Source organism: Erpetoichthys calabaricus, chromosome 11, assembly GCF_900747795.2.
Source record: "Erpetoichthys calabaricus chromosome 11, fErpCal1.3, whole genome shotgun sequence".
NCBI lineage: Eukaryota > Metazoa > Chordata > Cladistia > Polypteriformes > Polypteridae > Erpetoichthys > Erpetoichthys calabaricus.
In genome coordinates, this window is record NC_041404.2 from 10508307 (window position 1) to 10580395 (window position 72089).

The following is a 72089-nucleotide window of genomic DNA, read 5'->3' on the forward strand; positions in this document are numbered from 1 at the left end:
ATTTGTGTGGTATTTTTCTTTTTTGGAGTTTTTTTGTATCACATTGTGTGGATGATTATTTAAATATGTTTTGCAATTTTTGTCACTATATTATTGGATGGTAAGGAGGGGATTATTTAAAATGTGTTTTTTTAGTTCTATCACTAGTTTATGGGGTTTGTGTTTCTTGTATTCTTTTTTTGGAGTGACTTTCACCACTATCACTTTGGGATTTAATTTAGCCCGTGTCATGTGTTCCGCATTGGGACTAATTGGGAAATAGGACTTCTACTTTAAAGGATCAGCCAGCAGTATTTGGAGAAGTTGGGACCCTGGTTTGAACTTGGGGATTTTTTGTGCGATACCCTGAAAGCGTGTGCTGCTTACGGCTGCACCAAAGGAGCGCAGACAGCTGGAGGAGATTGTTTTACGCCATATACGTGCAGTGTGTGCATTTCCTTAAATTGATAGGACCCAGGATGGAAGGTATGACCAGCGTGAAGGAGAAAGGCGCAGCAAGTGAGAAGAATCATCTGACTGGTGTGTCCAATTGACTTCATGCTGTTCAAGATGTGAGTACCTTCAATGCTGTCTTTAACTGGGTTGATTTAGACTCTGATCTTAACTACTTGTGCTTATTCAAGTTGATTAGAGAGGAGAACCCTGTCTGGCACCGTGTGTGTGTCGTTTTAGGAGCTCATGGAGCAGCGTGGGAAGCCGCCCCTTGAGACGGGCTCATATGGAGTACCCTTGGTGGATTCAGTATCGAGCTGAATGAGTAAAGCATGTGAAGCTTTTAACTTCCAAGGTTTTACACGGATGCAAAGATAAACGACAGAGGCAGGAACATGTGTAAGCGCTGCATTGTTTAGATGTTGGGGATTGTGTTTTTATTTTTATTAAAAATTTAATTTCTGTTTAAAAAGATTGTCTATCTGATGTGGTGGTTGCTCATCCCTGTGTATAAAGGAACCTGTGCTTAGCAGCACTTTGGAGTTTAGCTAATTTGGGTCCCAGTTCCCATCCCTTACTGGGTGGTGTAGTCGATCAGTCATTTCTTGGGTATTAAGTGGGGGGTGGAGTTCAGGGGAGTTGGGCATTTAGGTGCCCCCTGCAGGTGAAAGAAAAAACGACAATATATAGTGCCCCCCACCTCACTCCCACATCCTTATATATTTGCTGTAATGTTTAATATCAGCCTTCATTCTGAGTCATCTAGCCAATACAGGGAGAAAGCCATTTAAAGACTATAATACATACTTTTTTTTTAATCCTACAGAATAGCAAAACTACAGCTGCTGATGAGAACTGATATGATAAATACCGTATGAGTCTATTCGGACCCAATTGACTTCAGTATTTAATGTCCGCTGACACAGTGGGCAGAGCTGCCTCCTCATGAATCCAACATCCTGGATTAGAATCCTGTACCCTTTTGTTATACGCGTGATGTTTGCACATTCTTTTAAGGTCCTTTAACCAAGTACTCTTGTTTTCTCCAGTGTCTCTAACTATGTAACTATGTTACTTTACCTGGCATTTCCAAAATCATCCCAATGTGTCCCGCAACCCTAAATTAAATTAAACAGGTTTGAAAATGCTGTGCCATTTTCTTGACAAATATTGAATTGTTGTGTGGAAGATAAGGATGTTGTTTTTAGAACCATATTCCTATTTGATGCTTTGGACAGGGCAGGACTATCAAAGAACACAGACGCACTAAGATCCTCGCCATAAAACACATTTTTCTGTCCACGGTGTTGGGTTGTTTTTTTCTCTCTACAAACTGGAGAGCCGGATAAAGAATTCATTGTTGTTGGATTTAACTGCCTCTGAACTGGATTTTAGTTCTGGTCTGTATGTGGTTCTACCCACTGGCTTACACTTCCAGATCAGATTCCTTGAGGTCACATTTACCACTAAAGAGGTGTGATTGTTTTTTTTATGTGGTTTACAATGATGTTATACAAGACTCTGTTTGACACTGTGGCCTTTGCTTAATTCATTTTTATTACTTTCATTATTTATGCCTCTACTGCTGAAAAGGAAAAGTGAGACTTCGCACACAGAGTCAATGGTCATTGGAAATTTATCATGCCAGATAACATGTGGTGGGTTTGTTTCCATTAGACACAGTTGCTATTCATCGATCTGAAAATTTGGTGTCACGGAAGCTCAGAAGAGTTTCCATCTATCAAAGTCAGTAGCTTCTTAATGACTGTAAAAGGAATCCGTTGCTTAGTTTTACTCTGTGTTTATCTTTTTCTTCATCTGATATAACATCGGTGGTGTTCATTTCCTTTAAAATATTATTGCATATTTCACATAAGAGTAATTTATTTTCAAAAGATGAATTAATATGAACTGTTTGATTATATGTAGTTACATTAATTTAGCAACAACAGTGCTAAAACAAATACCGGGTTCATGAAAAGCAAGGAGAGTCAACTATCATTCTTCAGCACATTTAAAATATACATGTGAAGGACAAACAGAAATAATTTTATCGTAAAATTAATAGGTAAGAAGAACCTCTTAGATAAGCAATGGCGTTGGTCCTAGTGTTGGCTTAAATCTATCAAATTCCAAAATAAGGGCTTAAGAAGGCTAGTGTATTTTTTGATCTGGTTAATAGTAAGACTTGCTAAGCTGTTGCAGCTTCACTCCAGACTCAACTGTATTAAGAAAATGTGCCCTGGGTGTGAAAACATGACTTGTTTTATGTAATTAAAAAAATGATTAAAAGAAAAGTGTGGGTTTTTTTTTAATTAATGTGTAATAAATCTGATGTAGTGGTAAAATGCAACATAAGTAAAATACCTTCAACCAAAAAAAATTCATATGCTGTTTACATCACAGAGAAAATGTCTTCCTGTTGCAACATGAATTGAAATGGCTGTCGCAGTGAATACCTTACACTGCATTTATATTAGTAGCATTTGATCCCAATTAAAAATTGTCAGTCTTTGCATTTACAGGTGATTAAAGCAATCTTACCTTGTGATAAGACCTTTAGTATGTAGGGTAGCTTATTTGCACATCATACTTCTATAAGCAAACAAAAGGAACAAACACAGGTTTAAATCTGCTACTGTTTTCAATTTTTATTACTGTAATGAGGACCCTTTCCTACAGACATAATCTCTTCTAACAGTTCACAGAGTTCATTTGTAATAAGCTGTAGGCTCATGGGGTACAGCGTAAAACAAACAAAACTCCATCCGCAAAATATACATATAGTACATCATGGAGGATGTCAAATTGAATCTCTTATTCTGCTTTAATCTACTTTCATGCTGTCTACCATCACTTCTTCTCGTGCTCAGCCTTTTGTGTTTTTTCCCAGGGCTTTCTTCAGCCAGCTACGTCACTCACCGAATTATATTTAATTGTAATTAGGGTAGGTTCCAGCCTATATTAAGTTTGTCATATGTTGCCCATTTCTTCGCTTATCAATAAGTTTATTTTTGCTTGTTGTTATAAAACATCTGTCCACTTCCTACTGATTTGTGTTGCATCCTCCTATATATTCACATGTTTTTGCTTTTAAGTTTTTTCAGAAGAAACAAACAGTTCAGAAAAAGGGAACAAATCATAGCAATAATCAAAAGCGAATATTATTTACAGTTTTCAGTAAGTATATCTGAACCCTGATTTGCTCATGTCCTCTCCTCAATGATGTCTAATGAAGTACAGGTAATCATGCAGGTTTGGTTGATGGTATATTAGCTGCTGGACTTGACTTTAGAAATTCCAAGACCTGAAAGCCATCTTAGAAAAATGGATGCTTGCAGTGATTTTATAGTTTAGCCTTCTTCCAGGATTATCCACAAATCAAAATGGTGTGCCATAACCCTCCCATCCTTCAATATGCACACACCACTTGCAGGTGAAATCTCACAGGTGACACAAGCTTTGCATCAATCCGGTTTGGAAGGCAGCTAAACGTCTCGATCTGATCCTGTCATGCATTAACATTCCAGCCACATTTTATACCACATTTGGAATGAAGAGCATGCAGGCTGCATGCATAACTGCTTTTATGGCAATGTGCAGGTAGGCTGCCACACTGCTCTCTGCTGTCATGATAAAGCTCCCGTTACTGTGTCTATTACAAGCTTTTCACAATTGAAATCTTTCAAATGCACATCTCTTCTTATGCATTTACTTAGAAATGAGTGTATTTACAAAAAAAAAGGCCAAATGGGATGTGTTAAAAAAAATAAGTACGGCAGCCTTGCTTATTATAAGATGGGTATTAATGTATGTGATGTGTATAAAAATGGGCAAAAATGATTTTTATCTGCAGGATACAAATTATTATACTTTTTAAAAACATTTTATGTGCTATAATACAGAAGACATCATGCACTTTGGGCATGAAAAGCCCAAAGGCTTATTATTCTGCTACAGAAAAAAGGAAATGATTAACAGAAAGGCTGCACTGCACCCTAATGGCCAGTCTAGAGAATGGCTTCTCACTTCTGAGGTCATTATGTTTTTATAAAAGTACTTAATGGTCTAATATTTTAAGCATCAACTCCTCCTTTTTGTTTGCTCTTATCTCTGTCACTAACTAATTCAAACAGATCTTTTCAACCACTGACTGCAAATTGACTTCAAAGATGTGTCTAACCCCCCACCACCACTACCACCACAGCCCCTCATCTAAATTCCAAAGGAGCTGTTTTGTAATATGCAGTTAGAACTAAGGGAAGGAAAACAAAACAGCCATTCTTCTCCACAGATCTGCATTTTTAATTATGCTGCTGCCTTAAAACTCTGTGCTGCTGCAGCAGTAAATTTCAGTTCAAAGAAACAGCTTTAAACTATAAATGAGTTAAATGCTTTTAGAAATTCATCTGAATATTGTCACCAGTGAAAGGCTGTTGGCTGTGTGGTTTTAAATGATTTAGGGAAGAAAGTGAAATTTGATGGATGGATGGATGGCAGACAAAACTGCAGCTAAAGGCATCTGCCAAGATGCAATGCATTTAAGACATTAAGGTTTCAGCTGTGTCACTGTGGTTCTGTCTGGACACGCTTTTTACTTTTAAAAGGAGAGGTCATATTTATTGCACAAGTCATTTCAGGTTTACACTCAGAGATAATGTAGCTGTCGCTCTTTAGCTTCTCTGAACTGAAACTGAATATGCACTGTACAGAGTATCCATCGTTTATCACTGTTAATATTAGCCTTATACTGTTATTATGTACAGTAATATATTGTCTAAGAAAGCAAACAAGGGTCTCTGATGACACCCTGCTGCTATAATAAATGTGTTGCTGTCCCTAATTACTCTGTAAATTAACACAAGCTGAAGGCATGCTGGTATTCAGGGCTCATTAGGGTCAGAGAGAGCTCACTGGGGAAGGTGCCTTTTAAACGGCTCACCACGTAAGCTGCAAGAATATATGAGGAAAAAGGGCAGCCAGAGATGGTGAGGCAACATCTGAGGGGGGGCTATTAGGTAAACTGTAAGGTGGGGAACATATCACATAGCGTAAGACCCATATTGAGAAGACAAGAAAAGGTATATACAGTACTGTGTGTATGTTTCTGTATATATACTGCTGTATATATATATATATATATATATATATATATATATATATATATATATATATATATATATGTATATCTAATATTGGAAGATGGAGATCCACAAAGGGAGAAAAATGAATCATGTATCAAAAAGTAGTTTTTATTCCTGAGCTTTCAACCCCTGCCAGGGGTCTTCATCAGAGGATAATGCTTAGACTTACAAGAATCAAAGGCAATATATTGCAAAACATTAAGTGGAGGGGGTGGGATGGGGGGGTATTGGGTGTGCAGTTTATTTATTATGAACATGTTCTTCTTAAGTTTGCATATGCTGGATTTATGTCCAAGTGTCTGTCTGTCTGTTCTCATTTCATAGCCAAGATTCGGCCAGCTCTCTGGCACTTTTAGTACTGGCCTTAAATTTTACTTGTACTTTGTCCCAGTTAAATGTATGTCCTGTTGATTTAGTATGCGTATAGATCAATGAAAGTGAGTCCTTTCTTCTGACGGCGTTGCGATGTTCCTGTATATGTGTTGCGATTCTTTTTCAAGTTTGTCCTATGTATACCGCTGAGCAAGAACTGCATGGAATGCTATAAACTGCGTTTCGTGTTTCTGCTGTCGATTTCTTGTTTTTAGCATTAAACAGGACCGTGAGCAAACTGTTTGTGGGTTTGTGTGCTATTCTGACACCAGACTTGGCCAGGATGCGCGCTGTACCTTCAGACACCTTGTGGTGAAAAGGGAGTGAGTGCCAGGTGGGGTGGGGGTTCTGATTCAAGTCGATTGTTTGCTGAGTTTTTTGGCGTCTTCTGTGTAAGTTCCGATTAATGAATGTTTTTGAGTATCCGTTTGAAGTGAAAAGATGGAAGAGATAGAGTCTCTCATTCATTTTTGTTTCCTTCGTATTACAATGGGTGTGAACTCTTCTGAATAGTTTTAACACAGCTCCGTTTATGAGATACCGGGTGGTTGCTGGTGAAGTGTAATATCTTGTCTGCGTAGGAAGCGCAACTGTCGTCTTAGACAAAGAACAATACACCACAGCTATGGAAGAAATGCTTTCTGACACTAACACTTATCAACAGCTGAGTAATGACCCAACGAAAACAGCACTTAATAGAATAAACAATACTCTGACCAAACTCCGAAATAACAACCGCCTGGATGCACAAAATTATTACATAATGAAATCCAACGATGCTAACTGCCCTGAATTTTACGGACTCCCAAAAATACACAAAACACCATTGAAATTCAGACCAGTGGTCAGCCTAACAGGCGGACCATCTTACAACTTGTCAAAAAGACTTTTCCAGTTACTCAAACATTTAACTTATGACTCTGAATATTTGGTGATCAGCGCTGAGTTGGCATTACAGCGCTTGAAAGATGTATCCATCGCCGAGGACAAGATCATGGTCTCGTTTGACGTTGTGTCGCTATACACCATGATTCCGATTCATCTGGCCACAGAAACACTATTAAATACACTGGAAAGCGACCCCACCATAGAGACAAGAACTAAACTGTCCATTAAAGACATAATGCACCTAATATCACTTTGCCAAAAAACTCACTTTCATTTCAACAGCAAATACTACACTCAGAAAGAAGGCATGCAAATGGGATCGCCATTATCAGGACTTCTAGCGGAACTGGTAATGCAGCGATTTGAAAATATGGCTCTAACCCAGTTCACATCCAAAATTTGGATACGCTATGTAGACGACACATTCGCCATACTAAAAATGACCAGCTGAATGAATTCTACAATCACATCAACACAATATTCCCTGCAATCCAATTCACAATGGAAAAAGAAATTAACCGACACATCAGCTTCCTGGACATCTACATCAAAAGAAATAATGACGCCACCCTGACCACAAGTGTTTACCGTAAAAATGCTACGCAGACAAGATATTACACTTCGCCAGCAAACACCCGGTATCTCATAAACGGAGCTGTGTTAAAACTATTCAGAAGAGTCCACACCCATTGTAATACGACGGAAACAAAAATGAATGAGAGATGCTATCTCTTCCATTTTTTCACTTCAAACAGATACTCAAAAACATTCATTAATCGGAGCTTACACAGAAGACACCAAAAAACTCAGCAAACAATCGACTTGAATCAGAACCCCCACCCCACCTGGCACTCACTCCCTTATCACCACAAGGTGTCTGAAGGTACAGCACGCATCCTGGCCAAGTCAGGTGTCAGAATAGCACACAAACCCACAAACAGTTTGCGCACGGTCCTCTTTAATGCTAAAAACAAGAAATCGACAGCAGAAACACGAAACGCAGTTTATAGTATTCCATGCAATTCTTGCTCAGCGGTATACAAAGGACAAACTTGAAAAAGAATTGCAACATGTATACAGGAACATCGCAACGGTGTCAGAAGAAAGGACTCACTATCATTGATCTATACGCATACTAAATCAACAGGACATACATTTAAGTAAAATTTAAGGCCAGCACTAAAAGTGCCAGAGAGCTGGTCGAATCTTGGTTATCAAATGAGAACGCCATCAACAGACACTTGGACATAAATCCAGCATATGCAAACTTAAGAAGAACATGTTCATAATAAATAAACTTCACACCCAATACCCCCCCCCCCCCTCTTGATCACACTGACTTAACCCCCCACCCCCCACGTAATGTGTTGCTATATATTGCCTTTGATTCTTGTAAGTCTAAGCATTATCCTCTGATGAAGACCCCTGGCAGGGTTTGAAAGCTCAGGAATAAAAACTACTTTATGATACGTGATTCATTTTTCTCCCTTTGTGGATCTCCAGCTGCAAATATGCAAACCGTATCACAGACCTTCTCTTCCATATATATATATATATATATATATATATATATATATATATATATATATTGTGATAGTTGCCCGGACACCACCAGTAGGAGACCACATCTTTATAAAACACGCACGTTTATTTTCCATTAAATAAACAATTCTCACACTCCACACAAAGCACTAAGCAATAATCACCCTTAAATATTTCAGTCCTTTGCCGCCTCCATCCTCCTCCAGGGAGCTTCATCCTACTCCCACTCCCGAATCTGGCTCAATGACTGTAAGGAGTCGCCTCTTTTATCCATGCCCGGATGTGCTCCAGGTGGCTGATGACGTCCATCTTGCAGCACTTCCTGGTGTGCCGGAAGTGCTGCCCTTTGACTCGGAAACACTCCGGGCGTCCCTGGCCGATCCCTCCACCATCTTGCAGAGTGTGGCGGAAGTAACATCCGGGTCCCACGAGGTGTAAAGCGCCCCCAGGCGGTGGCCACGGGTCCCAACAAGTCCGACAGTTCTGTTTCCTTTCCCGTGGACCTCTCCAGCTCCATGGCGGTTGTGTCCTCGTGGCCCGGAAGCTATTCTTGCCACCTTCCGGTCCTTTCTGGCGTCCCGGCCAGGTAATAATCCTGGCCACCTGCGACAATATATATATATATTCTGTTTATTTAAGAGGCCTGTCTATCAAGCATAATTCCCAATTGTCTGCCTCATTTAGTCATGTCTTAGGTCTGAAATTTCTGCACTCCTTCACAAACAGCAGCATGGATTCTGTAGTTACACAATATATTATGACCAACACTCAACTGCTGATAAGGATGTGCAGGGTTTCTTTTGGAGATTTGTAGCAATTCATCAGCATGAAGTGTATTCAGTGCTAGCTACTCCAGTCTCTCTTGTGTACAGTATAATCCTTACAAGACCCCTGAATAATATCTGGCACATCCCTAGGGCTAAAATGTTGAACAGCTTCCACAAGCAATATGCTCACAGATAAATAGATAAATACACAAGCAGATTTCATATATTAGACAAAAGGATTAGGGTCACCATGTTTTCTTTATTACATCATATAGGCTTATGTGCTGAGTAAAGTGTGAATGTCTCTGGGCTTTGCCTCCATAATGTTATTGCATGATGAATATCAGGTCACAGTGAGAAATGGCAGCAGAACTCATGCAGCTAATTCACACTGAGCCTAAGAATTTTAACCAGTGACATTAGAAAACTCCATCAGCACCCAGTGTCCTACTACCAGCATGACATCTGCTGTCAGAAGCAAAATGAGGTACCCCCTTGGTGGGAGAAAAGGTGACTCGCAACAGAGACAATTTATTTATAAAGTCCACTACAATATCATATATTTTATTGGGTACATAAAACAGCAATATAGACTGCTAATTAAAAGCACATCCATTTTAAGCCAGCCATTTGATTTTAATACTGTATTTGGCTTAAGACAGATTCTTTCTTTCTTTCTTTCTTTCTTTCTTTCTTTCTTTCTTTCTTTCTTTCTTTCTTTCTTTCTTTCTTATATCTGACATATCCTTACGTGTGTGGGATGCTGCAATTATCTATCTATCTATCTATCTATCTATCTATCTATCTATCTATCTATCTATCTATCTATCTATCTATCTATCTATGTTGCCTTTCTGTAGATGGTGAGTGACCCTTCTCCTCTTAAATAAACCGGTTCACTGTTTTAGTTTGTTAAATTACTTTTTCTGTAAAACTCCTCATGCATTGTCTTTGAAAGCTGAATACTTGCTTTGTCCTGTTTCTGTATCTTGTTTTAGCATTGGGTATCCATTCTGGGGCACCATTCCAACTTGCATACATTGGCTGACATGTTTGTAGACTCTAAAACCCATTGAATGGTTCTTGAACATTAACACATGTGCAAAAGACGTTTATTGAAGGGTAGTACATATTTGCAGAAGATACTTAATACTGTACAATATGTTTTGCTTTTTATTGAGTACCCGTGACCCTGTAGTTAGGATATAGTGGGTTAGATAACAGATGGATGGATGTCAAGGTTGTTGTGCAGGTTATGTAACAAGCATAAGGTAGCAAAATTAAATTTCTACTTTAAAATTTCTGAAGGTCTGCAGATGTCTAATTTACAACTCTGAATGAAACATATTAAGAAAGTACTTTTCTGTTGAGCCTGATAGATGAGGGCATGAGTTGAGGTTCTGAAACCAATAATTAGTGTCTTGTTTAGAACCAGCAAGAGGATTGAAAATAATAATATTAGCCTGTGGCCCTTTATTTAGTATTGATCAATGGGCTGCGGCAAGACATATGCAATACCCATGGATCCTTTAACTATTTTATATAAAATCATTAGTGATACACTCACAGGTATTTTGAACAATAAACCTAACAAGCAATTTGGGAAAAGTTTAGTTCAAGGGCCGCATGCTATATGTTATCCATAAATATTAACCAATCAATAAATGTCTATTAAGAGTTATAAAGTTATTAATAAAGTACTCATTGGTGAGAACAGTTTATGCCTTTAGGACACTGCTAGTCGCTCATTTATAGCTTGTAACACTATTTAAAAAGCCTTCCAGGCTTTAACATCTTATACCTGAATCCATCCATGCTTTCTTTCTTTTAGTTTATTTTTCCATTACAGGGTTGTGAGAAGCCACAGCCATTCTAACAGAAGTGGACAAAATGTAGGAACCAAATGTGAATGACACAAAAAGAACATTTCATGGCACGCACATTTACCAACACTCATTCACATCAAGGCAATTTAGATATCCTAGTTAATGTAACCCATGCATGCTTATTTATTGCTGTCTTCTTTATTTGCTGTGTCTTTACTGTAGTAGTAATCATATTTAGTCTGGATAAAAAGGGTCTGAGGGGAAAAACTGGTGAGGGTAATTAACTTAGTTATTAATATCGGACTTGCATGATTGCTAAAATCAATAGCAGATTAGCGTAAGCACTTTTTCTATTCTACCACTAGCTACAAGATTCAAATCTTTGTACTTTTACTATAACATTGAATGTAGCCGCACCTAGATTTCTTTAATAAAAACAACAAAATGCTTAATGATAAAAGAGTGTGTACCTGTGCTATTAGTGTAGAAATTCACAGGGTGACTCCATTTCTAAACATGACACACGAGAATCATTGCCTTTTTGGTTGACATTGGGATTGTGAAAAAAGATTCTCATGCATGCTTCTCTTGTTAAGCAGCTGAACTTCCTCTGATGACTCTTCTTTACTATACACACATTCTCATAATGGTGAAATCTGGAGATGCCAATTGACTTGATTATATATCTTTAGGCAGGAGGAGCTCATACAAATTCCACCCAGTGTCGCACTCTGTGGGTAATAAGAGAAAATTCATGTTACATTGTGTTGTCTGGTTACATTTAGTTGTAATCTGCTGCCTTATATTTAATTTCCAAACTAACTTATTTTATTTTTGGAGTTGTGAAAGCCTATTTTGCTATGGTCTATTACAGAGTACACCTGTCCATTCACATGTATGAGATATACGAGGAAAACAGAAATGCCTTGAAAATTAATATGCAATTATGTAGAGACAGACATACAGAGTGCAAACTGGACTTTCAAACCAGCCTCTTTAAACTCTGAGCAACTTTCCCAACAAGCGCGCCACCACACCACTCTCTGCCTTGATCCATTTTTTTTATATATAGGCCTATCATACCGTATTTGAATATAGTTGAATATTTATCCATTTCCTTAGAAACAAAGGGGTTTACTGGGATATCCTAAAACAGTATTTGAGTAGATTTATTGTTTGTTTGCATTTCAGATGCCGTTAGTGCCTTCAATTGCAATGTCAACAATAAAGACAGTGATGTTGTGATTTCTGATTCTGTGGAAAGCACTAAGGCATGAGCATTGCAGCTTCAGATATAGTCAAATAGTTTATTATTAAATAAAAAATAAATAAAGAGAGATAGAAATATAGATGCAGTACATATTTCAATTAAAGTGATGAATGATGCTTCTCATACTTTGTCAGGTGTTGCTAAGTTTTTATACAGCTGTAAAACATGTTTAAATTAACGATATGCACTATATTTCAGGTGGGTCTCATGATAGTCTTTTTAATATTTTTCTGTGCCATGTTTAGGTCTTAAATTTGGTTTTCATTTTGGAAAAATGTAATTCATATAATATTATCCCTGCCTGAATTTGGTTTTTCAGGTATGCTCAATAAATCATTGCCTCACGATAGATTTGCCTCATAAGCTGCCTACCTTTATGATAAACAACAGGGGAGTTTGATTAATGTCCAGCTCTATAACGTCAGAAAGATTATTTGTTTTAGAGGTTATTTGCTCACTTTGGGCATTGGCAGTGGTGGATTAGAGGCTGTGCATAATAACTTACAATTGCATACATTTCATAATTATTTACAGCTATTGATGCATTAACAAAACATTATCGGGTAAGAGAAGGGCATATTTTATACTGTAGGTATACATGCATGTGTGATAACAGCATCCACCATCTTTAGCTTTTATCTGAGCGTCTACATGCAAGTAGTTTGTTACTACAACTTTTTAGCCCTAAATCAGAAGTGTCAGACTCCAATCCATAAACATAAACCTGAAGAGCTTTCTTTGTCTCGGTACAGCTAAAATATTTAAAAGTGAAAAAGCTGGTTATTTAATGCTTTAAAAATGCCAACGTGTATTAGTAAAATGGTTCTAATTAGACACAAACTATAACATGATCCAATAATATGGATCAACACATCATGTGACGGTACTAAAAAATACTTGCATAGTTCAACTATATTTGACAATACATTCTATTTATGGTTTTTTGTATATTTATTTATCATTGTCTTTTATTATTAGTTTTTTAAATAAAACTTGTTTTGGCTTGTTTTGCCCTTCTGAGATCAGGTGTGGTATTTCTATACCTTGGTAAGTGTTGATGCTTCCATTGAAAGGCAGGTTCAAGTAGATGTTCATAGGGTCTTCACAATGTGTGGAAAGTTACATTTTGTGTAACTGTGCAGCATCTCTTTGTACCTGTAAAAACTGTGATGGAGGGACCTTTTGGAGCAGGTGATGCAAGTATTTGTACTGAATCCAAATTAAAATCTAATCCTGTGGCTTTGACAGTGACACCCCTTTTCCAAAAGAGGTGTTTTCCATATCTTAGGACAACAGGTGATGACAGTGAGACCAGTTAGGTTACTGTATATGTGGATGCTTGCTGCCCATTGTATTGGGCAGGTGACCTGGGAGCTGCCTAGCTCTTTACCAAGGAGTTGACACTCAGGACTGCAAGAGCGCCTGGGGTCACTAGATGGAGCTCTACAAGAACTGCCTTGGGCATTCTAGAGGATGGTTATGACCCCAGGAATTATTTTCAAAATATTCTTGGAAGTACTTGCTGGCCAATAGTTATAAACTCTTTCCAGTCATAGGGCTAGTGGGCCGGGAATCTGAAGGAAAGGTTTTAGAAAGAGAGGTACAGAAAGGTTAGGAAAGGATGGGCTGTGCTGTTGAATAATATATGGATAAGTTCTTAAGGCACTCAAGGAATGCCTTGTGTTAGATTTATAAAACTTTCGTATGCACACATCTCTTTTTATGCAAAAGTTAGTATTTATAGAAGAAAACTTCAGAAAACATTTGTATATTTCAGCAACTCTGACCCATCCACACTCAACATTTAATAGAAAAGGGGAAATGATGACACCCTTAATATAGTAGGGCTTAAAGTAGTATTGACTTGATAATGCAGCCAAAGCAGATAAACTGTACTCAAACGCATGGAACTTTAAATCACTGAGCCATTATTATATTGTTCTTTGACAAACATTAACCCTTAAAAGTGGCAAATATGATGTACAGACTGTTATGTAGTTGCCTTTTAAGAGGACCAATGCTGCGTATTTGCACTGAAGCATTTAGTTTGATTTTTGTCAGATTAAATCGGATTCTGTTGTTTCTTCTCAGGATTATAAACGAATGCAGTCACTTGTTGCCAATAATTGCCATAAGTAAAAACACAGGTGGTTCTCTCCCTGAGTACAAAAAGCTATGAATTTCATGCCCTATAGCCTGTTAATAGCATATTGTTTTGACACAACATGGCTTGTTTGGCGCTACTTGAAGAGTAGGCAAATGGTCATATATGAAGGGACAAGCTTTTAAGGATCAGGCAGGGCTTTTTTGGCCATGATGATGCCTGACTTATAAGCCGATTTAGACTTGCAAGAGCCATTCTTTTGGAATTATGTGTTGAATTGGGCCCTGCATTAGAAAGACAGCGATGCCTGTTCATATCCAGGTTTTAACAATGGCTGGCTTTCTGGCAGCAGACACCTACCAGACAGAACTAGATGACAGGTCAGAAATATACAAGGTGAAGTCAAGTTAAAGTTAGAAAATGGGATTTATTAGAAAATGGAACAAATGAGATTCCTGTAGAATAAAAGGTTTTGTCTTATTCTCAGATCCAGTCATGCACCCAAGTTATTGTCGAACACAACATGCCGAGGGGTACTTCAGTCACTATACAATACAATACAATACAATTTATTTTTTGTTTAGCCCAAAATCTCACAAGAAGTGCCGCAATGGGCTTTAACAGGCCCTGCCTCTTGACAGCCCCCCAGCCTTGACTCTCTAAGAAGACAAGAAAAAATTCCCAAGAAAAAACCCTTTATGGGAAAAAATGGAAGAAACCTTGGGAAAGGCAGTTCAAAGAGAGACCCCTTTCCATGTAGGTTGGGCATGCAGTTGGTGTCAAAAGAAGGGGGTCAATACAATACAGTACAATACACAGAACAGAACAAATCCTCAATATGACATAAAAATAAAAATTTTAGAAGTACGGAGTAGAATTTAGCAGTAGATGATATCACATAATATGATTTGGATTTGTTTAGTGTCCTGGAGACCTCATCCATCAAGCTGCCTCCCCCATTTGGCCATTCCATGGCTGAAATAGCACTGGGCCAGCCAATCCGATGAAAAGACCCCTCTTTCCCACAATTCCTGTGATCCTCCATCAAGGATGACTTTACCTTAGGCAGGCAAAACAACATGGTAGGTGGGCCGTGGCACCAAGTGCCACATTTGAGTACCGAGAACAGAAACAGAATAGGTGAGGGTTAGTATCCAATTATAACAATCATATTACTTATGTTTTAGTGCTTATGACTGACAACAGAGATGCAGTATGTACAGTTAATCAGCAGCTCTAGTCAGGATATGCTAAACTGAAGTAGTGAGTCTTCAGCCGGGATTTAAAAGCTGAGACCAAAGGGGCACCTCTTATAGTAGCAGGCAGACCATTCCACAGTTTAGGGGCCCTACGCTTTGGTCACCAAATGACAATTCTTTGTTTGCCTCTACTTCAGAGACATGAACTTCTGTCTCTCAGTTTTCAGAGTTTTGCTTTTTGCTTCTCTTCTCTTGTCACCATTGTCTCACATTATGATGTTTATTAACATGTTCCATATACAGTGTGCTTGTTTCAGGGTGGCAACCAGGCAGGGTTTGAGGCACATTCACATACTGTATGTACAGCTACAAGAGAATTGTGATTTATAAAGGGTTTTATAATGTGGATTTTTTGACATATGCATTTTCCTGTTATTCTTTTAAAATACAAGCATATGGATTGTGTGATCAGAATTTTTATGTACCTCACAATACAGTAAACAGTACATGAAAACAAATTAGATTCTGATATGACAGCAATGGAAAAGTAACAGGATGCCAAAAGGTTTCTTAATATCTCAGATGGCACAAGAAAAGCATTTGTCAAAGTACAAAACAAGAATCAAAAGCCATAATCAAAGTCACTTGCCAAAAGATACAGTAATGCCTGGTCGGCAAAGGCCTTCCCTAATTAATCTAACACCATGAAATGTGTTGATTATTAACTTCTGTGTGCTACATTCTTACATAGGCATGACATGATGAATTTACATGTCAGTGATCACATGACAGGCAACAGACCTAGCAACAGTAAACAATATGGCTGCACCCATAAGAAAATCATTCAAAATGGCATTACCAATGAACTTAACATGGAAGTGGTTATAAAATAAATGTTAAAAAGAAAGAAGAATCATAACCCCAAACATACAAGGAAAGTTAAAGGAAAATATTGGTACCTGCCATTCTTAAAACTGCCATTAGTCATATTACAAGATCTGAATCAGGGACAACCCGATCATGATATGTGTAAGGTACAGCAGATCCGATTTTGCTCTCACTAACTGATAACCCATGAAGTGTGATCAACTTATAAAACTGTTTAAGGTGAATAAAAGAGTTTATTATTCTCATCAAGAGAAAATGTGTAGTAATGTGATATCAGCAACCTAGCAAACACATTTGAAGGTGTGCTTCACTGCAGTGCTTGGAAACATTTAATGGTGGGAAACCCATTTGTTTGTTTAGGACCGACTTCATCTCCCCAATTACCAGCATTTCAGGCCCTGAGATATTTACATCATTTTTACTTGACACTGACTGATGATATCAAAGTATGCTCTATTTGTGCCACCTACATGCTATATGCCTTTGAATTTCACACACAACAAAGTGTTGGCTCCAGAAGGACATAAATTATAGGCACTGAGGTTTCAAACTGTTTTGCTCCTAGGTCATGTCCCAAATAGCACACTGGTGTATACACTCAATTTCTGTATCTGTGTGAGAAAGTCAAAGACTTAGGGCTGTCCGGTTCTTACAAGAAAATCATTCTATAACAATAGCACCCACAGCCTAATTTCTAATAATTCCCTATTTTGTAAGGAATATTGCCAATAATCTCTATTGTCTAGATATACAAACATTGTCATGATTTAAAGTGATATTCTTAATTAAAAAAGCTAAGGTCAAGTATACCATCCACAAATGATTTGCTTTCAAAGACATACAGTATACAGTACTCTTTTTTAATTTAGCATCATAATAGAGCAAAAGTTATTTGCTGCTATTTTTTTAAAACTATTAGCTATTTTATTAAAACTATGTACTTAAATTAATTTGGGCATTTTTAATAGAATGATTAAGGTACAACTCTTTTGATTTATATTTTGGCTTAAAATTATCAGAAATTAAAATACTGAATATTTTACAGCTGATAGCTACTAAAGCACATTTGCTACAGTGCATCATTTCATGCACAAACCATTCCTAACTGTGATCTCATTCTTTTATATTACAGTTCTCGTTTCCAACGATATTCTCTAGTTTTTTTGGAGCAGATCCTGATTGTGCATTAATCAGGTTTGCTGTTTGATAACTTTAGGGTCATGGTTTCAGTTCCCACCCTGGTCTCTTTATGGATTGTACATATTGTTTTCTTGATGTGTTTTACCCTAAATGCTCCAATTTTATGAGAATTTCCAAATAATGTACTTTATATGCAAGGTTAACGTACATATGTGTGAATATATCCATTGATGCAGAGGCCCCACATTTAGGGCTGCATATTGTTTTATGCTCAATGTTGCAAGCATTTGAAGAGACAATAGCTAGAGTTTAAACCGTGAATGGATTTTGGGTAGGGTAACTGACTCAAAGAATAAAAGTGTCTGTTAGATTTGTAGAGTTGTAATTGAACAACAGCATTCAAATTATTCATATCATGAGTGTGTGGGGTGTATCTCACAGGTGTCGGGTTGACTACTATTATGGCAAAGGATTTGGATATGACACCACAACTAACCCAGTTTCCGTTTGCTTTAGAATCAAGGAGAATCATCTAGAACAGTGTTTCCCAACCTTTTTTGAACCACGGCACATATTTTACATTAGAAAAATTCGACGGCGCACCACCAAACAAAAATGTCACAAAAAGTATATGTAATGAAATATAATGATCTTCTAGTTTTCTAATTTATTCACAGTTTACTTACTCAGTGTGAAACCTGGGCCTGTTTAGTTGAACATGACACTGATATACACTCAGGAATTGAAAAAAGACACACACACGAAGATCTTCTTCAACAGCTCTGAGTCTCTCCCTTTTTTTAGTTTTTATAGCAGTCATGCTTGAAAAGCAAAGCTCGCATAGGTAAATCGTGGAAAAAGGGAGCAGGACTGAAATAGCTCTGCTTGCCAGAATGGGGAACTCCTTGGCATCAGTCAGCCAAAAACTGTCCTAAGGTAGATCAGCAAAGCTCAGATTTAAACCACGATTTTCTCTCAGTACAGTTACAGTATTTCCTTCTGCTCCTGCAAAGTCATGTCCTTTCCAACTGCGGTTGAGCTATATGGGTTCCTAACCCAGTCAAGGCAATCAGTGGAAACTGAAGGGAAATAAAATGACAACTTCTGTTCAAGAGTTTTCAAATGCTTGCCTATTGTCTCACACAGTGCAGCAATGTTGATACCTTGCCATTTCTGGATGTGTGGGAACATGTCAAGTTTGGCACTTTCCACAGAGCTGAGTGCCAACAGAGCCAGAGCTGCACCTTTGAAGGAAATCCCTTTATTTTATCTGCTCTTGTGAGCAGGTTTTCATTTTGGCCTTGCATCTGTGTGTTCAGGTCATTGAAATGTTGAAATATATCCGCCAGACATGCTAGTCTTGCACACCTCAAATCACTTGAAAACAACTTAGTGTCATAACACCTCTCATTTGTGCTTTGAGCATGGGAAAGGTGCTATATAAATGTAATGTATTACTATTATTATTATTATTCATTTGTCAAAAATACTTTTAGCTCCTCCCGCAGCTCATACACACGGGCTAAAACTTTGCCACAGGACAACCACCGGACCTTCATATGCAGCAATAGCACTTTATGCTCCGCTCCCATTTCCCATTCCTCACACAATGATGCAAACATGCAACTTTTTACAGGTCTTGTCTTCGCAAAGTTTATCATGCTCACAACATCGTCCAATACAGGAGCTAGGTCTGCTGGTAATGTCTTGGCAACGAGTGCCTCACGGTGCAGAAAACAATGCGTCGCAATAACATCCGGATGTTGCTCTTTCACTCTGCTTACAAATCCTTTGGTGTGCCCGAACATGGCGGCTGCTCCATCAGTGCAAACACTTATGCAGTTTTCCCACTTAAGTCCTCCTTGTTCAAGGTACTTTGATACAACTCGAAAAATTTCCTCTCCTGTTGTTCCTTCTGGCAATTCCTTGCAAAACAGGAAGTTTTCTCTGGTGGTGTATCCGTCTACAAAGCGCACATTTGCCAAAAGTTGTGCATGTCCACTGATATCCGTAGATTCATCGAGTTGCAATGCAAATTTTCCACTGCCGTGCAACTTTTCCAAAACGATCCTTTCAATGTCTGCAGACATGTCATCAACACGTCTGGCAATTGTATTATTTGAGAGAGGGACTTGGGCTATTTCTTTAGGAGTGCCAGGGCCAAGCATCTCATTTACAATGATTTTGCAGGCAGGTAGTATTAATGTCTCTGCCACCGTGTGTGCCTGTTTTGATTTGGCGAGGCGTTCAGCAACTTGGTTGCTAACTTTGAGAGCTCTCTCATTCATCTTTGTGGTTTTCCTCACTAAAGCTACCTGTTTCTTAGTCTGTTCACGAAGTTGAATAAAATAGTCTGTGTTCTTGTTTTGAAGTGACGGGTGTTTTGTTTGGAGATGGCGTTTAAGTTTTCTAGGAACCATGGCACTGTTGGACAGCTTTTCCCCACATACCAAGCATAACGGAATCAGCTTGGTTGTTTCCCCGGTAAAAGTAAATCCAAAGGGAAGAAACTTTCATTGTATTGTCTTGAGCTCACCTTTTTTGCTTTTTTCTGACCACTACTCATACTAGGGCTTTCATCTGGGTCACAATTTTCTGCAGGACCCAGTTCGGATTGTGTACTTTTTCTTTTCAGATATTTATCCATCGCTATCATTGCTGTCACAGCCGAAGCATCACTAATTCTACTGTTCGAATGGCAACAGGTAGACACACAGATTAATTAGCCATCTGCTGCCACCTAGCGGAAGAGTATTTAATTGTTCTGCCTGTCACTGTCGCATAGACGAATGAAGACAAATTATTTGCAGTAAATAAATAATAATTTTCAGACCAATTAAGTGAAATTGGATAATTTTCCACGGTACACTTGATGATCTCTCACGGCACACTAATGTGCCGCGGCACAGTGATTGGGAATCACTGATCTAGAAGACTAATGGGGTGTCTTCTGTCAAAGACAATTATCACTCTACCTCTTCCACTTCCATTCCACTATAAATACTGCCACCAACAGGAAGATATTGTCAGTTATGACCAGATTTTCATCGAGGGGACTACTCAACTGAGAGAGAGAGAACTGCTAACTCTGGCAGTTCTTTTGTTTCTTTATTTTTTCATCCAAAACCAATGGACATTAAGCAGGGTAACCCACGGGTACACCAACTCTTCTGTTGTCTCCCTTATCCATTGTTCTTAAGGTACAGTAAATTAATGGATAGATGAGATTTTTGCTCAAATACAGTCCTTTAAAATGTAAGCTAACTACAATGTACTGGCTTCATTGTTACCATCATCATTATCAATAACTTTTCATTTGAATGTCTTTTATAAAGCTGCTGAATTGAGATAAATAAAGAGTATCATAACAAAAGTGAACAGACTTGTTGCAGTTTATATATGCTGTGTATAATCAGTTTCAGGGGAAGCTTGAGCATATAGGAGCACCATATGGCACAAAGCAGAAAACCATCCCTGGGCAAGGTGCCAGTCTATTGCTCTGCCCACTCACATACACTTCCACACTCACAGTGGGCCAAATTGGAATTGCCAGCTAACCTAACCAGCATGTCTTTGGTGATGTGGGAGGAATAATGTGCATTCGCAGCTGTGAAGCTGGGTAGACGTGGGGTGTTCGGTGTGAAGGCTGAGCTGATTGTTTGAATAGGTTTGCTGCCCTACATCAGCATTACACAGACGTTAAAAAGGGTGCCACAGGTGGTTAAAAAGGAGCCTCGGCAGGATAGTGGGGGTTCATATTAAGAAAGAAAGAATGAATAAAGGAGAGAAAGAATGGAGGCAGAGTGACAACGGCTGTTGAGGAAGCGAAGGGAGTGACGCTCTGGGATGGTCTGTTTCCCCTCTGAACAGCTGTGATGAACAGGGGTGATCAATTAGTGTCCTAGGGTTCCTAGATATGCAGAGGAGGGGCATTACAGGAATGTGGGAGTCAGGCTCTGAGAGTGCTAGCAGATGCCAAAGTATGTAGTTAGAATAAGAGCCAGATAAAGGAACCGCAACTGTTTGCATCTCCGTCTGGTTGCAATACTTGAAGGGCGAGCTGGGGGAGATGGAAGGAGAAAGACACGCTGGGCTGACAGGAGTCGAGAAAACCCGATGTTCGCATGGTTTTATTTTTGGATTTTATGAAATTTATTTATTGTCTTTCAACATCCACTGCAGGGCTTTTTTATTGTGGAATATTTATTGAACTATTTATTAGAAGTATGGAATTTTTGCACTTTGAGGGATTTTAACCTCTGTTTGTCTTTTGTTGAATAAAAAGTACAAAGCACGTTTACATCTATCTCTTGCCTGTAGAGTGTCCTCCTTGCACTGACACATCCTGGTCATCTTATTGACAGTTCTGGATTCAAGAACATTGGGCAGCTGGAGCCAACCCAGTCCATTACAAATAAACTTAAAATATATAGGGGCTTCCATATATGCTGTATGTATCTATGTATAGGGTGTTTCAGTCACTAAGTGGTTATCCCTACTGCCTAACAGATCCAGCATGCTGAGTTTAATCCCAGTACCCAGTCACTGTCCTTTAGAAGTCTGCATTTTCTTTCTGTTTCTACGGAGATGTTTCTGTAGGAACTCAAGTTTAACTCCCATGTTTCCAAGAGACACACGTTAGGTTAATTGACAATTCTAAATTTGCACCTTCTGAGGGTGGGTGTGTGAGTTGGTTCTGTAATGGACTAGCATCCAAACCAGGGTTAGTTTTAGCCTTATATTTGATGACACCGGGTTAAATCAGGCTTCTAGTAATTGGATTAAAGGAATATTCCAGATAAATGTGAATCCAGGAAAAAATCTCATGTTACAACTGTGTCGCATAATCCAAATGTCAAGTCAGTCATATGCTCATAACAGACAAAACACATGGATCTTTGCTAAAATATTGTTAAAAACGTTCAGAAAATCAGATCAGTGCACACAGAGGAACAGTGTTTACAAAGTAACAGGCTTTTGAATGGAAGACAGGGTTCTTGACCAATGAATTAGGGAAATAGGTTGGAGTATTCCTTTTTTTTTTTTTTTTTAATTTTATTTATTAATTTTATTGTAATCATTCCATACAAATAGATCAATTTATAACAAAAAAAAATTGAAGACAAATCAAACCCCACCCCTGAGAAGGAGAGCTTAGTCAAAGGAGAATTGCTTAGGGCTTTTTAATAAGGCAACAATAAACAAAAGAAAGGAAGGAATATATATAGGTAAATAAAAAATGGAGAAGGGAAATAAATGTGGTAATAGTTATTTCTCTTATTCTAAAATAATATTGATTAGATCCTGCCAGGTTTTGAAAAAATTCTGTACAGATCCTCTAACTGAGAATTTGATTTTTTCTAATTTCAAATAATATAAAACATCGGTTTCCCACTGACTTATCAGAGGAGAGTTAGGATTCTTCCAATTTAACAAAATAAGTCTGCGTGCCAAAAGTGTAGTGAATGCAATCACCGTTTGCTTGTCCTTCTCCACTTCAAGTCCGTCTGGAAGAACACCGAACACAGCTGTTAATGGGTTAGGAGGGATTGTGACCCCAAGGCGGTCTGAAAGGCACTTAAAAATTTTGGTCCAAAATGATGTTAGTTTGGTGCAGGCCCAAAACATGTGACCCAGTGAGGCAAGAGCTTGGTTGCAGCGTTCGCAGGTTGGATCTTGCCCTGGAAACATTTTGGACAGTTTTAAGCGAGACAGATGAGCTCGAAATATAATTTTATTTGAATAATTCTATGCTCTGTGCATATGGAGCTCAAGTGAATTCTCTGCTTTGCTACCTTGTACTCCTTTTCTGATATATTGATTAAGAGATCTTCCCAATGTCCTCTTGGGTCTTTGAAAGGTAGGGACTCTAATAAGATTTTATATAATGCAGAAATGGTGTTTAATTCCACGAAATTGAGCAGTATTTTTTCCAGCATGGTGGAGGGTACGAGGTGAGGAAAATCGGATAGTTTCTGTTTAACAAAATTTCTAATTTGAAGATAGTGAAAGAAATGTGTAGCTGGGAGGTTGAATTTGGAACGTAATTGTTCAAAAGATGCAAATATGTTGTCTATATAAAGATCTCTGAGCATTTTAATCCCAAAACTTTTCCAGGTATTAAAAACTGGATATGTTTGCGAGGGTTGAAAGAGGTGGTTCTCTTGCAGAGGTGCCACGGATAAAAGATTTTCCATCTTAAAATGCTTTCTAAGTTGGTTCCATATTCTGAGTGAGTAAAGCACAATTGGTTTATTAGTATATTTGCAATAACTTGCATTTATTGGTGCGCAGAGCAGGGAGTATAAAGAAGTACTACAGGATTTTACTTCTGTTGTGAACCAAGCCTGTGTATGTTCATTTTTTTGTGCCCAAGTTTTTATGGCTTGTATGTTTGCTGCCCAGTAATAAAACTGAAAATTAGGTAAAGCCATGCCACCTTCTGCCTGAGGTCTTTGTAGGGTCGCTCTTTGGATATGTGGGTGTTTTGAGTTCCAAATGAATGAGGTTACTGTTGAATCTAATTGCTTAAAAAATGATTTATTGATATATATTTGAATGTTTTGAAATAAAAAAAGAAGTTTAGGAAGGATATTCATCTTAACGACGTTAATTCTTCCGGCTAGAGTGAGATGAAGGGTTGACCATCTATGCAAGTCTTGCTTAATTTTTTCCATACAGATGGCAAAATTTTGTTGATAAAGAGCTTTATGTTTACTTGTGATATTTAAACTGATCTGCTATGGTAAAAGGTAGGGTGTCCAATCTAATATGCTTGTGAATTCACTGGAAAGAGTATACTTTTATTCAGATTAATTTTAAGACCAGATATCTTTTGAAATTCTGTGAGCGCTGTTAAAACTGCAGGTACAGTGTTTTCTAGGTCTGATATATATAAAACCATATCATCTGCCAGTCCTCCTCTGATAATCCCCTTTATCTGATAAGAATTTCGACAGTGAACCGCCAGTGGTTCAATGGCAGTTGCAAACAGCAGTGGTGACAAGGGACATCCTTGTCTGGTACCACGTTCTATCTTAAAGTAGTCTGAACAAATGCTGTTAATACAAACTAAAGCTTCTGGATTTGTATACAGTAGTTTGATCCATGCACAAATATTCGGGCCAAACCCAAATTTCTCCAATCCAGTGAAAAGGTAGTTCCATTCAATCATATTAAATGCTTTTTCTGCATCTAATGATAGTAAGTAGGTGTTTGATTTTGCTGGTGAATATACAGTATAACATTAAACAAGCGTCGGAGATTGGAAGACAGGTGTTGGCCTTTAATAAATCCAGTTTGATCCTGTGATATTACCGAGGGCAGCACTTTCTCCATCCTTCTAGCTAGAATTTTTTAGAGTATCTTAACATCATTATTCAGGAGGGAAATTGGTCTGTATGATGCACATTGTAACAAGTCCTTATTTTGTTTAGGAAAGACGGTGATTAATGCTTGACGAAATGTTTGAGGTAGTATTTGGTTGTCTCTAGCTTCTGTAAATGTTGCCAATAAGAGGGGAGCTAGCTGAGTGGAGAATTTCTTATACAATTCTACGGGGTAACCATCAGGGCCTGCTGATTTCCCGCTTTGAAGTGACTTTATAGCATCTAGTAATTCTGAGGTTTATCCAGTTCCTCAGCATTATACTATCTATTTGTGGTGTCTGTAATGTATCCAGAAATGCATTAGATTGTGTGTTGTCTTCTTTGAACTCAGTAGAATATAAGGATTCATAATAATTTCCAAATGCGTGCATTATATTTTTATGGTCAATGATTTCTTCTCCATTCGTGTTGGTGATTACTGGTATTGCATTGCGAACTTCTTGTTTGTGAATTTGTTGAACTAAAAGCTTATTAGCTTTTTCTCCATGTTCATAGTAATGATGTCTTGACTTATAAATAAGTTGTTGAGTTTCTTTAGTTGTTAAGATGTTGAGTTCTGTATGCAGGGCCATGGAGTATTCCTTTAAGCAGAATTGAGAAGGTCATGTTAAAGATTTAATTTGGTTTGCAGAGTAGCACAGTGGTTAATGCTGCCCCTCATGGATCCTGAGTTTATCAACACATCAATCATTAAAATAAAATGAAAAGTTTGTTCATTTTATCTAATTTATGTATTGAAACAGCAGCTAGCACCCATATAGCAGCTAGGCACAGAACTGTTAGGTGGTGGGGGCACCAGGTTTTTCTGGATTACTGAAATTGTGTCTTTCCTCACACTGTATAGTATGCAGCATTTTAAAGCAGTGAAGAACTCATTTCCAGCAATGTGTTTATGCCTTTTTTGGTACTGAGGTAAAGTGTTTTGATGTTTTTTCCATTTCATTTGCTGCATTGAGGTCGCCTCAGAACTGTCAGTTGTGTGATTTTGTTCATTGAACAAATGAAACCCAGCTGTGATGTTAGTGCTGAGTGAGTGAGCACACAGACACCAGGAGCCCCAGATTTCAGAAATGTACCCTGTTGGAAATGCTCAGTTGGCACAACTTACCATGTGTTTCTCAGTCCCTAATTTCTCCACTGAAGCAGCTGCCAGTTTTGAGATTACAAACATTATATTGCAGAGTTCATACTTTCTAATCACATATGCGGTGATTAGTGTTGTGTTTCCTGCTGCCGTTCTTCTGTAATAAGTTTTTCACCAGTTTGCACTCTTGGAAAAACTACAAATGCAGCAGAATCTATACAATAAACTAAATGTTGCTTCATGTTTCATTAAGTAAAGGAAAAAGGCTGCTGGATGTTAACCAATGTGAGTTTTACAGATGAAGCATTCATTGTAAAAAAAAAAAAAAAAAAAAAAAAAAAAAAAGGCAAACGAGTAACAAAAAGGAATTATTGGTGTTAAACGACTTGTCAAAAGAGTCTGTCAGGAAACTCCTGCTCATGCAAATGAAACAAGGACCTCAGCATTATTAATAGCATACATTGTACATTTGGCACTCTCTTCTTCTTTGGAATGGTAAATTGTATTTTTGCACCAGTTTCTCATTTGCATCTGTCATGACTGCTTTAAATGGAAATAGCGGTTGCATCCACACCTCTCTGACTCAGATGCACACTTACCAGGTGTGGCAACAGATGTAAATAAAGCTTAAGCTCTACTTTAGTAATAGCACACATTCAGCCTCATTTTGACAACTTCCTGAATATTTGTTAATTGTCCAGAGAGAACATGTGTGAAAGGGAACTTTAATTTATTAATTAATAACTGTTTTTTTTTTTTTTTATAGGGTGGAGTTTTTTTTAATCAACTCCACTCAAATAAAAGTTACTGCGGATGCAAGATCTTTCTGTTATTACATTTTATTAAATTTTGCTGGGTTTGCCAAAACTGTCTTTATCTCATTTTCTCTTTCTTCACCCAGAGTGGGGGTGAGAAGACTTTTTTGGTGGCTAGCCGAATTGTTAATAATGATTCATTCATTGGGCCATATAAAATCTAAAGCGGGCCTGTAAATCCAAGGAATCTAGCACTTTTTAATGACAAACATAAAAGTGTTGATATAAGAAATTGTTTAATTATATACATTTTTCATTGCTGACACTGTTCTAGTCATAAACATGAAACTGCATGCTCGTTCACACACTTACTAGGTATCAACTAAGATGTGGCGCTTCACAACAATTCATTTAAAACATTTGTATCTGTTAATATGCTTCTGTAATGCACAGTCTTTAGAAATCAAGCAAATAAAGTTTAGTAAACTTATTTTTAAGTTTACTATCACTCTGGATTTCAGTTACTTCCAGCTACAAGACATCTGGTACATCATCTGAATAAACAGCAAAAGGAAATGAAACAATTGAAAGATCTGTATTGTGGCACCTAAGTCCTGAAAGCAAAATTTTAATTCACAACCAAGGATGGCAACCTGAGCTACATATGTGGCAATGTTCACAGTTCCGTTTCATCCTTAAAAGTAAGAAAAATGCAACTAACCTAGATTATTGTAAAGTTTTGAGAATGAAATAAAAGATAAATTAAGAGCACTACATCATATGTGGAACAAGTTCATCTAGTAAGCCTTAACACACAACACACAAATTGCCCGAAGGCACAGATGCAATATTACTTTGGGGAATTGCATTTTAATACTCATCTCACCTCTTCTGAAGTACAGGAATAATACATTTTGGTCGATCCACTACTATAAAAACCTTCCACCTTCTATCTTCTTTCTGCCATATTTGTAGTTGGCACTCTTTATACCGATTTCTACACAGACCTGAGCTCAAATCCAAAGCTTTGCTCTTAGGGGTGCTGCTGCCAACAAAGTCCATCGCTGATAATATCAACTACACGCAAGCTCATATTTTTTTAAAAATGTTCACACTGGACTAAGGCAAGCTAAAACATACACACTCTCCCCTGTATGTGGCATCACTACAGACTGTGGTAAGAGCTTGGCTTATTTATTAATCTTTTGAATGACACCGCATGGCAACTTGCTACTCCAACAAATATAACAGCCAACTGTAGCATCATCTTGTGAAGATAACCTCACAAGGGCTGGTATATTTTATACAGTGCATCCGGAAAGTATTCACTGCGCATCACTTTTTCCACATTTTGTTATGTTACAGCCTTATTCCAAAATGGATTAAATTCTTTTTTTTTCCTCAGAATTCTACACAGAACATAATGACAACGTGAAAAAAGTTTGAGATTTTTGTAAATTTATTAAAAATAAAAAAATTGAGAAAGCACATGTACATAAGTATTCACAGCCTTTGCCATGAAACTCAAAATTGAGCTCAGATGCATCCTGTTTCCCCTGATCATCCTTGAGACATTTCTGCAGCTTAATTGGAGTCCACCTGTGGTAAATTCAGTTGGTTGGACATGATTTGGAAAGGCACACACCTGTCTATATAAGGTCCCACAGTTGACAGTTCATGTCAGAGCACAAACCAAGCATGAAGTCAAAGGAATTGTCTGTAGACCTCCGAGAGAGGATTGTCTCGAGGCACAAATCTGGGGAAGGTTACAGAAAAATTTCTGCTGCTTTGAAGGTCCCAATGAGCACAGTGGCCTCCATCATCCGTAAGTGGAAGAAGTTCGAAACCACCAGGACTCTTCCTAGAGCTGGCCGGCCATTTAAATTGAGCGATCGGGGGAGAAGGATCTTAGTCAGGTAGGTGACCAAGAACCCGATGGTCACTCTGTCAGAGCTCCAGAGGTCCTCTGTGGAGAGAGGAGAACCTTCCAGAAGAATAACCATCTCTGCAGCAATCCACCAATCAGGCCTGTATGGTAGAGTGGCCAAACAGAAGCAACTCCTTAGTAAAAGGCACATGGCAGCCCGCCTGGAGTTTGCCAAAAGGCACCTGAAGGACTCTCAGACCATGAGAAAGAACATTCTCTGGTCTGATGAGACAAAGATTGAACTCTTTGGTGTGAATGCCAGGCGTCACATTTGGAGGAAACCAGGCACCGCTCATCACTAGGCCAATACCATCCCTACAGTGAAGCATGGTGGTGGCAGCATCATGCTGTGGGGATGTTTTTCAGCAGCAGGGACTGGGAGACTAGTCAGGATAAAGGGAAAGATGACTGAAGCAATGTACAGAGATATCCTGGATGAAAACCTGCTCCAGAGCGCTCTTGACTTCAGACTGGGGCGACGGTTCATCTTTCAGTAGGACAACGACCCTAAGCACACAGCCAAGATATCAAAGGAGTGGCTTCAGGACAACTCTGTGAATGTCCTTGAGTGGCCCAGCCAGAGCCCAGACTTGAATCCGATTGAACATCTCTGGAGAGATCTTAAAATGGCTGTGCACCGACGCTTCCCATCCAACCTGATGGAGCTTGAGAGGTGCTGCAAAGAGGAATGTGCGAAACTGGCCAAGGTTAGGTGTGCCAAGCTTGTGGCATCATATTCAAAAAGACTTGAGGCAGTAATTGCTGCCAAAGGCGCATCGACAAAGTATTGAGCAAAGGCTGTGAATACTTATGTACATGGAATTTCTCAGTTTTTTTATTTTTAATAAATTTGCAAAAACCTCAAGTAAACTTTTTTTCACGTTGTCATTATGGGGTGTTGTGTGTAGAATTCTGAGGAAAAAAATGAATTTAATCCATTTTGGAATAAGGCTGTAACATAACAAAATGTGGAAAAAGTGATGCGCTGTGAATACTTTCCGGATGCACTGTATATATATATATATTATATATATATATATTATTTGAACGAGTAGCCTGCAGGACTCGCGTATCCTTGTGATAGGCCATATACAGCCTGCAGAGTAGAATTTGCCCTCCATTTACCTAGAGTAACAGTTTTTCTTCAATGATTTATTAGTGCACCTGAAGAAAAGAGGAATAATGACTACAAGTATATATTTGTCATCAAACAACATTTTCTTTAGCTTTTTAACACAATATTATCATCCTTTGTTGGTTATACAGTGCAATTAGAGAATGTAAGTGATGAACAATGCTAATAACACAAATGATAACAATCCTGGTTTCACATTGTGCTTTTGTACTTTCCAAAAATGAAGTTGGTTTAATAAGGAGAACTTGTAATCTTTTGAAGCTTGCAAGCTGACTCTAATTTGGTGCATGTTGGTTTTCATTTTTTTAAGCATTGCTATCATGTTTCCATGTGCAACATTTCATTTTCCTCTCACATCTTAAAGATCTGTCAGCTAGAATAATCTGTGATTCTAAATTGGTTGAGTATAAGAAAGTACAAAAAACAGACGACATTGTTACACAGATTCAATAGATAAAACGAAGACACAACATTTGAGAACCAATATTATTGCACAGCACACACACAAGATTCGTACAAGAAGAATAATAACTTTCAACAGTACACTTAACAATAACACTGAATTTAACATTCAGCAGCATCCCTATAAGTAACAGAATTTAAAATCCGTATGGCTATAGGAATAAAAGAGTTCTTAAACCTGTCTCTCTTCACCTATGGAAACCTAACTCTGCAGCTTGGTGGCAACAGATGGAATTTAGAGAAAAGAGGATGGCTACTGTATGACAGATTTGACTCAGCTTTCTCTCTAACCTGTATGTAATAAATATGAGTGAATGTGAGTGTGTACATAAGTTTATAGGTTTATAGAGTTATTCTTATCATATGTGAGGACTGCAGCAGAATTCTTACTTGCTTGTGCTAATCAACTTGCAACAGGTTATCACTCTCTGGTGCCAAGATTAGTGAGTATTACTACCTTCAATGTTACTTACCTTAACACATTGACTGCTGGACCACTTATTATCAGGAAGCTGCAGTAAATGTCTAAGCATACATAATAAATAATGAATTCTGTCAAAATCTGTAAAAAATGTAAACAAATGTATTCAAAATAAGCTTTAACTCTGTGAAAATATAAAGAAACTGGAACTTACTTTATTGTGAGCAGCAACACGACTATTAGTCTCCATTTGAATGTGAGTCCTAGAAGCATGGCTCCACACAGAGTGCAGGCTTAGAAGTTTGTGTGTCCCAAATTTAATATGTTTCTTTACACTGTCCAGGCTTGTTGCACACAACACATTTGGTAGTCAATGACTGTTTGTGCCCAGTGGGTGGCAGAAACTCCATGTAGTGCTGTTCTGACAGTTGTGATGAGTCGGACGCCTTGGGAAGACCTTCAGAGCAGCTGTCCACATCAGTGCCAGAGCCTACAGGTCCCACATCATCTACCTTGATCATTGTCATTATCATCAAAATGCAAATCTTGCAACAAATGTAGTTGTATCAAAACATCAGCAGCTTTATACCTTTTTCACGATGACATAACTATAGGCTGTCTATATATAGCACCATTTTCCACAAACTGTTGCATCTAAAAAAAAAATTCGATTGATCCACTAGATGGCAACACTACAGTAAATAACTGAAATGCAGCGGCTACCTGGCTGCGTCTATGGTGGCTGTTTGTTGAGATTCTCTCGTATATCGCGTTTTGACAGGTTCAATGAGATATGGCTTAACTCGTACCTCGTGTTCAAAACTGAATTAACTCAAAATTTCTGTCTTCCTGGCCTGTAAACTTAGCTGGGAGTTGGGAGGTGAGTAGAAATAAAGCCATATAGTTGATGAAATACAGGCTAGGGATGAAAGAAATAGATTTGGTGCTGGTACCTCATTCAGGGTCTGTTTTACCTCATGTGCTCATGAGATTCTGTAGACTACAGTCTCTGTGACTCTGTGACTAGATTAAAAGGATCTGAAAATAGATGAATAAAAACTATTATAACACAAAACATAGTAAATAATATGAAAATACTTTACTGCTAGAATAATTAATTCAAAACCATGAATACTCCTAGCAGTGACTTGGGTTGCAACTGCAAAATTCTAACAGAGGGTGTGAATTGGGATTAAAGACCTCGAGATTTTTGGCCGCAGCACAAATGACCGTTCATCACGCTACACCAGGCAATAGCAACAAGATATATATGTAGCAAAGAATGATTTTTATTGATTTATTTTAAAATATGTCACCATCATCAAAAAACAACAACTAAAGCTAATGCTCATTTTTTTGTGTTTCACAGGTGGCTTTCAATTTACACACACAGTATGACAAAGAAACATTGTGATTATTCTTACCTGTTGAAATATTTAAAAGAACCTTGAATTTATTAGATGGCAGAATGTCAGGAGACGTACATTTTTGATATTGCATTTCATAGACGTTTACAAAATTAATATTATTAACACTGGATGTGGCAGTGGTGCAGACCTACAAGTACCTGAGGGCTCAGATAAACAACAAATTGGACTGGACTGACAACACAGTGGACTGTACAAAAAAGGCCAGATTACAGTATACCTCCTAAGGAGACTTGGGTCTTTCAATGTATGCAGCAAGCTTTTGGACATGTTCTGTTATCCCATAGTCGCCAGTGTATTGTTCTACGCTGTTCAGGTGTTCTGCTATTACCGACATGGCCAGGACATGATGAACAGACTTCATACACTATAAATAACTCTAGTAAGATTACAGTCAATTGAATATAACTGTATTAAAAATGCCCTGTTATTAGTTTGACAAGTTCAAGCTGTCAAAAACTGTTAGAAATTAAAGTGTCATGTATGTACGGTATATATTATTTATTTACCAGATGGTGATCTGTGCTGTGATAAGGTGTCAGGCTTTGTCAAACTCTACATGACAATCTTTTATTTCTTGTAAAAAATGGATTATAATTAAAACGGTATGCTGTTAAATGGTGTGTCATCATTGCTTTTCAATGATCTCTCTGTCATCTCTGAAGTGGAAAGGTGATGTTGTTTGTATGTTCAGTCAATTTGCTATCTATAATGGTTGAGTGAAAGCATCTTGACAGACAAACCTATACTTTCATTACAACAGCATTTCACACGAGCAGAAGATTAAACTAAGTAAAGAAAGACTGTTTAATGAAATTTAAAAACATTTCAAAAATAGTGGTACTATACGTTAGCAATCCATTTGAACAAATTGTATATTGCTCTCATTGCAGTACAATTTTTGTGGTCTTCAGTTAGATAACATCTTTGTATAAAAATAAAGTAATTGTATGAATTCAGATTTTTCTAGATTGTGGAAAGCACATTTAAGGAAAATAATGTGTCAGAAAAGGCTGGGGGACAGACCCAGCCGGGACGCCTGGAAGGACCGGGAGGTGGCATATACGTCCCCTGGGCCACAAGGGGGAAACCGCCCTGGATCTCGAGGGGACCACAGGAAAGGAGCAAGGAGCACAGGCACTTCCACCACACCCGGGAAGATGGAGGAAGATCCTTCCAGGGACACCCGGAGTGCTTCCGGGTGCAAGAGCAACACATCCACCATACCAAGGAAGTGCTGCCGGAAGGACGTCATCAGGCACCTGGAGCACATCCGGGTGGAAATAGAAGGGGCCGCCTTCCTACGGTCTGGGAGCTAGAGTCAACAGTGGGAGCAGGACGAAGCTCCTGTGGAGAGAGAAAAGGCAGTCCAAGGACATTGTGGAAGAGGCCCGTGTTAGGAGTGTTTGGTGCAGAAGCACTGTGTGTTGTGTGAGGTGGAGAAAAATAAACATTTGCTTTTTATAAAGATGTAGTCTCAGTGTGGTGGTGTCCGGGCGTGTCTCACAAATGGAAAATAATTTTAGATAATTTCTGGATATTACCAAAATGGATTGCTGCAGTCTTGGACACAATGACCATTTATGCTCTTAAAATATTCATAATGAGAAAATGTTTTCCTGCTGATATTCCATTGTACAGTATTCAGCATCTGATGCCTACAATAATTCGACAATATTGATGGATTCCATTTGTCCTAATACAGCTTTTCTATTACTGCAATGTCCTGGTGAAACCTTTCACTATGTTTGTTACTTGAGTGCACCACAATTAGCAGGGAAGAAGACCCAGGGTGAATGCAGAAAATGAATCTTGTTGTACTTCATGGTTTTGTATGCTTGAGGCATGTTGTCAACCAGGTCCATGTAGTTTGATGTTCTGTAGTTGCCAGGAAAATTTTCAACATCCTTCCATGCGATTTCCTCCAGTTTCACTAGCTGATCTTCAAACCACTTTTCATTGATGACATGTCCAGTTGGTGGATCAACAAAAATGCCTTTCTTCATCTTGGTACCAGTCATTAGTGGGAACATCTGTCTCCAGTATTGAAATCCTTCACTTTTCTTGCTCATTGCATTCATGAAATATTTAATCAGTCCAAATTTTATCTAAAATGGAAGAAAAAAATGTCTTCATTGGGTCAACAAGCGGTTTATGTGCCACACTTTTCTGCCCTGGAACAAAATGCTGATGGAACTGCCAGTTCTCTTTATTGTAATTAGATTATTTTACTCCCAAATGAAACAACGGTGCTCGGTATATATTTCTAGTAGAAGTGACACTACTTTTTAAATCACCATAGAAGATACTCCATTTGTTGTTGTTGTCCTGCTTATATATACTTGTAACATTTGAGGAAATAAGAAAAATAGATGATTGCAATAAAATGGAATGTTAGGAAAATGTAGTTTATTTTTGTGAGTAGCAGGCGAAATTCCAAAAGATTGACAGTAAAGTGTTTACGAAGAAAAATCTTCATTATCCAGTGTAGTTATTGCCATAAGATTTGATGTGAATAACTTATGCTGTTAAACATCTAATCAACCTAATACATTGCATATTATATATAATTCATTTATATTAATCTATTATTTTAAATGCACTTAAACCAGTCAAGACACATGGGGAACCAGTGCCTACTCAGGCAGAATTTGATGCAAGACAGAAAGTAAGCCTAGATGGTGCAGTGGTTCATCACAAAGCACAGTCATTCATATAGGGTCAGTCTACAGCTACATTTTATTTTGTTACTAGAGCAGTGCTAATACAGAATCTCTGTATCAGCTGGCTACATAGAACCATTTTCAAAAACTGTTCTCTCTATTAGAAGGTTCTGAAGATTCCTTGTCTATCCTGACAAGGTCACAACCTTGCTGGCACAAAAATAATCTAAAAAGAGGAATGGGAATACTGCATGTGTCACTGAGTTTCCAGAATTGTAGCTCCAAAGGGAGGTTTACTAAAAGTAGCAAAAGGTGAAAAGTCATACCTGATCCTAGCACCATTCTGAAAATGATGACAAAGAAATGTTCTGATCACACAAAGCACAAAATACTTGAAGTGGAGAAACAAACTGGGGATGAACAAAACTGATTGATATGAAATCAAAAAAACAAACTGGTGAACACTAACTCTCCTTAGTATCCCACGAGTTCCCCCCTAGAAAAAGAACTAAAATGGAGAAACAAGGCCTACAGGAAGGACAAGGAAAAATTGTGTTCAGAACTGATCCAGGTGGAAAAGGGACTTGCTCTCAAAAATATAAAAATCAAATAAAAGGAGTGGGAATTAATTGAATTAATTAATTAAAAAAAAGAGGCAAAAGGAGGGGCAAATAACTAGTGGGGGTTCATTCCTAAGATTCAAAGTCAGAAATGATATGGGAGAAGAACAAAACCATAACTAGAAAAACTGAAAATGAAATGTAAGCAGTTGAGTGTTTTTATTCATATCCAAAACTAATATCTAAAATAGTGATGGCAAGCTGACATCATATGCTGCAACACCAACAATAATGTGCACAGGAAATGAGCACCATTGGTATAAACAAACCAGCTATTCAAAACCACCACGAACAGTGGTGCCTATGCCAAAATAGTGGCAGCACAATGACTTAGAGAACCAAGTGAACACTCCTAGGACTTAACACTTGCATTTTTCCTCCTGTATGCCATTGTTTCTTCAATCTGTAACTCTAAAATATGGCTTTCATCTCAATGGCAGAGGGACTTTTTGCATTTTTTTCTCTCTTTGTTGTCTTTTCCTAATTTTTTCATGGTAATTTTCTGCTCAAGGTCTATAATATTAATTTTTCTTCATAGCATATCCTATTTAATGGAACAAAGTATGTCTCCTAATGATGGATAGTGTTGTAAACTGTGTTGCGAGATTTGTCATAGAAGGAAGACAGAATTTTTGAAGCGAGGACGATATACTCACCAGTCATGGCACTAGAGAGTGGCGATGTTGATTAGCCAATGCAACTAAGGATTTCATTATACTCTGTACACATAACAAAAATGGTCCCATGAACATATCAAGTCAAGTAAAGTTGGAGAGCATGCACTGGTACAGTGTGTTGCCACACCCACCACACGACAAAATAACTTGGGATCCTGGTTGGCAATCCCCCGGACAGACACTCGGTCCTGTCCCACCCTTCGGAAATGACCCTCCATCTGCCGCAGCAAGGTGTTACGCGGGCAACCCCTTGGCCTGGTCCAGCCACTCGGGTCCCCAACAATGAGGATCCTTGGAGCTGGATGACCCTCAGGGAAAGGGTCGTAGTGCTGTAACTGATGCTCCCTCACAATGCAAGTAATGTGCCTCATTAGGGATTCCATGAGCAACCACTCATTTCACACAAAGTCAAACCAGCGGTACCTAAGGATTCTCCGGAGAGATACAGTACCAAAGGAGTCCAGTCTTCGTCTCAGGTCACTGGATAGCGTCCATGTCTCGCAACCATGTAGCAAAACAGGAAGCTCAAGGGTTCTAAAGACTTGGACCTTCATCCTTTTGCATAGTGCCACACACACTGAACGTATAATTCTAAAAATAAATGATAATGAAAACAAACATCAATTCCATGAAAAAAATCATAATTATTTTTTTCGCAGGAAGAGATCATTATGACAACAACAGCCCTAAGCTGAATTTACAGCATGTGACCCTGATCAAGCAGCTATATATTTTCATTAAAATTTAAAGGGTACAAAACCCACTCTTCTGAAAATAAGTAAACACAAAGAAGCATTGCACCGCAATACATACAGCTAATGAAAAACAAACATACAAAAGCATAATCAAAAAGGAAGAAAGGAAAAAAGCTAAAGATTCAATCAAAAACAGATTATTTATAAGGTAAGAAGAGCTGACAATCTTGCCACTTTTAGAGTGTGGAAACACTCTGCCAGGCCCTGAATGACCATTTTCAATGAGTGATGTGAACACATCATATGACAGCACATACTTGTGAGGTTATTAGACGAATGCCTAATCTTATAATGCAGCAGCCATTTTTGATCCCTGGGAATATGTTACAATTTCAAACAATACAAAAATAAAAAAAAACGATGAATACTGAACATCAGTAGTCTACTTGTGCACACAGTCTTTCATAATATACCAGTTTTGAGTCGCTAAATAACCTATCATTCATATTTTTAGAAGGCAGGAGAAAACCCATACAGATATACAGAAACCATGCAAGCTCCACACAGATAGTACCCAGCATGTGGTTTGAACCCAGTGCTCAAGAGCTGTGAGTAGGAGCACTAACCAGTATGCCACCCCATGTGGCTCAGTGTCCTCGACTTCTGTATCACACGTGAATGTTACATTGCATAGTTTAGTACTTTTCTGTGCCTTAAAGTTTAACTTCACAGCTGTCTACAAATTAATTAAGCTGTCATGTTCCCTCCAATTTGCAGAAATTTTATTCTAAGATTATCCTTCCTTTAATGTCAAGTTATGATAATTATGGATTTTAAAGTTTGTACTTCAAAAAAATCATTGCAGTCCTAAAATAAATTATTATTTGTCATTCCTTCAAAAATGAGCAAATGGAAAAGTTTCTCAAGGAATGCAAATAAAAAACTTTAAAGTTGAGCAGTCTATGGCCACCTATCACAATGACAACATCATGGTTTTGACATCTGCTTTTAACAACTAGCTGTAGAATGATTTCTGTTTTTCTTATTTTTCCCTTTTGACAACAGTACAGTGTAGGTTTGGCATTACAAATAATTTGTTAAACCACAAATTGCAAAGGCATTTCCTCAGGGAAGGTACATCCCACTTATTTAGAATGTAAGACAAATCCGAGATATGGTAATTAAATGCGGCATAATAGATTTCAAGGTGGCAGAAGGCTCACAGTCCGCTTCCCTAGAACTCTTATTAATGTACTAGACATACTGAATGGTATACTGTCAATTACTCATTTCTATAAGCCAAACAAGACTAAAAGTGTGAAGAATACAAAATATTTTTAGTATAAATGGAATGAAGACAAAATGAGAATAGAATTGATGCTTCAGCCAGTAGGTATTTTTTTTTTTTTACAAAATGCCTTAAACTGTAAAGACAATTGGAATACAGATAATACATGGTTTGTTAATATTAGCAGAAATGGAAGTCAACAAGGTAGCATATCAAAGAAAGCAAATAAATGAATAGGGTAGAAAATTAAGAGTCACAGACTGGGTGTTTTCATTATTTGGTACAACAGAAAAAAAGGCCAAGAGTGTAGCATGGATTTTTATTAGGACTGACTGGATTTCCCTGAGGGGCACTGGGGAAGGGTTATAATACAGAAAGTGTGTTATCTAAGGGGATGCAAGATTTAGGAATAACTTGAGAAAGAATGCAAAGTGTAAAGGCATTGCAAAAGTGGCAGTAGGTAGTGGAAAGTCCTGCATAGGGAGAGAGGGAGAGAGAAAACACCACTGGTTAACACTAGAATCCCAGAAGCCTACGAAAAAACTCATAATCCCGGCCCACCTTAAATCCCTTCGTACCTCTCCATCAGCGTCTTTTCTTTTGTAAATGTGTCGATCAGCACAAGCAGCAAGCAGCCTGTTGTCCCTTTCCCCCCCTCAACAGAGCTGAACTCGGGCAAATAGTTCTTCCAGCTCAAGCCAAGGCTCCTTACCTGCATGTGAGGTTCCTGGAGTTGTACAAGGTAAATAATACAGTATATTGTTATTTGGAATACATGCATTTCATGTGTGTTCCATGTCTACAAAGATTTGGGTAAGTGTAGGATGAAAGGGAAATTGAGACAAGAAATGCGGAACACATACCTAAAGCAGAAATTTTTTCCATGTTATACTAATAATGATGTGAAGTGTATACTGCTTTGCAGTAAGGAGACTGTGGAAGATTGTGGGTTCGCTTCCCGGTTCCTCCCTGTGTGGATAGCGCTTTGAGTACTGAGAAAAGCGCTATATAAATGTAATGAATTATTATTATTATAATGTGTGGAAACATTCTGTATATGACAGAGTAAGAGAAAAGTTACAACACAGCCTGGCCAAAAATGAGCAGACCTGGGGGACCTGCAGCTGAGCAGTCTTCCACACATATTTTGGAGGGAAACACAAATTAATTGAATAAAGAGCCCCCAATAACAATCTTTACTCTGGTATTTTTTTAAATCCAAGTAGTACCTGCCCCAAACCCCTGACATTGTGTTTATAGCTAGTAGGAGAGATTGAGGTAAAAGCTCACTGGCACCAGGAAGAAAACAGAAAAGAAAAGCAAGGTTAAAGGGAGAATCATACCACTTAAAAAGCAGGGGTCTGAGTCTGTTTAGTAGTAGTAGTAATAGTAGTAATATTGGCATGTGTACAGAATACAGCATAAGGGCCAGAGAGGTAGTAGGTACCTTTTTTCTTTTTGATGTGATGATCATTCTTCTTTGTGTGGTTTTTAGTCATATAGATTCATTATTGGTTTATGTGTGTCCTGTTCTATGTGTGTCATGGATGCTGTGTCATCATAAACATTTGCAGAGATAAAACATAGATAATAATCCAATTATAACAACAGCAATAATAATGTACTGACTCAAGGAGAGGCAGAATTTAATGAGTAAGGCCCAGGAAATAGGATGTGGTCATGAATGAGTTCATTACCAGAAGATCAAACCTTTCAGTACCCACAGCTCAAAATGCTAACTAAAAATCAAGTTTCTAATCAAGTGTGGAAATGAAACCTGTAAGTTTTACAAAAGTTTGTTTGCAATTGCTCAAAGTATTCTACTTTTGGATGAAGCAATAAACTGAGAGTTCCAAATCTTTATAAAAATAAAAAATAACTATTTCTACAAATTGCCCAAAGGCACAAAAAAAAGCTCAATGGAGCTTTTTTGTGGAGCAAAAGGCAAAATGAAATTTCCTGTAACACAAAGACAATCCAAAGCAAGCAAGTCCCAATACACATATTTAGAGGCAAAGACATAAAAACTGAGCAAAACTGTCAAAATCCAGACGATTCACAACAAGCACAACAGAAGGCACAAGAACTCATAATCCCCAGATTGCATTCCAGGAACTGTGAGAGACCCTCTGGATTTATAGGATGGAGGGCAGCTCCTAGCGGTGATTGGCAGGTGGCCCCACCCTCAAAACACATGGAATATAACACTGGCATGGAAATACAGCAGATAATTAACAAAAGTAACATTAAAATAAATAATTGGCTCAACAAAGACCAAAAAGGACACAAAACAGGATTTTGAACACCAGCCAGGGGAGGAACCCTGGCAGAAATATAACAGTGCTGACCTTTTCCCATGGATGGTCTGGTGATGTCACATGTCATATATTCCTGGGGAATACTGGGTGTGATTGTCATGATAAAAGACAGTGCCCATAATAAACAAAACTGACATCCTTGGATAATAAAAAAAATCATTTTCAGCTTCTAAAAAACATTTTTAGGAGAAAAAGTTTGGTAATAGATTCCTCAAGGTAAAAAAAAAGGATAGACATATACTTTGTTTAAAGCCTTCACTGTAGGTGCACAAAAATTAAACAAAATCATCCATTATAACAAGTAATATTACAACAACAACAGCAGCATTTATTTAAATAGCACATTTTCATACAAATGATGTAGCTCAAAGTGCTTTACAAGATGAAGAAAGAAAAATGAAAAAATATAAAAATTAGGTAATACTAATTAACAAAGAATAAAGTAAGGTCTAATGGCCAGGGAGGACAGAAAAAACGAAATCTGCAGGGAGTCCAAGGCTACGAGACTGGCCAGCCCCCTCTAGGCATTCTACCTAACATCAATGATCTCAATCAGTCCTCATGGTTTTCAGGCTTCACATGGAAGAATTAGATGATGATGGTCGTGTGGACCTCTGGCCTTCAATCCATCAATGTAAGGACTGCACGGTGCTTTGATCAGGTGGTAGTGGTGCAGATCGCCAATGCAGAAAATCGGTAAAAGAACAGCAGAGAAAGTAGGGATTAGTACAGATTGAGCAGCCATGACAAAAATGATAATGAAATGCATATACAGAATATCAGGGTTACACTAAAATCTACCTATGACAAAGCCATGTTAAAATAATGGGTTTTTAGCAGTTTTTTAAAGTGCTCCACCATATTAGCCTGGCGAATTTCTGTTGGTAAGCTATTCCACATTTTAGTTGCATAACAGCAGAAAGCTGCCTCACCACTTCTTTTAAGTTTAGCTCTTGGAATTATAAGCTGACACTCATTATAATAATTATATTAATAATGATAATAATAATCCGCAAATGATCAAAAGGACAACAGGATTGCAACTCTAGGTTTTGAATTCAAACTATAGGCATCCCTCATATGGGCTTACATTAAAACTTGCTTTAAAACTCAACTAATATCATTCTTCATTGTTCACCACCACCTATGACTTTATGGATTACACTCAACACATTCATTCCTGAAATGCAAAATAAAGTTCTCTACGGTCTGTCTTAGAAAAAGTCTCTGATACCACGTGTTGATTAAATGGTAATTTTGCATTTGCATTTGCATTTGTTGGAGAAGGATACAGTAAACAATTATCGTGACTAAATGTTTAAGAATAATCCTTACACTTTAATTTCAATGAGTTTTATGATTATAATAGGCTAGTCAGTTTATTTCAAGAGCCGAATATAATTTACTGTATATACTTGTGGTTTATGAGGTTGGATTGTAAGGTTATGATTGCATTGTCACCATTATTGTAAGCTACCTATTAAGCTGGAGTGTTAAATAGACAGACATTTTTGTAAAACTGATTTTTTTGTGAGTAAAATGTTGATCAGTCATTAAAATCTAGAGAAATATGTAATCCCAGGCAGAGAATGAGCTTAACTTCTGCTGTTTCTTATTTGAAAAAGTGTCTTTGGAGCCCTGTGAAGGAACATTAACACAGATTATTGTGGCTTATAATGCATCTTAACAGTTCAAACTTGTTCGCTGAAATGATCTGCTAGCTGTTTGTTTCTCCTACATATGTAGAGTGCAATAAATACGATTTTTAGACTGGCAAAGTGCCCATTGTTTAATATTGAACTTTGTGTAACTTAGATGGTCTATGACAGAACATTAAAGAAGGGTTAGTAAAAAAGGCTCATATGTAAAGTCAGTCTGGAAAATTGGAATATTTTCTTTAATGACCTGTGGGGAAGAAATAAAGTGTTATGGTGGAAAGGGAGTACCATCAGGATGCTGGAGCTTCTTTTTGAGTGGATGTTATGCGTTCTACTCTTGGCTTGATTAAAGGACCCATCCACCACATGAGAAGGGTATCCCTGTCAATGAAGAAACTCTTCAGTCATTGTCCCAACAAACAGAAGTCCAACTTTATTTTGTTTACAGATGCACACTGATGCGACTCTTCACTATCTTTGAGCACTTGCCCACACGAGCAGATGAATTTGCATACTTCATGCACAGTAAGCAATTTGAGACCACCATGTCAGTAGTTATCATGTCAGTAGTTGGCATGTAACTGGTATTCATGATAGTATATTAGGTTGCATCTGTCTGATGAATAATTTGTTTTAATTTTGCAGATTCAGAATAGATGTTGGTACACAGTAATATTGGACTTGAATAGTTTGCAAAATTAACTTGGACATTCAAACAAAAAGAAAAATGGATATGAGCCAAAAATCAGGATTGAGTTTCTTTTAACTGCAGTATGAATATAGCCTCAGCAGCATGTAGCAACATATGGGCTCAAACACAGCCAGTATGGGCATTTCAACTCATTTTTACCGTTTAAGCTTTTCTCTGGCATTGCCATTAAGGATTTACCCAACTGGCTCTGTACTCTCCGATAGACAGCATCTATGTGTGCTTGGCAATATTGCAGCTGTGAAAAGATGCCAACATGATAAACTCTCTTGTACCAATGTACAGTACAGGAATTTTCTCTTTGACCATTAGCTTTGATAAAAAAAAAACCAAATACATAATTTATTGTCTTATTTTCTTGCTACAGCATGTATCCAACAATTTGGTTAGTAATTTTAAAACTAATTTCAAGGAATGGCTGGTTCATTGCAATAATAGACCAATCAAAGAGCAAAGAAAATTATATACCTTTAAATATTTAAGCTGTTCCCTTGGAGAGAGACAGAGAAATAGAGAGAGAGTGAGAGAGAGAACCAGAGGTGGGGGCAGCACTAGGAAAAATATAAGGTTCAGCGATGAAGAGACGCTAAGGGACCACTAGAGGGAGTTCTACCATAATGTTTCTCTAAAGCAAAGTAGGGTCACCATGACATCAGAAGTGTTTTTGAAGCTTAGTTGCAAGAGCTCCTGGGTTGAACCTTTAAGCTGTCTAATGACCACAGAAAATTTTACTTTGCAATCAAGAGAAGATTTTGGGATAGAGGTTCAAATTGTGCCCTAACAAAGAGAGAGAAAACTGAAATTTCTCAAAGGAAATGTGGACAAGCCATCCGACTTGAATGATAGGGAATCTCGAAAGGCAGGCCACTAGAGGATATATGGATGTTAATTTGTGGTTTGTTAATTTGTGCCTTGTTTTTTATCTATGTTCATATCTTACTTGTGCATATTTAACTTATATAATTAACTTTATATAATTTAAACCTTATTTTGTTTTGGCCTCGGTATTTGTGTGTGGAGGGTTGCACTGAAGGACCCTCTATTTATGTTATATCACTATGAATCTATGAAAGTAGTGACTAAACACAATGAAGCGCATGTCTTCTGTTTCATTTGTTATGTTGGTCTGCTGTCTCTATTGTTGCATTGCTGCTTATTGCCTACTCCTTTGTCAGGGTGTCTGCGTTCAAAGAACAAAATATGACTTGATGGAATGTATATGCTGTATTCCTACCCTGTGTCCATTTAAGGTGCGAAACACTGGGGAGCTTGAATATTCTAAGCCATATGATTAAACCTTTAGACCCAATGAAAGTCTCCTGGGGCCATAAAAATAAATTTAAAAAAATGTTATGCTGGTATAAATCACTTTGCAACCTTTCATAAAATTCAAAATCGGAAGATCATTGTTAGGTTTCTTTTTATTTTAGCCATTTTGTTTTATTTTCGCTCTCAAAATGTTGTACTTGTCCTGTCTTAACCTATTAGTTCTGCAGCGCTGCCCTGTAGCTTGGTGACATTAATGACATTTCATTTAGCCTAATCATGTGCTGAAACAGTTAAAAGAAAACAAAGTTCTCTGTTTCTTAAAAAATGTGACTTACTTTTAAAAAAATCAGAGAGTCAAAAAATGTTTCAGACAAACATCTCTCTGCTCTTTATCCTCTATGGTGAGTGAATTGGTGGCTTGTGCTTTCCCACACAGAAGAGCTTTTGTGTCAGGGAAAGAGATTGTTCCATGTGGTGCTGGTCAGAAATATGAGTTGATATGTCTTTTGTTTGTAGATTGTGTATCTGTGCACAACAATTAGTCTATTTAAGATATGCATATCTTGAGTCATAGCCAGTATTTAGCTGACTGTATATTCCACATCAGCAGAGTAAGATTTAAGGGTTTAGCCACTAATGGAGCAGTATAGGGACCCTGATTACATCAGGGTATTTTGCACACTAATTTCAGTCTTTGTCCACGTTCTCCCAGTTATCTTTCTCTCACCAGATCAATCCTGCTTATTCTATTACCACTCTTACTCCTCTTATTGCTCTTCCTATATAAAGTCCTACCTCAAGACCTGCTTCTTTGCACTCTAACCATCCCTTTGAAGTTCTCAGGTCATGCTTGGGGTTGAATGTTAGTCTTCTGCTATTAAGGGAGAAGTGTGCGACTGCTCAGGGTCTTCTTCCACCAAACCTACATTTTCAATGTGCCACTAGCTAGCTACACACCATCACAGTATAAGTTTAAAAAGTTACCATAGGGGAAAAGTGAAAGGGGAAATGTAAATAAATATTGTACTTATTTTATGCACTTTATGAGCTTTGTTTTGAATTTTATCAGATTTCCAATAGTTTCCACCTTTTAAATAATAGGCAATGTTACATTGTTTAATGCAAATGACTATCTAAATATTTTTAAATTAAATGTCAAATTTAGCATACAGCACCACTACTAAAAGAGAAAAAAAAAGAAAAAAAAAAAAACAGCTCTGCAGACCTGCATTAAAACACTCAGAAGGTGGTGATCCTAATTGGATGGGGTTAACGTGACCTACTTAAACTTCGGATTCTATTGATTCACTGTGTTTAATTAGCATGGAGAAAATTACAAAGCCAGGATTCCGTTTCAATTATTAATGCTTCCTTACAGAAAGTGACTAAGAAAAGGATTTGAAATAGTAACAGAAGAGGTTTAAATACTTAGATTGCAAAGGTCTTAAGTGAGATTTTGTTCATTCTTTAATTTCTTTTACTAAAACTACCACATTAGAAAATTAAATAAATATAATTAAAAATAAAGAATAACATGAATTTAACTGAACACCTTAATATTGAAACATGCATTGAGTAAAACATAAATTCATGTAAATCCTTGGTGATTAAGGTGCTAATGTTAATCCACAATACCAGCCTCTTGTTTTAAAGAAAACATTTAAAACTGAAAGTCATTCCAAAATGCCAAAATGCTATTTATGTTATCAAGCTTCAGAGTGTATTACAGATTGCTTAATGGTTAAAAGTACTGTTAAGTAAGCAAAAAAAACCAATTAATTACTGTAGATATGGCTGGAGATGATACCGTATACAGTATATTTGACAGTTTACTCCAAACTGTACATAAAATGTGAACTAATAAAAAGAAGCTCATCAAAAGCAGACACCGTGCAAATGCTGAAACCGTAAATCATACTTGCATTTTGGACCTGCCTTTGAGGTCACTATTGTGAAATCACAGTAAACCACCTCATATTAATTACAAAATGTCTTATGGTCATTTACTGCAAAGAATTAACAAACGGGATAGGTGCAAAACAAAATATTTGAAGTTGGTCACCTGAAATTAAATCTGATGGTGTCAGTCAGTCAGTCAGTCAGTCATTTTTCAACCTGCTATATCCTAACACAGGGTCACGGGGGTCTGCTGGAGCCAATCCCAGCCAGCACAGGGCGCAAGGCAGGAACAAACCCCCGGGCATGGCGCCAGCTCACCGCAGAATCTGATGGTGTCTTATTATGTAAAATAATGAGATATAGTTTGGGCTAGCAATGTTTTTGCAGCTTCCAAAAAAATTGAAATTTAATAAAGAGAATCTTAACTTACTTATTTAACACATTGCATTTACTTGTTTAGCTGATGCCTTTATCCAAGGTGACTTTCAACATTTATGATACAAAACAACTTCCCGGGTTTGCCCTGCGTGGAGTTTGCATGTTCTCCCTGTGTCTGCGTGGGTTTCCTCCGGGTACTCCGGTTTCCTCCCACAGTCCAAAGACATACAGGTTAGGTGCATTGGCGATTCTAACTTGTCCCTAGTGTGTGCTTGGTGTGGATGTGTGTGTGTGTGTGTACCCTGCGGTGGGCTGGTGCCCTGCCCGGGGTCTGTTTCCTGCCTTGCACCCTGTGTTGGCTGGGATTGGCTCCAGCAGAGCCCCGTGACCCTGTAGTTAGGATATAGCGGGTTGGATAATGGATGGATGGATGGATACATTTCTATTTTTTTGGTTTTCCAGTTGGAGCACAGGCAGGTCAAGTGACTTGTTCTTAGTCACACAGCGTCAAGAGTGGGATTTGAACTCACAACCTCTGGATTTGAAGTCCAAAGCCTTAACCACAACATCACACCAAATTTAATAAGCTTTTTAGACAGCTGTTGATATGTCATTATATACATTCATTCATTCCTAGTATGGACTCACAACTCTAGTCATTGGCAGTCAGATACGATGACAAATATATATATATATATATATATATATATATATATATATATATATATATATATACAAGTAACAAATATAGCAAGAGCAGAAGAGGTACTGTCACAGTTCAAACAAGTCTGCATAAAAAAGAGACCATCAGAATTCAAAAGTATAGATAATAGAAAGGAGATGCTAACATTTAGCCTCCAAATAGTGGATTAAATCATGTGTACACTGCACAAGCACAAGTGTATTTGAGAAACCCCTATATTGTTCTATTCCTTTCAACATATGGCTCTCAGATTTTGCTTTGGTTCTCTCTTTGCTTTTAACCTGTTAAGTACATGTACTGAGATAACTTTGTGACTGCCATCCTGTCTTTTACATCTCTTCTACTCATTCCACTTTTGCTAAGTATGTTTGAGATTAGTTAACTCCATTTTAAATCTTGAAGGGAATTCAAATGGAGGGATTTCTCTGTGGGTCACAGTCACACCTATTTGGAGGCGATGACCTTCAGTGGTGCTTTAGATTGAACAAATAAAAACTTTTTTGATACTGAATGGTATGTTATAAGGTATCAGGCATACATTAGAGAGCAGAACGTAATGCCAACCAGTGATGTCTGTATAGGAGGTCACTAATTAGCTTAATTAAACAACATATATGGATTAGTATTTGCAAAAAATAACTTTAAACTTGAAAGGAATAGTTCAATAGAACAACAGAACATATTTTACCTAAACATAGGTCGGAAAAAACTTTGTATTTTATTACCTTACTTTTCTTCAGCATGGAAATCACATTTAACCTTTTTCCCTTTGCAGATCCACTGTGATTTTTCCCATTGCCTTACTCTTGGTTTGTATTCGCTTTGTATTTTGTTTTCTATTTATACCCACTCCCTTATCTTCGTCTGTGTCAATTAGGGCTCTCAGGTTATTAATAAACCATGGCCCTCACCTGGATAACTGTTTAAGAAAATGTGCTGAGATGAGGTTAATCTAGATATATATATAATAGAATGTCTGTCTCTATGTTCTTTACACAGTCCTACACCCGTGACATGGACCAAATCAATGTGGGAACCAAAGAGTTCCCAGTGTTTTTTTTCTTTTTTTTGTTCTCAAAACCCAGTGTGTTACAGTTTGTCCACTAGTGCCACCTGCTGGCTCAGAGCTGGTGAAACATCTGAACAGACTGAAGCCAGACTAGCAGACAAAATGACCAAAGTTTAACATAACTTACCTGGGCAGAACCACATGATGCTTTTACAGTATCTACTGTAACATAAAATTAAGTATCTTATGCTTTTGCAGGGTGATGTTGGGTGAGGCTTGATTCAGAGTGGACGTACAGCACAACGCAAAGGTGAATCAAAGAGTTGTCGTTTAAATCCTTCTTTTTCTACTTTTCTTCATTATTTGAGCACTACAAACTGTTCACCATAAACTAAGAGGACAATTTGGACATAACAGCATCCATGGTTACAACCCAGCAAAGAGTTACCACAATTAAGGAATCCTATTGGACCCAAAACGAATAAATTCTCAACTCACAAGAGTAGCAACATTGATAGAGAGGCATTATGGATAATGAATGGGACAGCTAGAAAAAAAACAAACCAGGGTCATCATTTAAAAAACACATAAACTTTTGTTTTCTTTCTTTAACCCATTCTACATATATACCCCGGTAAGTACTTCTGCTAGGAATAATAATAATAATCATAATAATAATAATATTTATATAGCACTTGAGAGTCCTATATAAAACTCCAGAATATCACAGAAAATTTCTGAGGAATTGGTTTGCATTAAGAGCAGTGCTGTTCAGTTCTCTTATTTTTCTGTACATAAAGATTTAGGTTTTCCAGTTAGTTAGCTTGTTTTTTTTTAATAATAATAATAGTTTTGTTTGTACTCCATCCAAAATATTTTAGTAAAAAGTTACTTACACCATGTAGTTTTTAGTGGTTGCCAAGAAAAATTTTTAATCTCATGTTTATGTGGAGAAAGTAAACAAGAGGGATATTCATAAACATAATTAAAAGTGACCAATGCAGGACAATGGTGAATATGAAAAATGTCAATTGAAAAAAGTAAAAAAATCTTACATAACTCTTGTTGCATGTCTGATATCCATGTATATGGTCAAAATGTGTACATTTTTGCTAAAATATTATTAACAGTTACTTCCTGAAGATTCCACATTAAATGTAAACAGGAAAGATGTAATGTCCACAGAAAGCTGTGCATTTGAATTATCCATTTCTCTCCATCATTCATTGGTTAAGAATCTTGTTTTAAATTCAAACAGGCCTAACACTGGATAGCTTGTTTTTAAAGTTCAAAAATAGGACCAAACTTTCTAAAATTTCTAACAAGAGAGAGAAACTGTGAAACTCTGGTTTATGAAAACAATCCCCAACACAGACTTTTTGTAAAGAAGTTTCGATTAACAAAAAATAGATAAATAAGGAAAAAGATACAAAAAAGCAATATGAGTTGCCTCAAAGGCAATGTGAAGTGAACAAGTCATAAAGAAGCAGAATCTGACAACCACAACCAAAAATAATCCTGTAACCAGAGGAATAGTAAATAAAAAACAATACTTAATTAAAAATCCACACAAACCACTGCTGGTTTTTGCTTCTGATGGAGAACATAAAGCCAGAAAGAGGACCCAGCAGCAGTGAAGTCAAGGTGGCTCTGCCTCCTGAGGTTTCACTCACAAAGCAAATGCAATGGACGCCAATTTAAAGGGACAGTTCATTATAAACAAGAAATACACAACGCTAACAGAGTACAACAAAAACAAAATAACACAAGCTTAGGAAGACAACCCTGGCTGTACCATACCATTAAGGGAATTGCACCATAAAAATTCTTACTTATATTCAACAAATGCACTAAAGTTTAAATAAAAATGTATTGTCTGTTGTGTTAAGAAAAATGGCCATGGTGTGTTCAGTGTGGTTTTCTTGCATATTGGATAATTTAATTTATGAAAATGAGAACTTCTGAGGTTTTCTTAAACAAATACATTTAGCAACACCACCCCACAGAACCACAGCATACATATGTTCAATGTCTAAAAAATTTTTTTGTCACTTAAATTGTTCAACAGGCCACAATTAACATCTTTTGCAAAGACTCCAAATGCTTAGTCATTAAATTATAGTAAAACCTATTAGGTGAAGTTCAACACAAAAGTAATTAGAAGGATGAACTCCAGAAATCTAGTATATACTTTCACATAGTTTAAAGCTGGTCTCTGCAAAAAAAAAAGAAAAAAAGAAAAAGAAGCCTTGAATGCATTGTCTCCCTTTTATTGCACTTGGAATCAAAATCAATTAATTGATTCACACGCACAGATGATGCACTAATTGGCCTTGTGTTAAAGAAAGTTCTTCTTCACTTGGGATTCGCACTGGCCTTTGGAAGTGATAATTGCAGTAGGGATTATATTAGTGTGTGCTGATGCTGAAAATGGGACCTGCAGAAAAACAAGCTTTTCATTTCACTCTTTGAACAGTGTATACATTTTTAAAGAGGAATTGCGTTAAAAAGAAACATTGATGCCGGCCTCTTATCTTTCTCCTGTATATATTCCATTTCTGTAGCTTTATTAAGGCTCTGAGTAGGCTTCACTGTAAATGCCACGTATGCTACGACATTCATTAGTGACTGTTAGGAGTATATTCACTGGAGAGTCTACTTAGAATGAGAATTACAATAGTTATGACCCTAAATAAGACCTTCCCAAGATTTTTAATTAATAATCAGAAGTATTTGTTTTTAATCAGTGGAAAAATATTCTCATTTGCCTTTTTCAAGTCTTAAGTGTAAGCCTGGTATAGTGGAGTGCCAGATGAAGTGGTGAAAGTCAAGTGTGCTATCTGGAGGCCAACACAGATCTGGCTGATAAGGAACATTTCATTTTTATGCATTTATTTTAATAAAGGCATGGCACAAGAAGAAATCTTTTCTCTGTCTACATAAATGGGTCACAGGGAAAGGTCAGTCCAAGAAGTATTGTGGGGGATTTAAAAATAATACAATGAATACAGCTGTGTCTGTATACCTATTGGAGAGATTCTGTCTTTGTTAACTGCCTTTTTTGGGTCATAATTAATTAAATATCTGGGGTGTCATACCTGATAACAAATACTGGACAGGTGGACCTATAATTACTGTACTCTTATTAATACTACTTATGGCTACACCTCAGTAGCATTGCTCATACATCTGCTTCCCTTTCCTGATTGCCTAGGTGTCATTTAGATTGGCATCATGACCAGGTCATTCTCTTCAGTTGTAATTGCATCCTCACCATATACTGTAGCAAATAATAGGATAATTAAGGCTGTAATAATTGTCATGCATATTCTGTAGTCCATTTACTGGTAATATTAAGGAGAAACCACTTAGGTAATGTGGTATACCAGTTCTGCAGCTCAAAATGAATGGGCGTTTTAATAAAAAAATAATGAACATGCTCGTGCTGGGGAGTGGAGCAGGTGCAAGCTATCTGCTGTGAAGATGCCCTGTCTCTGGATTGGTGCGAGGCAGTCAGCCATCCTTGCGTTTCCTTGCTTGCATGTGTGGGCAGTCTGATTGCTTTATCAGCAGGGGGCGGCAGTCGGACAATCGTACCTGCAACAGCTCCCAGCCTATAAAGGGGAGTGCAAGATCAAATGAAAGAAGAAAGAATCAAGAAAAAAGGGTGATGAAGCAGGCAGGAGAAAGAGTGAGGTAACAAGCCGGTGAACAGAGCGGAAGCAGGTGGATGGGAGTGAAGGCCAAAGAGGAGCGTGTGGCCTTTACTCAGGAGGGGGCTGTGGGTCACTCCTGTTGAACATCTTTGGGAGCAGGAGCGGCCATTATGCTCTGGAGGTGCTCTCGCCGGGAGGAGCCTTTGAGACGGCAGTGGTGGGAGTACAGAGCGCCCGATCCAGGTGGAGGTTAGTTTGGCTGCAGTTTGGGCAGAGCAGGGCTCGGTTGTTGCCTGCAAATGGTTGTCTGCACCAGCTGGTTGACGTCTCTCTGGGCTGCGAGGTTTGGATAGGATAAGCCGGAGAAGCGTCCGTTTTAAAGGAAGACACCAAGGGGCCTCATGTATAAACTGTACGTACACACAAAAATGATGCGTACTCCCGTTTCCACGCTCAAATCGCAATGTATAACACCTAAACTTGGCGTAAAGCCACACACATTTTCACGCTAGCTCAAACCCTGGCATATGCAAGTTCTCCGCTCGGTTTTGCAAACTGGCGGCAACCAGCGTCAAGGCAATGCTTTTGTTCCAGTGTGGTTTTCCTTTCTTTTTTACATCCACATCCCTGATGAGGTTTTATCATATACACTGAAATTTACCACATATTGTTTATTAGTTTAAGGCATCTGATTGTAATTAACCTGTAACAATATAATGGTCCACTGATTGGCCAAACTATTCCAAATACCATTGCTGCTTTAGCGTTGTTACTCTCACTGCACCTTCTTCTTCTTCTTTCAGCTGCTTCCGTTAGGGGTTGCCACAGCAGATCATCATTTTCCATATTACTCTCACTGCACCACTCGGAGTATTTATATCACTGTATCTGAGTGTGGAATCACAGCTCTACAGCAGCTGATTGAAAAGAGAATTATCGGTATATAGCATCTAGCACATGCTGCCTCGGCCATGCTACCTATTTGAACTGCTGTCATACGACAAGCGCTTCAGAGCCTTTCCTGTACTGACCTCGCGGTTCAGAAACAGTTTCATCCTAAGAACTATAAACATGCTCAATCAGTCCATCAAGTGCTCCTTGTAGAACTATTTGTACTTATAAGTATACTTACCTCACTGTAAACTTGCGATACAGTTATAATATTGCACAACCTGCGCCACTTTATAAAGCGTGTATTTACATATGATGACAATATAATCTTTAAGATGAAATGCAGCAAAATATGTTTGTTACATTATACAGATAAAATGTTAACATCACTTAAATAATCTGTATTTTTAATAATTAAACATACGAGGACACGGTGTTGCAGCGCTGGCAAGGAGCTGGTGCCTTGTTCAGGGATTGTTCCTGCCTCGCGCTGTATTCTTGCTGGGGCTGGCGCGACACTGGAAGAATAGATGGCTAGAATAATTAAACATGTACTACAAAGATATTTCAATGTTCCTTAAAAGTTTTGAAGAATCGGAGTTCTAAGCTTACAGATGGCTTAACATCTGTTACTGAGCTGATTGTGTGGTGATTGGGTACTTGGAGAAAGAAAAGGAAGGACAGGAATTGGGGGTTAGTACATTTGAAAGAGTCCGTACTGTTGCAATAAATTATTTCATCGAAGGTTGTGCATTAGCGCAGCAAGCATCTTGCGTGAGGCAGGAACAATGTCTTGATGGAGCGTCAGTTTGTCACTATCACTGCGCCACCATGTTCCCATGTTTAATACATGCTTTAATAATAATAATAATAATAATTCTTTGCATTTATATAGCGCTTTTCTCACTACTCAAAGCGCTCAGCAATTGCAGGTTAAGGGCCTTGCTCAAGGGCCCAACAGAGCAGAGTCTCTTTTTTGGCATTTACGGGATTCGAACTGGCAACCTTCCCATTGCCAGTGCAGATTCCTAGCCTCAGATTCACCACTCCGCCGATAATTGATAATATATATGATATAATGATATTTAAATTATTCAGAGAACTGTAATATCACAAATGTATTGGATTCTGTGTCTTGTCGAAGGAAGAGAAAGCCCATTTAAGAAGCACATAGTGATTCACACACATAAGAGCACATAGAAGAACACATACAAAACAAAGCATTTAATGTGCTACTTTAGTTACAATGGTATTTGAGAAACTAGTAAATTAAACGATTTTAAGATGAAGTTTATGATGTTCTACTTTAATGACAAAATAAACTATGCGATTAAAGTGGAAATTTTGAGATTAAAGTTGACATTTTGTGCTTTTTTCCCCACTGTATCCCTATTTTTTTTCTTTTCTCTGTACCCTAATAAGCTTTCATATCACACTCAGACAGTGGGCTACGACTCGCCTTTTCACAGCGACTTTGATTTCTGACAACTTCTTTTTTATTTCGGGCACTGTGCGACTTTGTGAACTTGAGCTTTTGAGTTTCTCTGACACTCTATGTCACTTGATCAACTTCCTTTTGTTGTATATACCACTGTTTAAACCAACAAATAGTATGTTTTTCCTTGCCTCCACTTGGTATTCGCTGAAATTCTTCTGTTTTCCCTCGTGCTTTTGCTATTGTCTTTTCACAGAACGCTGAGCTTAAAGCCTATTTATATTGATTTGCATATTCAAAGAGGCATAATTCTTCTGGGAGGAGTTGGGGCGGGACAGCAGGCGCGTGCACGTGCGTTACTTTTCACACTGACCGGGATTTATGGAGCGGAAGAACGTGGAAGTTGGCGTTCGCACAGATTTATGCATCTGGATTTTTTTGTGCATACGCACATTTCCGCTTTTGTCTGTACACCATGTTTTAGTGTGAATTCTATGTACGGCGTTATGCATGAGGCCCCATGGCTTTTGGTTTTAAAGTGATTTCCCTGAACTGCATTGTCTTAACCTCTTTTTTACAGATTTTTCTATTTATTGATTTTTAACCTCCACATGAACATGTTTTTCCCCTTGCTTGGTGTGTTTTGTCCTCATCTGCCTCACTCATCTTGGTTACGGTACTGAAGGTGTCGGGTTCAATAGGCTCCCATTATGGAAGAGAGAGCAAGAAGCAGTCCTGCACCATCACAGGTAAGAGAAACCTTTGAACTGCACTGTGCGTGGAACAATGGGACCTAAAAGAGGGAGAGGGGCTGTACATGAATCACAAGGGAAAAGTTCAATGGCGAATAAGGAATAAAGAGAAGTGGTGAGGGTTGGTCTGTATCACTTGTGTTCTGGAGAAACTTTACCACGTGCAAAACATAATCAGATGAACCTTGGTTCATTTTTTCATTAAAGGCAAAAAAAAAAAAATCTCTGAAAAAATAGTAAATTATTCTTTTTATAGTAATGAATTTGGGGGAGGGCCTGATGTGCCCGACTTAAAAAATGGCGAACCATCATTTTCTTGAACATTAAGGTATGGCTTTGTAAAACCCTCTGATTAAGGAACAGTAACATATTAAGAAAAACATACCTTTGATGGATATGTAAAGGATTTTTTCTCACTTAATTAAACTCATATATTGATGTTTTTCATCTCCAGTCCTTGGGGACCCCCACAGCTGCAGGTTTTTAATCCAAAAAAAAATCACAATCTTTTCATAATTCTTACTTTTAATTGGTCTTGTTGTTTAGTTATCTGGCCTGAAAATACTTTTCATAGTTTATGATTATTAAATTTGGTATTTTTTGTATTAATCCATAGGAAATAATGAATACATATTTGTAATGTTTGCCATAGTTTAAAATGCTTATGTTTCTTTTCTTTTTAATTTACCCTTTTCTATAGAGACTATATCCCTTAATAATCCAAATTGTGATGATTACCAAGCAGCTGTACAGCCATGGGTGCAAACAACACAGAATGCTAAAGAAGAACGATTACTTCAGTCATTTTCGCTTGTCTGCCCTTTAACAGAAGTTTCTTACTATGATAATATGTCACTGAACTGATGGCTCCCCTTTAAGCATTTAATGTTGTCATAATTTCAATACCATTAAGGCAGCAATTCTAAAGAAACGAAATGGCAAAGGAAACATAAGCATTTCATGTTTTTGCAAAAATACAAATATTTAAGAATTAGAATAATTCGGTAAAAAAAGCAATTCACTAAACAATCCGGTAAATTAAAAGTAACAGTGAGGCACTGACTGTGAAATTGGTTACAGAAAAAACACCAGTCATAGGGGATTCAATGAGGTCCATTGGTTTAAATAATAAAAAAGAAAGGTCTGAAAACTTCTCACATTGTCAAAGAGACTCCGCTCTTCTCTTCAAATCTTCAAAAAAGGAAAGCCTGATTCAATAAATTCTCCACACGTTCTGTAATTAAAATCCTATACAGATGTATAAAACTTTTTTTGTTTCTAGCTACCATCAACCTCAAAGTCATTCTGGAATAATTATCTTCAGTACTTCACTTGTTTTTTTCTTTTTCCTAATTTTAATAAATAGAGCATATAACCTATAACATGATTAAAACATAACACTTACTTACAGTATATGATTAACCTTTTTATTTGCATTCCCTTGTTTCTTATACTAATTTTACTTTCAATTAGCCAAAGGTCTCAAGCTTACTATGTGACTGCTTTGAAAGTCATACCTATTTATTGTTTAATTAAATATTTCAAAGCAGTATGTTTTAGTTATTACACATCTCACTTCAAACGTTCTTACTACAGCCCACAAAAGAGGGACTTATCCTTTTGGTTCTGTAGACTTTGTCCAGGCCATTCATTAGAGGTTTTCTCTGTCTTTTTCCAAATTGTCTAATTGAACTGTCAGATGTTCACATGTTAAACTTTGTTTCTTAGACCTTGAATGACACCAGTGAATTTTTGACTTGAATTAATTCTTAAACTGAGCTTTTGCTAGGTGGCCAAGGTTGCTTGTTTCCATGACATGTCACTATAGAAACCCTTGACTTACTTTTGAATATTTCAGTATAAATAACCAGAAGAACAGTGCAGGAATTCAAACAAATCATATAAACCACTGCCTTTCTAACAATGGAGCTTTTGCAATAAGGTTGAAATGCATGTGTGGTGGAATGTGGTAGGTACAGGCAGGGGCCTGCTTGTTTAAGTGTGAAACAACACAAGTATGCTTTAGAAGTGTGGAGACAACAGCATGGAAGATGAAAAACAGCTTTTCTGGAGGCAGGATTGGTTCATACAAACCACACTCCAAGCCTGGGAATCAAGATATTAGATTTATGAGCTCCTGGTCAAGCAGAAGAGTTTGTCTCCAGGGAGAGAAGCATGTTTGAAGAAAACTTTAAAAAGTCAGATGAAGAGAGGTTGCTACAGAGATAAATAAACCAGAGACAAGGATAAGCTCAAATTAATACTTTGTGTAACACAGGGTTAAGCATCATCTGAAAGACTAAACATGTAGAACTTCCAGATTGCATGGTTTGAGTCACATTTGTATTTCACTTTTGTTTATGGCACTATTTTTTAAAATCTTACTAGTCTTTTTATCCTGCTTGCACATATTGCTCTATTTTGTTTGTTACCAATTTCTGGGAACAGCTAGTTCAATCAAGGGAGACACAGTGCTTCTAAAAAATAAGTGACAATGACAGTTATACCTGAGGGAAATCTGAGAGAAAGCTACTAACAGAAGCTAGTGGACAAAAGTCCTGGGTGCAAGTGAATTGCAACTGTTAACTGTATATCCATAAAGGTTGGAAAGTGTGAGAATAGACAAATGGAAGTAGCAACAGAGGTATAGCATATTACTGCTGACACTACATGAAAGAATTTGTGCATTTCATAAGATATGATTTATGTTTTTGGGAGCGGTGTTCCCAGAGGTCTTACCCACGATAAAACATTTGGTGCCTCCAGAAAGCAAGCAGTGTCATTTGATTTTATGGTATGATGAAACAGTAGTTGGACATAGCGATTATTATGCAGGCAGCGTGGTGTAGTGGTTAAGGCTTTGGACTTCAAACTCTCAGGTTGAGGGTTCAAATTCACTGTGCGACTATGAACAAGTCATTTGATCTGCCTGTGCTCCAACTGGAGAAACAAAACAAATTTAGACAAATGTATCATAAATGTTTGTAAGTCAGCCAAATAAGTAAATGTAAATGATTATCATAACAGATAAGTGTGTCACAAAAGGTGGAGTGACGTGCCATACCTCTGCCCAGTCACTCACCCACATACACAGTATAGTCACTGAGAAATGGACTGTCAGCGCTGGTCTGCGGCTGGCCCACTCTCTATACTTTTTGTCTTGTGATTTTTACCTTTGGGGCTCGTTAAAAGGGTAAGTGAACAGGAACAACCTGCAAATCCTGAAAGGGATAAAGGATGCCATATGTCAAGAGATAAATGCCATCTCAGATGGTTCTGCTTTCATGAACATGTTACAGGGCATTTCCGTGCGTCGCTAACAATGTAGGTTATTTTCAGTACAGCCTTTGAAATGATCAGTACCCCTCTTTGATAACATTTTCTAAAAACAATAAAATACCTAAATATCTTTCAAATGTAATATAACATTTCCTATTCCTTTATAACTAATTAAACTTTTACTTACATTGATAATAAAACTGCATTATTGTTTTTGGGTCTGGTATAAAATGTGTGTGATTCTGAGCTTGGGAAATACTATATTGCAATCATTCCAGCATTACCTTTTTCTGAGAAAGCTGCAGATACAGAGTTTTGAAAATTTTTATGCATTCTGATTAAGAAATTACTACTGTGTGTCCAAGATAACTCATGCATTAAAATGTAATGACCTAGTATACTGTGTAAATAAAAGAATACTGACATCCAACCTTTGCTTTGCATTGAAGAAAAACAAATATTATAAAGTTTTCTTTTTAGTTTTAGAAGGCATATGAGAAAAATAGGAATAGCATTATGCATTAAAACTATTAAAGGATGTGCTTTTGTTATAATTTCCACACATTCTTTATGCATAGTGTTACTATCATTCTTTCATATATCCAGTCTACTGTATAATGGACTTAATGCTTTGGGAAAAAAAAGGTTTATTTTATGTATATCAGGATTACAAATCCTACTGCCTAAAAAAAGCATCTAAAATCTCTTGCACTCTTGGCTTGCAATGTATGGTGTTTTATATATATTTACTGCATTTTATTATTCATTAATTTATGCTAGCAAACTGTTTTGCACATTGCATCTTTTTCTTGTGCTTTAAACAGCACAAATAGGCAGAAACTGGTTTTGTCAGAGATTTTGAAAGTGAAAAATGAAATCACCACAGGAAAGCTGGGCCAGATAGATCTGTGAAAGCAGTCAGGCAATTGCCTTTTGTAAAGGTTTCATCCTCAAGGTGCAAGCAATAAGGTACAATTACAGCATCTATTAGACAGTTATGGATGGGCCCCCTCAACAGCACTGAAACATCAGTGGACGAGATGCGGTGCCGCTCAGAAAAAAGGCCATCAGCATGTCTCCTCGAGCATATCTTTATAAAGGATATATAAAAAGCAAAACTAGCGTCAGAAAAATATTAGTATATTTGAAAATGCCCTGCTAGTTTAATTTGCCCGTCCTGTGATTTTGCCAATTCAAAAAAAGCTGCATTTAGCCATTGAATAAAAGGGAATGGGTGTTTTTCCTCATGAACTGTTTTCAAAGCTGAACTGGTATAAAATCTAGTTGTTTCTCTCTTTTTTTGTTTAGTGAAGACATATTTTTCACTTGATTATTTCCCAGCTGACTAATTAATAATGCACTATTTTCTTTTTACTGTGGAGTGTTGTCTTGAAAGTCATCAAGCACCTTTACAGATGTACAGTAATCTGTTTAAATATGTGTAAGCACGCACTAGTAACACACATAATCATTTTAATTCCATAGCCTTATACGATCCCTTATGTGGCAGATTGTTATTCTGAATGCTTAGGAAAAAGTCTCTTGTTTTCTTAAGTTTAGTTAGTTGAGTAAGCACTTTGGTTTTCCTTTGCCGAGTTCCAAATTTATTTGACACTGGTCCTACAGCATAATGGGAATGATATATCTTGGCAGAAGAAATCCACTTCAAATTGCCAGAGAAACCTTTCTAAGAAGCCTCCCTGGTGATATTGTATGCTATTCTTGACCCAAAATACAAGATATTTCATATTTAGGCACATCTTAGACTGATGACTTTTCTTTTCTTCAGGAGAAACATATCACCCAGAAGTATATTATGCAACATAGTTTTCAGTGTAAATTAAGAACAAATTATGAATTTTTATGATATACAGTACATTAAACTTGCTATGGGGAATTTGCACAAAGGTTCATATATTTCAAACAAGTTCAAAAACATTGTACTAAAGGATATTTTTATGCTCAGTCTTTCAAAACTTATAAAGCCACTAACGCTATAGTCCTGAATATGAAAATTTCAACTTACACACAGGCAAATATCACACAGAGAGCACAAAATAACCAATAAAATTATAAACAAAACCTGCTGCCATGTAGTCTTCATGTGTAGCCCAAATGTTTAATGGAGAGGCTACCCATAGTTTTCACCTCTTAGTGATGTACTCTCTTTCACACCTCATATTTCCCTTTAACTCTTTGTCTCTTTTGACCTCTAGTCTCTCTCTCATTCTTCTTTCCTGTAACAATCTGCCTATCTTATTTACTGTCTGTAAAAATAACTATTTTAATGGCACTTTAATGGGTTGTGTAATTTCTCACAGAGCTGTTGCTTGACAAAGAACCATTTAATTCTAGGAAAGATTCTTTGCATAAGAATTTGGTTCTTTTGGCTTTGAGGGGACTCCTAAAATGTGGACAAATCAGATATTGTTAAAATACAGGCTATTCAAAATGAAAGAGCAGATTTCAAAAATTTATTTCAAACAAACTGTATAAGACAGAAACACATTCCGCACATCACTGGATAGAGGAAAGTTCAAAGTTTGGTCCTATGGTCCTTGAGGTTGCATGCACTCAACATGAGTGCCATGTGTATCGCTACAAACATCAAAATGGTAGACCATTTTTTGCCACACACGAGTCAACTGGTCCCTAGTTACTGAATTCACAGCTTCCTCAATTCGATGTTGCACATCTTCAAGATTAGCAGGCATAGGTGGAACAAACACTCTTCCTTTAATGTATCCCCATAGATTAAAATCGCAGGGGGTAAGGTCTGGAGATCTGAGAGGCCATAGACAATGAGCAAGATCTTGCTGTCCATCTTTTCCAATCCATCACCCTGGAATGGTGTCGTTCAGGTAACGCCGGACCTCCAAGTGAAAATGAGGCAGGGCACCATCTTGCATCTTGCATTCGAATCTTCTTGAAGTTTAATTTTTAAACTTTGAACTTTCCTCTATCTAGTTATGTACAGAATGTGTTTCTGTCTTATACAGTTTGTTTGAAATACATTTTTGAAATCTACTCTGTCATTTTGAATAGTCCTGTATAATAGACTACCTAGCATGATACTAACAGATGAAGAAAACCTGAACTTAGTCTATGTTATTGTATTCATTAACACTCTTAAAAATAAAGGTGCCAGAGTGATACTACAGAGCCATGCCATAGGGGAACCATTTTTGATTCTCAAAAGACCATTTACTATGATATAAGATTTATTGTAAAGTACTGTAAAAGTAAAGTTATTACATGTTAGAAGTAAAAATGCTAGATTTGAATATATAAAATTGAAAGTATTCCTTATGAGAACAATTTAGGAGTTGAAGTGGTCTTATCTGTATCTACTTCCAGACAGTTTTCAGAAGCTATTCAGTAGGTTAGCATAATGTTGAAGGAGTCAAAGGAGACTATGCTCAAGCTTTATACAACACTGGTTAGACCTTATCTGGAGTACTGTGTATAGTTTTGGTCTCCAGGCTACAAAAAAGACAGAAGAGCTAGAAAAAAGCCCAGAGAAGAGTGACTAGGCTGATTCCAGGACTGCAAGGGATGAGTTATGACACCAAGGTTTTGACACAAGTTGTAAATTGAATAAAGGATATAATTATGTGAAACTCTTACAGCTAAGGTTGCCCACACAACAATATTAAACACTCAGCATTCCACAACTCTGTTGTCTCTCCTTTGCTCCTCCAACAAGCTTTGTCCTCCTCCCGACTCAAGGCAAACAGCTCCTTTTATGTAAAGCCCGGGAAGCTCAGGAGTACTTCCGGATGAGTTTGGATCCTGACAAATTAGGGATCACTAGTCCCACCTGCACCCTCTGGCGGCATCCATGGAACCCAACAGGGCTGAGCCAATGAACTACAGTTCCCAATGCACCCTTTGGGAATCTGTTGAGGTGCCGTAACCCAGGAAGGCTGCCATCTAGTTCCTCCGAGGAGACAATGCTGTAAACAAACTACCTTCCCATGTCCTTCCATGCCATTGGTCTCCTGGCTGGGTAAGGATCCCTGCACAGCTCCGGGCCAAATGCCAGTCCTCACGGGGAGTCTTTCACAGAGGAAAGATTAAAATAGCATAGCCTAATTTAAGCAAAAGGAGATTAAGACATGATTGAAGTGTTCAAAATTATGACAGGAATTTGTACGTGGACAGGGACCGAGACAGTTACTTTAAAATGAGTTTAACATCTGCACAGGGACAGAGTTGGAAACTTGTTAAGGGTAAATTTCACACAAACTTTAGGAAGTTTTTCTTCACATGGAGAACCATAGACATGTGGAATAAGTTGTCAAGTAGTGTGGTATTCAGTAAGACTTTAGGGATCTCAAAACTAGATTTGATGTATTTTTGGAAGAATTAAGGAATTAAGTGAATAGGAAGTGTTGGGCTGAATGACCCATTCTTGTCCAGATTGTTTCAATGTTTTAATGTTCTAATTACATGGAATGTAATCTCTGACCAGAAGTGTCATCCTTGTATATCTTTTCTTGGAGTATTTCTTCAGTCTTCATCACTTCTCCTGACTTTTTATAGATGTCTTTAAAAAACAGGGAGTTTTTTTTTTTTTTTAATGTAAACCAACCCTAACAACTTTGCAAAGAACAGTGGCTCTTTCTGAGTTCCTATGACAATACACTTAAACACTATTCATTCATTTACTGGACCTACTTTACCCAATTTTAAGCTGTCATGAGTTGATGCCTATCAGTGCAGCATCAAATGCTAGGCAAGAGTCAAATTTGGATCAGGCATTAGTCCATCAAGTAATAATCTCACCCATTTACATAAATTCAATCATTCCGGGCTGATAAAAGATCTTTAGCTAACATATTGGACATATCTTTTATTAGTAAATCATCTCCCATGCACACGTGTGTGGCAATATCTCTCTATTATAAAAAAAATCTTGGTAAGCTTGGAAGGAGATGATACGTGATTTTCTCGAAGACACTTTAATGTCCCGCGAGACAAGGCAGTGAGACAAAAGGACAGCTGGCATACAGGCTTTTAAATGATCAATGCGCAGCGCGACAAGCAGAACACGCAGCTTGGCAGCAGCAGCAAGCCAGCAGCTGATCTGATCACATCTACTTAGCGTGCATTCAGCCCCCCCCTCCCTTCATAACATGAGTGGCAGAGACATGAAAAGGCTGGCATGTAGCACGCCCCGGGGAAAGGGGTTTGGGGGAGAGGGTGGATGAGCGAGGCGAGCAGAGGGCAAACTCCCTAGTATATATATATATAGCACACTAGGGAGCATTGCAGCTCCTCAAACCCAGAACACAAGTGCATTTCCACAGTCAAAGGCTTCAATAAAAGTGGTTTATTGAAATCCAGTACCTTATACAGGTTTCAATTCCCCTTCAACAGGCTTTCTTCCACAATAAATCCGTCGTCTCTCCTCCAGGCAAGCTTTGTCCACCTTCTACCCGACTCTAGCTCACCTGGATGAGGCCGGATGGCTCCTTTTATCTCAGGACCTGGGAGTGCTTATGGTGTCAAATGATTACAGCCTGGCCGCACTTCTGAATCAGGTAGAACCTCCTTCGAGGTATGCATCTTTCTTATAGCCCCCTCTGGCAGCACCCACACAGCCTGACAGGATTGTTCTCTGAGACTACATGTCCCAAGATTCTCTGCAGGAGTATGAATGGGAGCTCTGCCAGAAGGAGGCTGCCACCTGCATACTGGTTCTTCCCAGTCCTTCTGTTTTATCCCAGCCAGGAAAGGTACTAAAAACACATCTGGCAAGGATGCCTGTGCATCCACCTGGAGCTTCCCATCCAGGTAAGGAACCTTCTCCTCTCCTGGTCGGAATGACTATTCATCGCATATAGCACTTATGATATATTTGTATGTATAAATATATTTCTCGTTTTCTGCAATCAATTTCTGCGGTCAACCACTGTGTTTCCTCAGCGTTGCCTGTTTCTTTGTTCTTCTTTAAAAGTCCATGGATAGGACATCTGGAAATGTTTGTCTAGCATGAAATTTCTGCTTGGGAGAGAGGCCTTGATTATTCAGGACGACCACCTTGTGTTATGTCTCTATAATCATTTTTGCTGTGGTGGAAGATTGACAAGTCACATTGGTTGCTTGGGGAAGCAGACTATTTGTGTTAATAAGAAGATGTACTAATAAAATGAACACAGAGTGTACACATACCTATTATATGTGTTTGTGTGCATGTGTGTGGGAGGCAAGGTTACCCAGATTTATTTCTTTCTAATGAATATGGATCAGCTCCAGCTCCCCATTGGCTTCAAGCTGCATAAACAGCTAATAAAAGCAAATGGATAGTGCTATTTTATTGGACTTTATCAGAATATAAAGTAATAAATATATTAGCAAAACTGTGCTTTAATTATTTTTTTTTTTGAAAGATGTACTGGTGTAATTAAAGCAATTTTAGCTGGATGAAGTACTTTGTTTAGCTGTGTCATTATTATGAAATATTCTGGTAAATGTATGTCGTAATTAAATATACTGTAGCAGATGTAAAGACTGTTGCCTTGAAATACTGTGAAATCCACCAGTGCTAGGAAAATGCTTTAATATGCATATAACGTTTGAAAATAATCTCAGAAAGGGATGGAGTATTTAATATTATTATACTTTAGTTTCTCCAGAAAATAAATATCAAAAAGTTCTGGAGTGGAAGCAGCCACACAGCGTACAATTTGATAATAGAAAGAGAATATGATGAAAACTATATATTTTTTTATTTTATTAAAAAGATGGCATTCAGAATATGGATAACAATCAGAATTAGTCATGCATATTCAAAGCTGTAACTGTAAGAAGAAAATAATAATGATGGAATTAGATACTGGCCCATCAAAATGCAAAAGAGAAGGCATTTGAAGCTTGACAGCACAAAGAGGAATTCATGTTCCGCTTTACTAAAATAGCAAAAGCTAACCATTTTAATATTACCACAGGTGCTCCTAGAAGTCTTTTTGTTTGAACTTAGTAAATATTAAGGGATATTTGAAATCCAAATCCATTTGAAATATATATTTAAAATTTGATACAGTATGTAGAAAAGATTCATACAGTACATTATTGCACTGCAGATTTCCATTATGGATACTGAACACAGAATCACTCTTACTCTTGCTTATATTATTGCCTGAAATGTTATTAAAAGTGTTCTGCTAAAATAAATTTAAATCAATTAAGTAATGCCGCCTTCTGTTCCAGACTCTTGAGTCTCTTAAAATATTGTGTGTTGATGGAAAATGACTTGTAACAATATGCAGCACATTTTTCTTCTTAATATTATCACTCCAAGAAAATGAGAAATGAAATGAGCCAATAAAAGGCTACTATGAAATGGGAGATTTAAGATTTTTCAATTGGTTTAAAAATAGGTATTTTTATAAAATGTAGAAAACATGAAAAAAAATGCATAAACCTGAAGATGCTGTGACTGCCTCAAACAATCTTTAAATGATAGATGGATAGATTAGATAGATACTGTAGATGGCATGTCATTAAAAATAAATGATTTTTTTTGCAGACGTCCCCCCCCCCCCACACACACATGCAGCCCCATGAGTAAAGTGTGTAAATCATTTTAATTCAAATCTGACATAAAATACAATCATAATTTGTTTGTTTCTACATTATGCCTGCATTCCGCACCCCTCGTCTACTAAATGGTTGAAGTTCTGCCCAAACTTGCATTCACACTTATTTCAGAAACAGTGATTGTGTGGATAATTAAAGTAAGTCACAAAAAATAATAATAAATATATGACAAATGAAATTGATGTGGTAGAAGGGTCCAGACTACTAAAACACAGATGTGTGCTGTCAGTTAGATTAATATAGTCCTGTCTACCAAATCTGTTACTCAAAACTCTATTTATAAATATTATGACAACATTTGTTGCAAGCAAGCTAATCTATTTTATTAACCATAGCAGAACATAAGGTCATTATTTTTTTTAAATTTAATTAAAATGCAATCACCCTTGTAAGGTCTACCTACCTACTGAAACCTGGGAAAATGCAGTGACCCCTATTTGAGATACCTTTCACCTTCTTCAGGTTGTTCATCTCAGCTTCAAATAATCAAAAATATGTCCTCCTGGTGTTGAAGATTTACCCCAAAAGACCACTGGCTTCCTACCATTGTGACTTTCTGACAACTTCTATTACACTTCTTTTGGGGGCAAACCTGCACCGAATGCTGCTGTGATGTATGTCAGATTGTTTTTTGAGCAACAGAGTGGTCTGCACTCATAGTGGTTCACGGTGCTTACAGATACTGTGGACATTTACTGCAGAAAGAATAGTTTGAAGCTTAACATCAGCAAAACCAAGGAAATGGTTATTGGCTTTCACTACACCAAAGAGACTCAATGTCCGGTCACTATTCAGGGAGTGGATATGGAGGTGATGTACTGCTACAACTACTTGGGGATCCACATCAATGACAGGCTATACTGGTCTCGTAACACAGAGGAACTACAATATGTAAGGTACGGCAAAGCAGGCTCTTCTTTTTCTTAGGACACTGCACTTCTTCAATGTGGGTAGTGACATCCTTTATTTGTTCTTTAACTGCGTGATGACCAGTGCAATTTTTCTATGCTGTGGTATGCTGGGCTGGTGACATCACTTCAAAAGAGGCCCAGCAAATTAAAAAGCTATTTAAAAAGCGAAGCACAGTAATGGGACGCACTATCAATCTGCCAGAGGTAGCAGTGGAAGACAAAACTGGTAACCATTATGAACAATGCTGAACATCCTCTCTCTGACTCACTAGCATTAAATAATTTCAACCAATGAATTGTTCAGCAGTGGTGTGTCAAGAAGTGCTGCTGTGTCCTCTTTTTACCATTATGCCTTTATGATGTCGCACTGCTTGTGCTGTTCCATGCAACAGCATTTTGTACATAGCTCGGACTACAGGCATCTGTACTAACCCTAATCTGCAACGAGAGTGAGAGGATAGAGAGACACAGACACAACAGTTTCTTAAAAAATACAAAAGCTGTTTACTCTATATGAGCAAATCATAGCCTTGTGCCAAACAATAAATTATTATTAAATCCAGTCCGTGGTGTCACACACATGCAGCCAAAGGCTTTAATTATGAGTGAAATATCAAGAAACAGGGGGTTGGAACAAAGTACTAATACCTTTCTTCCTCTTCCAACAGACCAGCAGAAGAATAACCACTGTTTTCCACTTCAGTCACTTGCCAATAGGATCACTTCCGGCTCCTTCCAATGATGTCACTTCTGCTCCCTCTCTGATGACATCACTTCTGGCTCCTTCTGATGATCTCATTTACACTTCCTCCTAAAACCAGATTTCCTTCCTGTCACCATCACATAAAAAGAACCGTTGTACTATACTTGATTGTCTGATGTATTTTTACAGAGCAACCTAAAGAACAGTCCTTTTTGACTACCCGTCAGCCAGACATTATACGGGGAAGCTTCTCCAACTCTTTATTTTCGTCTTTGTCTTGTTATTTCTTCACAATGGACACAATCAAAAAGATAAATGCAATTGTAAGTAAATAATGGTAAAAAAAAAACAGTTTCATGTTCTTGCAGTCTTTACCCTCCCCAAGATCACTCAAAGCAGAAAGACTTCACTGAGTTCATCAACAGATTACAGACTAGCTCAGACCACCAGTTCACAATACTGCCTCCTCTTCACAGGACTTTCAAAGGACTTCACTTAGCGGGCACTGCTGTACCCTCTTTTCCATCTTGGGACTGTCAGGAGAATATTATCAAAACCAATATATTCCCCATAACACCTAGAGTGTCTTCCCTGGTTCTTACCTCCAACTCAATAAGAAGTCACAGAACGTAACTCAGATCAATACATTACCTTCTTCCCCTGTCTCATAAAAAACAGAAGGCTGCTATGCTTCAATCGATAAAGCAACCCACCAACAGAAGATGATGATCCATTCACTACCCCTTGCAGCATTTTAAATATCCTCACGAGATGTCTGCAGCCAATCTCAGATGGACAACTCTTCAACCCCATCCAAAGGCTCACCAAGTTTGCATGGTTGCATTCAATTTTCTAATTACAACTCCTATTTCCTATTTCTCCACTCTATTAAAGCCTCTTACTCAACTCTCTCTGGGTCCTCACTCTGCTTCTACTAACCAGAACCAAACCTATTGCTTTCTTGTGCAGATGAATGAGCACCGCCAGGGTGTTGGCACAACCCATGGATGCGTGTACGGCCTCTTTCACCCACAGGGCACATCCATGCAGCTGCTCAGCCTCTGGCACCCAGCACTTTTCCCATGTAGCTCTCGAGAATCTATTGCCAGCATCCCGCACTGCACCATACCTGTAGTATTTGAGAGGGTTTGTTGTTGTTTGTTATATTTATTTATTTAGTGTCTTTAAAAATCTTTCTATCTGTCTGTCTGTCTGTCTGTCTGTCTGTCTGTCTGTCTGTCTGTCTGTCACTATGTACAAACCATGGGATTTAAATGCTGTGACTGTCTACACAGCTCTAATATTGTCAGGTAACATTTTTTGCAAGACTCATGCATATTGTGATTGTAAAACATAGCCTTTCAAAAGCATCCCTCATTTTTATGGTAGAAGCAATGAAAGATTAAGATGTACCACCTTTAATTAAATAGCCTGAAGTATATCTTTTTTTTTTGCTTATGTGATGCTATCGCTTTTTCTTCTATGGTTAATCTGAAAGCAATCTAGTACTCATAGTCAATGACCTATGACTGACACAAATGATTCAGAAATGAATTCGCTTTGCTTCCTAAGTTAAGTCTGATCCTACTGAATTACAGTAGCAACTGAAATACATTGTCCATCTCATCTTCCAAACACTATATCTGTGCCAAATACTACATATAAATTTTTTTGATGATGTGACCAGATTGATATAACTGCCTCCCTTGACAGCACTCCCCTCCTTCAAGCAGTTCTTATTAATTATAAAAGGATTAACACTGACTCCCTGTAAAAATACTGAAGTGTTTGTGACAGCTTCCAGCTGCGTTGCTCCCATGACTGTTGGTATCCAAAGAAAACTGTGATTAAAGTGTTTGTCAGAAGCAATGCCGCCGGCGGGTTTTGTTGTTGTCGTTTTGTCTGTAAATGCCTAACTCCTGTGTGCCACACTTCCTATAATAATCCAAAGCAATATATTGTTTTTTTTCTCCAGAAGGAAGGGGAATACAAGAGGATAAAGCAACTGATGAAAAAATATCTGATGATAATTTATATTGTGGGGAAGTGATATTCAATGTCTCTTTTAAAATATAGTTTTCATGAAAGTACAGTAAAGTAACTTTCATTGTGTTTGCAATAAGGAGAGTACCATGTGACATTTCTCCAATCCCTGAATAACAACACTAGAATTATAAAGTATATCAAAATTCTTTTCTGTTTCTCCAAAACACAAAGGGGAGGGATACTTAAAAGGAGAATACGCTAGGGCCTCCTACACAGTTCTTGAGCTGTGTCTGCTGAAAAGACCTGCGCACCTCTCCAGCACTACAGTATGTACTTTCATCTTTACCTACTGTGTCTCTCACTGTCTCTTCCTTCCCTGGACTGCCTTTTTTCTGTCATCAGATCTTTAAAGCAACTCATTTTACAACTTTGAAATCAAAGACCACTTCAGTGCCTCATCCCAGAAACTCTCCCAGGGTCAGAGTGTGTCTACAAAGTTTCATGAAACACCAAGCCACTACACTGACTGGTAGTCATTGCGACCACTGCAGTACAAGGTTCTTCTTAGCTTTAAATACGCCATGAATATTAAATTGCTAATGAACTTCTAGTCCACTCAAGTCTCAATTATCTCAACTAAAGCCTATGACCTTCCTTATAACTGCCAAAGAAAATTGCATGTGTCTCCCACTGCCAGCTCCCAGCACCTCAGTCCTCCATTGGTGTCATGTGTACAGGAGATACTTCAAACTGTTCAAGTAAAAGGCCCCCTCTGAAGTCTTGTCAAACTAAACAGAGTGCAGTGCATGCTGGGAAAGATGGAAGATTAACCAGAAAGCCAGGGTTTTATTATACTTTTCACTTCCTTAGCTTTGAATTTCACAGAATAAACCTTGAGCTTTTTTGAGAAGAATGTTAGAAACAATGTCTTGTGCTGTTAGAAACTGCAAAAAATAATGTCAAGATTTTATGTTACCAGTTTGTGTTTTTTCAGTTTTGGTCAAGAGGAAGGGAGGCTGATACTGTTGTAAAAGAAAACAGTTTTTAGAGGAGGCCCACCCCATTCTGGCCTCCCAGTGCTCTCTCACTATATCTTTTCATTTTGCTTGAGAACACATAATCTGCAAGTAAAGAAGACATCTGAGAATGGAATGCTTATCAGCATTATTACTTTTACCTGGTCTGAATGAAGAGTTAAGGCACACAGGTTGATTCTACAGGATTCTATGTATCACTGTATGTTTACTGTTAATTATTTTTTCTTTTTTTTTTCTCCCACCTCCGGCAGAACTTCGACCACATCCCGAGGGAGGTGGGGGACATTGAGTCCGAATGGGCCATGTTCCGTGCCTCTATTGTTGAGGCAGCTGACCGGAGCTGTGGCCGTAAGGTGGTCGGTGCCTGTCGTGGTGGCAATCCCCGAACCCGCTGGTGGACACCGGCGGTGAAGGATGCCGTCAAGCTGAAGAAGGAGTCCTACAGGACCCTTTTGTCCTGTGGGACCCCGGAGGCAGCTGATAGGTACCGGCAGGCCAAGCGGAATGCGGCTTTGGTGGTTGCTGAGGCAAAAACTCGGGCGTGGGAGGAGTTTGGGGAGGCCATGGAGAATGACTTTCGGACGGCTTCGAGGAGATTCTGGTCCACCATCCGGCGTCTCAGGAAGGGGAAGCAGTGCAGTGTCAACATTGTATATGGTGGGGATGGTGCGCTGCTGACCTCGACTCGGGACGTTGTGGGTCGGTGGGGGGAATACTTCGAAGACCTCCTCAATCCCATTAACATGCCTTCCAATGAGGAAGCAGAGCCTGGGGACTCAGAGGTGGGCTCCCCCATCTCTGGGACTGAGGTCACCGAGGTGGTCAAAAAACTCCTTGGTGGCAGGGCCCCGGGGGTGGATGAGATACGCCCGGAGTTCCTCAAGGCTCTGGATGTTGTAGGACTGTCTTGGCTGACACGCCTCTGCAACATCGCATGGACATCAGGGACAGTGCCTCTGGATTGGCAGACCGGGGTGGTGGTCCCCCTCTTTAAGAAGGGGGATCGGAGAGTGTGTTCCAACTACAGAGGGATCACACTCCTCAGCCTCCCTGGAAAAGTCTATTCAGGGGTCCTGGAGAGGAGGGTCCGTCGGATAGTCGAGCCTCGGATTCAGGAGGAACAGTGTGGTTTTCGTCCTGGTCGCGGAACAGTGGACCAGCTCTATACCCTTAGCAGGGTCCTGGAGGGTGCATGGGAGTTTGCCCAACCAGTCTACATGTGTTTTGTGGACTTAGAAAAGGCATTCGACCGTGTCCCTCGGGGAATCCTGTGGGGGGTACTCCGAGAGTATGGGGTACCGGCCCCCCTGATAAGGGCTGTTCAGTCCCTGTACGATCGGTGCCAGAGCTTGGTCCGCATTGCCGGCAGTAAGTCGAACCCGTTTCCAGTGAGAGTTGGACTTCGCCAGGGCTGCCCTTTGTCACCGATTCTGTTCATAACTTTTATGGACAGAATTTCTAGGCGCAGCCAGGGTGTTGAGGGGGTCCGGTTTGGTGGGCTCAGGATTGGGTCACTGCTTTTTGCAGTTGATGTTGTCCTGTTTGCTTCATCAGGCCGTGATCTTCAGCTCTCTCTGGATCGGTTCGCAGCCGAGTGTGAAGCGGCTGGGATGAGAATCAGCACCTCCAAATCCGAGACCATGGTCCTCAGCCGGAAAAGGGTGGAGTGCCCTCTCAGGGTTGGTAGCGAGATCCTGCCCCAAGTGGAGGAGTTCAAGTATCTCGGGGTCTTGTTCACGAGTGAGGGAAGAATGGAGCGTGAGATCGACAGGCGGAT